Source organism: Gossypium hirsutum, chromosome D05, assembly GCF_007990345.1.
Source record: "Gossypium hirsutum isolate 1008001.06 chromosome D05, Gossypium_hirsutum_v2.1, whole genome shotgun sequence".
Lineage (NCBI taxonomy): Eukaryota > Viridiplantae > Streptophyta > Magnoliopsida > Malvales > Malvaceae > Gossypium > Gossypium hirsutum.
In genome coordinates, this window is record NC_053441.1 from 24850241 (window position 1) to 24921388 (window position 71148).

Below are 71148 nucleotides of genomic sequence, written 5' to 3' on the forward strand. Positions count from 1 at the left end.
CCTATTTCTTCTTTACACAAATTAAGAATTCATAAAAATTGAATTTGAAAAATTAATTTCAAGGGGGAAATTGAGAAGACTTTGTGATCTCTTGATGTACTAATGGAAGCATTCATGGTAGATTTGCCTGAGAAAGAGAGAAAGAGAGGAAACAAAACAGAATATGCTGAGAAGAGAAGATGAAGAACGGAAGAAGAAAAAGGAATGAAGAACGGAAGAAGGAGAAGGAGCCTTACCTGGATGAAGGAGGAACCGGAAGAAGTCCTTGACCAAACTGATTTGCAATCCAAGGGGAAGGGGAAAGGGAAGGGGAAGGGGAAGGGGAAGGGGAAAGGGGAGAAGAAGGTAACAGACATCAGAAAAGCCTGAAGAATGCAATTGAAGAACATATGGGTAAAAGAGGGAAACAAAAAGCAACTGAAGTTGCTAAATTTTTACTGGAACAAAAGGCTCCAGTCTGGAATTGAGACTCCAGTGAGATGAAATGCATTTTCAACGCACTGAAGAAAGCTTTCCAAACATCCTTACGTTTGCTAACATTTCAGTTACAATTTTTTTTAGCCTTAAAAAACCAACGTACTGAGATGCAGTTGGAAGCCTTAGTCTTTCACGTTAACGGTTAATGTTGATCTATAATCGACTAACGGTCACCTCAGCATTTCAGTTAAAAATTAATCAATTTGACAAAAAGAAACTATGGGTGACAATGTTCCAAAAAAACAAAAACATAAAAGGGCTATAGTGACCAAACAACCAAACATTTATGCCTTTGCCTTTTATCAAAACCCTTTCTTTACCTGCACTAATCAGGCTAAAAAAAAAGAAAAATAAATTCTACTTTGCTTTCCTGTAACGCTGAAAAAAAGAAAAAAGAAGTTCTCAAGAGAAAAGGAGAAGAGATGGCCTCAAAGCTTCTTCGTCAAACCCTAACCAAAACCTACACAACCGCCGTTATACGCCGCTTCTCCACCATGGCTGCTGTCGCTTCCCCTTCCGAGTATGAGGACCCAACAGGAATCACCATGAAAGGTGTGAAAATTTCGGGCCGTCCACTTTACCTCGACATGCAAGCCACTACCCCCGTGGATCCTAGGGTTTTAGATTCGATGCTTCCGTTTTACCTCTCCCGTTATGGGAACCCTCACTCCCGTACTCACCTCTACGGTTGGGAATCTGAAACCGCCGTCGAAACAGCCCGCGCACAAGTCGCGGCACTCATTGGAGCTTCCCCGAAAGAAATCGTTTTTACCTCCGGCGCCACCGAATCGAACAACATCTCAATCAAAGGCGTTATGCATTTCTACAAAGACAAGAAGCGTCACGTTATCACGACTCAAACGGAGCACAAATGCGTTTTAGATTCTTGCCGGCATCTTCAACAGGAAGGTTTTGAGGTAACTTATTTGCCTGTCGGGTCTGATGGGCTTATTGATTTGGATAGATTAAGGAAAGAAATCCGGCCCGATACCGGGTTAATTTCTGTTATGGCGGTTAATAATGAAATTGGTGTGGTTCAACCGGTTGAAGAAATCGGTCAAATTTGTAAAGAATTTAATGTCCCTTTTCATACAGATGCTGCACAAGCTTTAGGGAAGATTAAGGTTGATGTAGAGAAGTGGAACGTAAGTTTAATGAGTTTAAGTGGGCATAAGATTTATGGTCCTAAAGGAGTTGGGGCTTTGTATATGAGAAGGCGACCTCGGATTAGAGTTGAGCCGCAAATGAATGGAGGTGGGCAAGAGAGAGGGATAAGGAGTGGGACGGTGCCGACTCCACTTGTGGTTGGGATGGGAGCGGCGTGTGAGTTGGCAATGAAGGAAATGGAGTATGATGAGAAGAGAATTAAAGGGTTGCAAGAGAGGTTATTGAATGGGATTAGAGAGAAGATTGATGGGGTGTTGGTGAATGGAAGTATGGATAGGAGGTATGTTGGGAACTTAAACTTGTCGTTTGCGTATGTTGAAGGGGAGAGTTTGTTGATGGGATTGAAAGAAGTGGCAGTGTCTAGTGGGAGTGCATGTACTAGTGCTAGCTTGGAACCATCATATGTACTGAGAGCCTTGGGTGTGGATGAGGATATGGCACATACTTCGATTAGGTTTGGGATTGGGAGGTTTACTACCGAGGAGGAGATTGATAGGGCAGTTGAGCTTACTGTGAAACAGGTTGAGAAATTAAGGGAAATGAGTCCACTTTATGAGATGGTCAAGGAAGGTATTGATATTAAGCAGATTCAATGGGCGCAGCATTGATAAAGTTTTTAATATCATTGAGGCTGCCTCACTTGGATATGAATTGAATGTTGCAGTGCCAGCTAGAATGGTATGGCTGTATCCTGGTTTTCATTTATTGTCCGTGACTTGTACATGCCTTGGAGAGCTGAGAGCTTTCTTAGATAGTTTATATGATTAGAGAGTAAATCTTGGATCCTATTTTGATAATAATAGAAAGAATAAGACGCAAAGATGTTTAATATGTTGGCTTAGTCTGTATGGGCATAGCAAGTAATAGCTAGCTAGTTTTATGTTGATTTTTATGAGATGAATGAACAACTTAACTCGGGTGATCTGTGACTACCCTAGTTATACTCCAATTTTTTACACTCTCAACTAAAAACCTGGAAAGAGAAAAAGAAACAGGAAATTAAGATAATTTTGGTATTGAATTGAAGTTAAGCCAGCTTTTTGTTAAAGTTTTTTCTTTTCTGTGTTTTTATAAATCGAGATTGTGTTTTAAGGTAATTCTTGAGAATTCATGTGGGTTTGGCGCTTCCATCTATGAATGACTGAACTTTTTGCTCCAAACCTAACAAATTGATGTATATGGTTCATCCCATAGTTTATAGCAAATACATCATGATCTAACTCCAATTTCTCTAAAAACTGAATTCGAATATCAATATTATGATTTTTTAAACTTACAAACATGTTATACATAATTACATAAATATGTATTTTACTCTATAACTACCCTACATATTATGTTATGTATGTACTATAAAAAACGTACATACCAGGACAAAGGGGTCTCTTCTCTCAATTTTTTATTCCATTTCTTATCCAGGGGAGAATCTTATTTTTGAGGATTACATCATCTAAACCCCTTTCTTTATCATACTTTGAACTCCATTCGATCTTATGATTTTTCGTCTATCCTTACATTAGATCGGGTGAACTGTCCCATGCTCCGAACCCGAAACTTCTATCAACAAAACATATAACTTTGTCGTAAATAAATCGATATTTGACACTTGTTACCCAGATCCAAATAGTATAGTATTGTGCTACTTAATTTCAACTGGTGATGCAACATTTTAAGTTTTGCAAACAATCGAGGTTGAATATCGTAGGAACGATTAAAATGTATTAACGAGCCTTATTCAAAGAGCATGATTACGTTATAACGAAGAGAAATAAATGGGTTAATTTCCTTCATAAAAGAATTAGAAAAAGAAACAAAAACAACTAAGTTATGCATATTTCCCTCTTGGTGGATCAGGACATGGTTCTACCAAATTATTTCCCTAATTTCATATTTATCAGTACATCAACCAGGAATGGACAGATTCCAATTATGCCAAAAGCCAATTACATAATCTATATATATGAGATGATCTAAAGAAGGGAGAAGAGAGAAATCAATGAATATGAGTTTGCAGTGACCATCTACAAGGATTTCAATTGAAGGGGCGGAGGTGGATTCGTTGTTCTTCTCTTCCATATGTTTATTTCTTTCCGTGGCCGCAAAGGCAACCCTTCACAGCCAATCCTCATTGGAGCTGAGAAAGGAATCATCACTTCTTCTTCTTCAAAGTCACCATCTCTTCTCTCATTATCAGAGTAATAATTACAATCCCTATGAACATGATCTGCTTCCAGGGGTGCAATCTGTGCCGTCCAATCAAAACTAGCAAAAGCATCACGGCCGCTTGCAAAACGCTTCATTTCGCCCAAACCTGGCGCTCTATTCACATCAGGCAAGTCTTTCTTGTTACTCGATGGCGCATCAGATTTTGCCAAGCTAAAGACTCGCCTTAACTTGGAAGCCTGCTTCTTCCCTTGTGTAGGAGAAGAAGATTGATGAGGGAGTGGAACAGAGACAGGCTTCAAATTAGCTTTAGCAGCTAATTTTCTAATATTCTTCTTGTGCTTGATCTGTCCCATGCATGAGACTTTGGGTGAAGTTGGTTCTGGAGTTTCCAAGCTTCCACTCTTGGATTTCCTTTGAGCTTCATCGGGAATTATGGAAATGATGGGACAAGACAACCCTTTGCTTGCACAAGCTGCTCTCTTGTCTTTGCCTGGGCTGAACGGCGGGTTCTGAAAGCTCACACGGACAGCTGAAACTGCTTTTGGCAAAATTCTCAATATCATGCTTTTGGGCTTACCCTGTTTCTTCATTCTATCTAAACACTTGGACAGGAGGATTTTATAGGACATACATAACACAATATATTTTACTCTGTTTTTATACATGTGATGAAACTCACTCCGAATTGAAATGAGAGTGGAGGTTCTAGTTTTGACCCAATCCTACAACAAAGGGTTAGTCAAAAGTAGATTTTTAAGAATTCAGACCGAGCAAACCATGTTTGCCCATCCCAATAGTTACAGCTTTGAGAACGCAGCTTCCTTTATATTTCCAAAATCATCTATCAACATACTAGTTAATTGATTGTTTAATTAACTGATAAGCTAAGTGATTTAAATTAATCGATATGCCTTCAGGTTTTGGCATTGTCAAACATTGATCTAATCATCGTTGCTCCTAATACAATAATATTATGCACAGTAGGTTGCGTAAACACAAATTTTAAAAGAAATTAAACTCAGTCTCCTTTGGTATCCAAGATATATAAAAACTAATGTAAGTACGAGTGGCAAATACAAACTAAAATTGTTATTTCACATACAATATCGAGGGAGGGCTAAAAAGATGATAAAATTTAAATTAATTGCTGCTACGGGTAAAGAAAAATAAATTATGAAAGCTGAGGAAGGGGTGTTGTTGATCACAGAAACGGTGTATGCATATACATATATATTGGTAAATGCAGAAGATCAATTACAATTATTATAGGTATTACAAGACCATCTAAATCATCATATAAATGGTTGTGCCCTTGGTTTCAAATTAAAAGCCATGACCATCATACTATCTCTTAATCGATTTCTTCCACGAAACACATATCTAAAATCAATTTTCTAATCTCCAACGATTATTCTTTTCACCTTTCCTACAACAGCATTGTCTTAATTCATCTTACCCTTTTCACAAGCAAGGTTTAATGTTGCCAAACTGTCTCTTGATAACTCCCTTCATCGTCCTCTTTATAATATTAAACGCTAAGTTAAATTAGTATCCATGATTACCATTTCTATACTATGGAATAGTGGAGACCATTTTATACTTAAAATTCTCCGCATTGAAATTTCCAATCCTTGTAGATTAGTTCAAAACCTAATAAGCTAATTCGCATAATGTTTTTTTTCTTCTTCTAATTTTAATGAAAAAATTATTTTAAATTTTTTTTGTATTTTTCAGTCTTTAAACTTGTATTTTTTTTGTTAAATCACCCTAAAATGGATGGAAAAGTTAATGTTTGTTAACTTTTCTAATATGGCATACTGTAGATTCCTGCGTAAATGACACGTTCGTATTTAATTATTTTTAAAGTTTTTATAAATATTAAAAAAATTATTTTTTATAATTTTAATGATTTTTATTTTTTAAAATTTAAAAAATAATTAAATAATGATGTATCTTCCACATGTATGCAATATTAACAAAGTTAAAAAATGTTACATTTTCCATTAATTTTAAGGTAATTTGACAAAAAACACAAGTTTAAAAACTAAAAAAAACGAAAATTAAATGAAAAGTTAAAATTATTTTTTATAAAATTAGAAGGCCAGGTAGATCATTATACCTAACCTAATAAAATGTGGATTAAAGACCAAAATGGGGAATGGATCCTTGGGTTTAATTGTAGATTGGGGAAATATTATGTTCTAGAAGCTGAATTGTGGGGTATTATTGATGGTGTGACATTCGCACAAGGAAGACAACACGATAGAGTTTTGGTGCCGACAAACAACTTGGAAGTTATTAGAGTATAACTTAAAAAAACCATGAAAAGTGAGGATATTCCCTTAAAAAAACCATAAAAAGTGAGGATATTCCCTTAAAAAATTATTCGAGTTTAGGCGAAACAATCTCCTATCGTGTTAAAATATTTAGTGATCCAATCATTATGATTAAAGATTTAGTAAAGACTTATACCTAGAGCTGACAAACGAGCAGGTTAGGATTTGGTTTTTCGGGTTTGGATTAGCTCGGGTTTGAGCTTTTTCTTGCTTCTCACCCATTTCAATCGCACAGAAGAAGATAGACTAAAGAAAATGAGCATTTGCATTGGATGGTCTGGAATTTTTCTCAACGCACAATAGCCTTCATCCTCAATTAATCCTTCTACTTCACATAAGGTCGGACATAATTTTAGAACACTTTCTTGAATGATCATTTCTGACTTTTGTTGAAGTAGCACATCGGAAACAATGCTCCTACTTATTTCAAGACCAATAATTCGTATATTTTCCCTTAATAACGTGGCATTAGCAATAAATAAAGTCGAAGAAATTTGTTTACTTGCATCAATTTTTTTTTCTTCTTTAAAAATGTTGAATCATCTTAATTTTTAGATAGTTACGGTTATATAGCCGAAAATGGAGCAAGTACATGGGCATTCATGGTCGCCATCACTTTGCACTCCATTCCTGCCAAAATGAATGTACAACCCGAGGACCCTAAAAGGAGAACAAAGTCCGAAAACAACTTGAAGCAGTACCTGTGATAGCATTAATAACAACTGAAAAAAGAGGTGTTGTGATTGCAGCAGTTTCAACTAGTTTAGCTGCCCGTAACGTGTCCAACATCTCTCTCCCTCTCTATTTAATTTTATATTGGGGTTTAAGTTTTCTGATTTTAATTTTAATTTATTTTAAAATCTTAATTTAAATTTAAAAGTTAATTACTAATATTATTAATTAATTATGAACTTTTATCAAATTAATTCTAAAACTTAAATCAAACACTAAAAAATTAAAATTATTATCTTCAAGTATCAAAATATATAACTTTTGTCAAATATATATACCAAATTGAAAAAAAAAACAAACGCAACATCAAATTAGAAAAAAAGTACAAAACTTGGGTCAACTTTTGCATTTAGAGGAGTTCATGCGGCTTGCTCACCCCCGATTGACTTGATGGTCTTTGGACCAAATTTGGGTTTAGTTTTTTAAACCTCATATCGGCTCGATTGTTTAAAAATTAAACGATATATAAAAATAATTTTATATTAATATTTATAATTAAATTTAAATAACAATATATTTTATTATTTTTAAGCATTGAAATAGATCATTTCGCTGCCTATAGATTCTCCCAATTGCCAAGTCCTAGGAGAAAGATTAGATGTGAGCATTCGATTGAGTTGAGTCGAATCGAGTAAAAAACTTTGATTTAATTAAGTTGACGAATCTTGTTTTAGCAACCGAAATCAATTTAAAATTTTTTTGAATTGAATCAAATAGAGTAAAAAAATTTCGAGTCAAGTTGAGTCGAGTTAACGAATCATATTATTTATACTCAATGCTACGTTTACATGGACTGATTATTTAACTAGTAGATGACGTACAAGATGAGTAAACATTTATCAAAACGACGTAGTTTTACTTTTTCTTATTCAGGTTTTTGAATAATTTGAATTATGTAATTTATATTCAAGTTAAATTAAAAAATTTAACTTTTTATTCGAGTTGATCCAAATAACTTAATTAACTTAAACTATTTAATTCAAAATTTAAATTTTTATCCAAATTTTAAAAACGAAGAAGGGGGACAATTGTTTGTTTAAATTTAAATAAAAATATATTATTTTTATTATTTTTATTTTTAAGCAGACCATTTGGGTGGGCTGAGTGGAAATGTTGGTGAAGAAACTCATCCAACTTTTTAACCCTGAAATGAGGTTTGGGCTTAAAATGCGTGAAAGCTTCACTGAGTTTCTTCTCGTCGATACGTGGTGAAGAATGCTAAGTCCGTTACGACGAGGAAGAAACAAAGAAGAGTTGTTGACTCGGCAGCGACTCACCAGCACTCGGCGATAAGCGTTGGGTCTCTATCGCGACATACTCGGTGTTACCCGATTCTTCATGCGGCCCGATTCACTATGGAGGGATATATCGAGATTCGAGAGAGAGCGCTAGGAAGGAGTTTGAGGAAGCTCATTTCGAGAAGGACCCATGATGGTGACCCGGTTGCTTATCGATGGGCGTGATGCGTTGCAATCAGCGTTGAAGAAGCTCGCCGAGAAGCAGAGGCAGCTGATTGTGAAGAAGCAACGCGGCGGATATGGAGGGTGATTTTGATTCATTTCCTCCAAGATTATCAGCTTTTAATTATTCAATTGTAAATTGTGTATACGAGTTTGGGAATCCAGTACTTTTTCTTAATAAACGTTTAGTTGATGGGAAAATGGAAAGAGCAAAAGAGAAACTTTCATATTCAGGCAAAATTTATAGAAAGAGACGAAGGATCCATAGATACCCTGTCTTGTCCAATGTGTTTAGGAGTCAGTCAGATTCAGCCCAGCCGACAAGACAAAGATTTATGTCTTTTCAGTTGATACGTAACAGTTAACAGTTGGCTCTACGAACAAAACTGGGTTTTTTTAAAGTAAAAACATGTTTTGTTAATGAATTTGTTAGCTCATGGAAAATATCAAAAATGAATTTGTTTCCTCATAAGCAGCTTCCATGCCAGTTGAACATGTTTAGTATAAAGAGTTGCCATTTTCAAACACCGAGCCAAACTAGGTGCTGCCCAGAACTACCAAACCCGCCGACTCATAAAACCACGAGCTATGTTATAATGACAAGTATACCCGTTCTCAACAATTCACTAACCACTATGATTGACTCATGGTTCAAATAACAAGGATAATTCTGTCATTTCGGTATACCTTTTGCAAGAACTCGACAACTTCAAATACTCTATATAAAAGTCACGCACTTTAATGGGGTCCAAGGATGGTTTCTCATTTTCCCATAGGAAATCTTTTGTCAAAGTTTTTGAATCTGAGTTTTGACTCGAAATTAGATTCCTTGGATCGATCTCAAGGAAGGGTTTTGAGTTGAATGCCTTTTGTTTTTGTATTGATTTAACAATGGCGAAAGTGAGACATTCTCGATTGCAAGCGAGGAAATGGTCGACGGTTACGCTCGTGTTGTCGATGTTGTTTATGTTATCGGTGGTTTTGTTGATGCTATTGGGACTAGGGATCTTCTTTCTCCCGATAAATGACGATGATTCTGCCCCCAATGATCTCACTTCTTATAGGCGCATGGCTTCTGAAAGGTGACACTATCGCGGTTGTTTAAATTTCTATCGCATTGATCTCTTTCTTTTTTAATTATTTCTTTTCGTTGATTTGACTCAGTATTTGATGCAGAGGGAAAGGCTTGGGGAAGAGAGGGGAGCAATGGACTGAAGTCCTTTCCTGGGAGCCTAGAGCTTTCATTTATCATAACTTCTTGGTTAGTTTCCAACCCATTCTTTTCCCCCGTTAATTTGAGCTTCTGTTTATAAATTAGTTTTGCATCAATTTAGTATATAATTAGTTTGAAATTCCGAATCTCCCCTTTCTGATTGTATATGCTTATGCTAGGAAATTTTGTAATAAATGGGAATTAAATTATGAGAAAAATAGTTCTCCTTTAGAAATGCGATGCAGATGGATTTGATGACTTGAATGATTTATGAAATAAACCTTGTAAAAAAAAGGAGAAAAAAACCTTTTCTTATTATTGAATTGGTATAATTCTGGGTAGTGGGCAGAGTCTGTTCCTATGATCTTCTTGTGGTGTCTATTGAGTTTGAGGTCTTCCTTCTGGTTTTTGTTTATACTAACAGCAGTAGTAATATTGGGGATTTTTGCCTTGATTTTTGACATTATTTATTTATTTCAACAGTCCAAGGAAGAGTGTGAGTACTTAATAAATCTTGCTAAACCTCACATGGTGAAGTCCACTGTGGTTGATAGCAAGACAGGGAAAAGTAAAGATAGCAGGTTTGCATTACCAATTCCTCTCTCCTATTCTTTTATTGAGATTGTGAATGGTAGGATATGATGTTGAGATGTTAAACATCAATTTCCATTTTTTGCTTTTCCTAAAAGTTCTTTGAGAAACCCCTTTCTGTCCGAAGAACAGTTATGGTTGAACTTTGAACCTAATGTTGCTCTTATGACATTTAGCTTGTATTGTTTGCAGGGTACGGACAAGTTCGGGTATGTTTCTGAGAAGAGGGCAAGATAAAATCATTAAGGACATAGAAAAAAGGATAGCAGACTACTCTTTCATTCCTGTAGGTACGAGGTTCTAATTCTGAGCAAAACTTTGTAAATATGTTTTACTCTATAACCAATAATTAACTTTTTGGTGCAAAAATCTGTTGAGATGTCTTTTTCTTTTCATGGAGCTCCTGGTTATGAGTCTGAATTAAATCTCACCTGTGGGCATGTGCAATTATTGTTTACAGCTAATGTTGTCCAGATTAGATCTTTCCTAATGTTGTTATGTTCTTTTATTTCGTTTGGCAATTAAACTGTTTCCAATTATTGCATTATCTTTCAGGTTTTTCCTTCTTTTATGACTTAAAGCTAACATTTTAATCTGCAGAGCATGGAGAAGGTCTTCAAGTTCTCCACTATGAAGTTGGACAGAAATATGATGCACACTTTGATTACTTCCTTGATGAGTTCAACACTAAAAATGGTGGCCAGCGGATGGCTACCATGCTTATGTATTTGTAAGCTTTATAGTCTCCTCCCTACGTGTCCATGATGCATTCTGCACCAGAGCAAGTGCCACAGAAACTTCTCCTTTTTATATTTGAAAAGGAGAAGGATTTGCTACCTCTTTCCTCACTTTAAGCTATTGATGCAGGTCAGATGTTGAAGAGGGGGGTGAGACAATATTTCCTGCAGCCAAGGGCAATATTAGTTCTGTGCCGTGGTGGAATGAATTGTCTGAATGTGGGAAACAGGGGCTTGCTCTGAAGCCTAAGATAGGTGATGCATTGCTGTTCTGGAGCATGAGACCCGATGCTACACTAGATCCTTCAAGTTTGCACGGTTTGCTACCTTTTTTTACCCTTTCATATTTTATCTTTAATTGTGGTTCGGGAATGATTAAGCTAGCCCTGCGTTCCCATCTGAAAAAGATTTGAACTGTTATCTGCTGTGTTTCCTTGCATTTTTTACAGTTAATGTTCAAAAGTTATTTGTCATTTTATCATAGCAACTTTTAGTTATCTATAGTGGTATTGCTAATTTGACTGTATGTCGTATGGGTGATGCTAGGTGGATGCCCTGTGATTATGGGGAACAAATGGTCCTCTACAAAGTGGATGCATCTTGAAGAATACAAGGTTTAAGTTGCTCTACGAAAGGTACTTGTAATAAGGAGATTAGAAATGTATGAGGTCCTTCAAACACAACCTTCAGACAAGTTTATCAGAAGAGTTAGCTAGTTTTTAATTTAAAAAAAAAAAAAGAAACCTCTCTGCCTTTGTCAGTGATATGGCACATACTTGGATACATAACCTTGTGTATGCCATCCTAGGCACTGGTGAAGGTGATATTTAAGGATAAAATTTCAACTAGGGATTTCCCTTTTCTTGAATTTAATAAAACTAATATAGTAAAAGCTATGAAGTTTCTTATATTAGTAACTAAATTTTTAGCTAATGTCAATAGACACTAATTAATCGTTTACTTTTGGTTGGTTGATTTTTCCTTTTAACATAAACGCTGCTATTTTACTTGACAGGATACCATATTACCAAGGTACATGCCATGGCGGTCCAGTGCTGGGAAAGCGTATGATTCATGCAGCTCTTTATACTCAGGTGTCAGCCCCACTATTCTTTTATTTGATGGGTATTCGTTGCTCTTTTGGCCTAATTCTTAGGTTGAGAAGTACTTTATTTTCACTTTTTACCTTTTGGTTTTGTTTGACCCCTTGGAAATACTATGGCAGTCCTATACTAGTGTGAAAAATATGATGCCATACGTGGATACATTTATGAGGTGAGGACATACGAAATGGGTCGCAGCAGTTAGATGCATTACCTGCAGACTGTAAATTTGCAAAATAATCATAATTTAGTCCAGCACCTTGCCTGCTGAATATTTTTGTTCGATTGTTTTGATTCTTCTTCTTTTTGTTTAAATATATATAGATCTAATTAAATCAAACCAATTTGTTCCAGTTTTGTCGGAAATCGCTTAAGGGAAAGTTTCAGACTAATTGTTGTCCATCAGATGATTCGTGAAATCTCCATGTAAAATACGCGACAAAAAATAAGATCTAAAACGATATCCGAAATTGCTAAGTAGCTAGTGCAGAGTACGGTGCCACCAGACCTTTAATACATAACACACACAAAACCTGTAACTTATTCCGACTCTTTCCTGGCAATTCAACTCTTAACAGCTGGTTTTGAATCACAAAATAATGGCCTTCCCCAACACAAAGAATTACACTTACTACTACAATAATCACATGCCCCGAACTTTAATGAAACGGGAACCCGAATTAACATATGCAATCATAGAGATACCGTCCACTGAGATTTGATTCTGGTCGAGGCCATGAAGCAGCGTTGGCAAATAAAACAACCCACGGGTGACTTATATGAAAATTGACATATATGTAGATAAGCAAAGAGCAGACTAGCTTTCATCAGCTTAGCTTGTTGCATCACGGCTGTAATACTGGTCAAGGGTCTTTGCTGGTATACGGTGGAGGAGTTCACGTGGGAAGATACGAAGCAAAGTCCACGCTAAATCAAGTGACTGGAAGATATTGCGAGTATCATAAGCACCTTGCGTCACGAATTTTCTCTCAAATTTATCTAGGAACTCCAGATAAAGCTGTAAAATGATAACATGGAGAAAATCAAAATGCAATTCTGAATATGAAATTTATACATTTGAAGGAATTGATGCAAAGCTGCACATGCATGGTGTCGGAACCCAACCCAGACACACACACACACACATAGAGAAAGAAGGGGAGATAGAGCGAGACCAGATCCTCAGAAGAAAGTGCTTCCTCGCCAACCACAGCTTTCATTGCTTGAACATCTTTTCCAATAGCATAATTTGCATATAGCTGAAATCAAGAATTAACAGGGATTCAGTACCAACAACAATAGTACTCAAGTGCGCGAGACCATTATTTTACTTTAGAACTTCTCAGTTCTCAATCAGACCTGGTTGGACACGTCAGCATGATCTCTACGAGTCATCCCCTCACCAATAGCACTCTGAAATGCAAATAAAGAATGGAGAAGCTCAGGGTAAACTCTGATTTATGCGTCTACTTGTTAACAAGCATGCATAATTTATCATTGAAGATAAAATAACAATACAGTCTTACCTTCATTAATCGAGAGAGTGAAGGGAGAACATTAATTGGTGGGTATATCTGTTAAGGAAACAAATAAAGGTAAGGTTAATAATTATACAAACTGTTAAAGCTTTGATTCCCTATGAATTGCATCTATTTGGCAACTTAAGATTTTAAACTTTGAAAAGGGAGTAATTTGAATTGAATTGAATTTGACACTCTGCAGATGCTACATTAGATTCTAAAACCTTGTGCTATGATTAAAACAATAATGAATATTGTTTCAGTCACCTGTCGGTTGTGGAGTTGTCTATCAATGTATATCTGCCCTTCGGTAATATAGCCAGTAAGATCTGGTGTAGGATGCGTTATATCTGGTTCAAACAATACATATATTAATAACAATCAAAAGAATATGATTGATAACCAGTATCAAAGGTAGAAGAATGCTGTGTTGTTGGTGTTCCCTCTTACCATCATTAGGCATGGTCAAAATAGGAATTTGGGTGATGGAACCTTTTCTTCCTTCGATACGCCCTGCACGTTCATAAATTGTCGCCAGATCAGTGTACATATAACCAGGATAACCACGCCTTCCGGGGACTTCTTCACGGGCAGCAGATACCTACAGCACATACAAAACATGACGAATGACATTCAGTCCAGCTTTAGCAAACATAATAACTTGAAAGAGCATCAATTATAGGTTTATCAGATTTAATTCATTCTAAGTTACAGTATTCACTCTCTAAATTCATTTTCTAGCTACTGAAAATACCCATGATATGTCCAATGATCGTGAGCAGAATGTTATTTTCCAGTACAGGGATCATTTGACCAGGAAATTATGTGCCACACATCCTAGCAGCTGAACAGCTATAAAAATTATGTACCTCACGTAGAGCATCTGCATAAGAACTCATATCTGTCAATATAACCAGAACATGTTTCCCACATTCATAAGCCAAATACTCTGCAGTTGTGAGGGCAATTCTTGGTGTGATAATTCGTTCAATTGTGGGGTCATTGGCCTGGAAACACATTAAACGAAGTAAATTTCTTGATAAGAATGCTGAGTCATTTTCAATGACAAAAAAAAAGTAGTCAAGATTACATGAACAGCTATAACTTGAATTGCTTACCAGGTTCAAGAAAAGTGTAACTCTCTCCATAGATCCATTTTCCTCAAAGTCTCTCTTAAAAAATTGAGCTGTCTCCATGTTCACCCCCATAGCAGCAAACACAATGGCAAAATTGTCTTCTTCCAGATCCTAAAAGTCAATCCAGCAAAAAGTACATTACAAGATTTTAAATATGGAGGGAAGGAGGAACATAACATAGAATAGGAAAATCGAACAGACATCTGACTTCCAAAAGACTGCGCATTGGTTCAATTCAGTTCCTAAAACAAAAACTTATGAAATCCACAAAATAAACAATGAAAATCAAGCATAGTAAAGTCAATCTTAGTTAATATCAAATTAGGCTACAGTGCATACATACATCAAGGAGATTATCAGACTTTTCCAACCGCTTTACGAGACCCGCCTGACGACATATTTGAGCAGCTATTTCATTATGAGGAAGACCAGCAGCAGAAAAAAGAGGAATCTTCTGTCCACGAGCAATAGAGTTCATGACATCAATCGTTGAAATCCCTGTCTGAATCATCTCTTCAGGATAAGTTCTCTCGCTAGGATTAATAGAGCTCCCTGAGGACAAATGCAGAAATTTAAAATGATAAGATAAATTGATTCTTTAACTACTAGAATACCAGTCTCCTGCATACACTCACCAGAAATATCTAGGTATGCCTCAGGTAAAATAGGAGGGCCATTGTCAATGGGTTTTCCAGAGCCATTAAATATGCGCCCTAGCATATCCAACGACACAGGAGTTTTCAATACCTGTTGAACATACATTAGAAGGGGCTCAGCAATTAACAGCCATACAAAAATGACTAAAATGACCATCATGACTTTCTGAAAAGTTTAAAATCACCAAAAAAAAAAGTAAAAAAGGAATAGAAACACAACAGGTGTTCAAGAATTTCTTGTTTTAGAATGCTCGTCTCATTCAAGTTTAACCATAAAGCTGTTATGAAACAGATCCAAGCACATATATCACTAAAAAGAATCCTGTAAAGCTAACCATCCTAGCTGCCATCCTAGTTCTGCAAGCCATAATAAAAATTTAACCTATAGTACCATAAAAAAACATGGATAAAATTTGTTACCTCCCCTGTAAATTGCACAGTTGTGTATTTGTTGTCAATTCCAGATGTTCCTTCAAAGACCTGGAAAAGGAGAAAGATAAAAGAATGATGCATCCTAAAGCCATTCCAGAACTGTCACCTAATGCTTTCAGGAATTCATTTCTAAGGGTAATGATTTTACTAGACTTTAATATATATATAATATACATGTTCTGATTCAGGTAGGCTGTTCTCCGCCACAGTATTTAATCTATCAACATGGACTTCAAATGACAATCAGATGTTGGGATATCTCATTATACAACACAGGCAATAAAACCTATTTTTCCCATGAGGCAGAATTCACGGTTGCTTGCTTGACAAATACCTGCACAACTGCTTTCTCCCCATCAACTTCCAGGACTTGACCACGTCGAGTTGTTCCATCCCCCAACCGAATATTGACAATCTCCTGATACTTTGGACCCTGAAACATTTCAAACTTGTTCATATTATATTATCATACTTGCAATGAACTCTGAAGATAACCACTTAGTACAGAAGAGCCAAACCTACCTTAACTTTGTCAAGAATGACCAATGGTCCCGCAACACCAGATACAGTTCTATACTCTGAAAAGTGAAAACCAAAAATCTCCCAGTTAATGTTCTGTCTAATCATCATACTGCTAAAATAACTGTAAATTGTCACTCTCGCATCTCCTTGGATCATATTAATCCAAAAACAAAGTAGTCTTTAAACAAAAAAATGGAAGAACTAAAAATTCCTATTAACTTTACTAGTGTGTCAATCTACTTAACCATTAAATAACTATATCCTGAATTTAAAAACGATATTACATAATGGATACTAAAGACGACAAAGAAAACCACTCCATCACCATCCAATTCACAATCACTCCAGATCAGACTATGATCAGAGTTCAGAGTCAAAAGCTTTGCATGATAGTATAATAAATTGCGAAGAAAACGTAAGCATGAGATGAGACAGAAATAAGTTACCCATCCCGATCTCCAGAGTTCCCTCCTCCATGTCAATGAAGTTCTTTTCCGCTCCCATCTTCAAGAAATCAACTTCAAAGCTGAAAATAGCATTGAAAAAACAGAAACAGGATAACGTATCACTATTAACTACACGTTAAGCAGATCAAAAGAAACCAGAAAAAATTGAGAACACTAATTCTGATCCAAACAAGTAACCGCTGTTTCTTTGGCTACTGATTTGCAAAGATCCTGAAACTCGATTCTTACCGCGAAAGGAGAAATTGATCCAAAAATGAGAAGATATAGTAAAGTTGATGTGAACAGATCGATTGACCAGAGGAGAGGAGGGGAGAAGAATGTGTAAAAATAAAAAATTGAAACAGTAAATGACAAATAAAGTAAAGTATTATGATGTTATGGAGACGTAATAATGGGATCCGAGAAAGGAAAAAACGAACATAAACTTGCTCTGCTCCGGTTCGCTCCCCTCAAGGTTTTCACTAGGGTGTGCAAAATTCGGTTAAAACCGAAAAAATTCGGTTAACCGACCGAATTCGGTTAATCAGTCGGTTAACCGAATATTTTCGGTCGGGGGTCGGTTAAGAATTTTTTAAATTTTCAGTTAACGGTTAAATCGGTTCGAAACCGGTCGGTTAACCGAAAAAATTCGGTTTAACCGAATTTTGTAAGGTAATAGGCCTTAAATTAAGCCCAGCCGGCCAGCCCAATATATTTTTTCTCCTCCAGGCTCTAAGCCCAAGAACTAAGCCCAAGAACAATTCATGTTTCATGTTTCATGTTTCACGATTTCATGTTTCATACTGCATGTTTCATGTTTTCTTCTGTACATTATAGTGCACGCAAATTTATAATGTAAATACTGCATTATACTGCATGTTTCATGTTTCATGCAATACTGCATGTTTCATTTTTTTTTCCCAAGTTTGTAATGTAAGTTTATTTATTTTTAAATAAAAATTTTATAAATAATCTGAACCCAAATTTATATCCACATCTTCTCTTGAGCAGCAGTACGTGTCTTTCAAAATATGAATTAATTGTAAATTTATTTTATGTGTTAAAGACTTATGTAATGTTTTTAATTATTTAGTGATTCAAAAATTTATGTAATGTTTTTAGTTATGTAGTGATTCAAAGACTTATGTAATTTTTTTAATTATATAGTGATTTAAATCGGTTAAGTTGGTTAAATCGGTTAAATCGGTTAAATCGGTTAAATCGGTTAAGTCGGTTAATCGGTTAAATAGGTTAAATCGGTTAATTTTTAACCAAAAAAAATCATATGATTTTTGGTTAATTCGGTTAACCGACAGGTTTAACCGAAAAAAATTCGGTTCGGTTAATTTTTTTAAAAAAAATTTCGGTTCGGTTAACGGTTAAAAAATTTTGGAGGTCGGTTAATTCGGTTTTAACTAATTCCGGTCGGTTAACCGAATGCACACCCCTAGTTTTCACCGCTTCGATAGTTACCCAGGAAGAATTACAGACAATCATGTGATCAGATATGACGTGATCTTTCCTTTTTGTATTATCGTTGCTTCCCTAAACTACACGCTCTAAAACCAAGGACCGTGTTACACCTGGCAATTATCTTATTTTATTGACAGCCTGAAAATTTGTATTTGTTTGAAAGTAATATTTATTATCCTATAGGTCCCTGTACTTTTTTTCAAATTTGAAATTTAGTCCATGTACTCTTTTTTTCATTAATTTAATTTCTCTATTTTTAAAATTTTAAAATTCAAGTCTAATCGTTAACACTATAAATTTTAAAAAATACATACTTAACAGCAATATAACTAAAAAATGATATTATAATGAGCTTAAATTTAAGAAAATAAAATTTATTAACAGTTAGACTTAAATTTTAAATTTTTTTAAAGAAAAAGAGACACTAAAATTTTAAAAATAAAAATATAAAATTCTAAATTTATAAATAGTAAAATGACTTATGGGCATATTTTTACCTTTTAAAATTATATAATTAATTTTTGTAAGAAAATAATATTTTTAAAGGAAATGTAATACATTTAAAGAGAGGGATAATTTTTAGAAAGCGATTTTTTAAAATTGTAATATATTTAAAATTTCAATGATATAATTATCCTGTATAAATAAATATTTGTTTTATGAAATATTAGATCGTGGTACACTAGTAATGCGGATAAAAAAACATAATTATTTAATAAAAAACAAATGAGGTGTTAGTTAAAATATTAAAGTAAAGAAGTTTAAAATCATATTTAAGTTTAAATTCTTTAGTGCCAGGGTATTTTATTAATCATTTGTTATTGTAATTTTTCGAATAGATTTATATAAATAAAATTTTATTATTCATATTAATATCATTTATTCGTTTGTATTTGACCTCAACAGTTTTTGCAAGCACAATAAAATATAAGCAAATATCAACTCACTAATTACCTAATATTTAACTAATGTAAAGTTACATATTTGGAGGATCATAATGCGAGAAGACAATTTGTACTAGTAAGTAATCTAAAAGGTCAATAGTCTAATTAATCGAAATTGAAAAAAATCGGTTAAAGGGTTATTATGTCGTCTATCAAATCTAGATAGGGAGATACATTGTTTTGAGTATCGAAGTGGATGATTCATAGAATATAGGGATATGATGTGATTATCTAGATTGACAATACATTAGATAGGAACCAAGTCGAATTAATCCTAAATCCGTTTATGGATTAATTCATTTGTAATTTTCATAATATGGCTTGCCTTAATTCTTAAAATGACTGACTGTGTGTATGACTCAATTATTGTATTAAAAGCCTCAGTTCAAATAACTAAAAAGCCAAAAGTTGATGAAATAGTTTCATTTACAATAATGGAATTCATAACCCAATAAATAGTAAATAATATCCTCTCATTGGCATTACATGGTAAATGAAAAAGTAACGTGGCTACAGGTTATTTATCTAGAACAAATGATTTAATTACTATTTATTAGTAACTGACATTTTTTATGAACGAAGATGTAATAGCTGCCATGAGATAAAATAGGATCATATTGACTGAAAAATTAGACCCAAAGAGATTAAGGATATCTTATGAAAGTAGCACACTTATGACATGATAAGGTCATTGGACAAGCACTTATTAAGTTGCTTTCGTAATGATATATAATAAAGGAGAGTTCAATCATGATACTTTAGTGGAATGACTTCATGATTAAATAATATTATAATTAATTGACGGAAAGTCAGAATTTAACTACAAATTATTTGAGCTCTAATTATATATGTCCAATCGATTCCTCCGCTAGCTTGATATAACCCAAAACAAATTGCATGTAGAACCAATAACTTGGAATGAATGAAAACGACAATAAAGAGAAAAAGATTGCATGTATCACTATCCACAGTAAATGTATTTTCTCATTAAGTACAAAAGATACTTAAAACTTAAATTAATTTCTTCATATTATTATTTAATTGATTGCAATTAAATATCAAAGTTCAAAGTGATAATTAAATTAATTAGTCATCATAATTTTATTGATTTGGATAATTAAATATATTTCATCATAGATTATAATATAGTAAAGTTGCTATGACTTTAATGAAATTAGAATTGGGTTGAGAAAATAATTTAATTGGGTAAATTAATTAATAAATAATATTTTGAGAAGTAGAAAAAATAGTTATTAAGTTGGCTAAATTATATCTGTTGGTTAAAATTTCAGATAATACATATAATTGTATCTAGCACACGAGATGGTCCTAAAGCACATCCTAGGTGATAGGGGCGACAAACCTTAGTATCTATTAGGGCATGCCGCCGCCCCTAGTATTCTTAGTTTGGGAATTTATATTTTCTATTTAAATATTATTATTTAATTACCTCTTATTCAAATAAAACTTTTGTACCTTTTTCTTATAAATAGGAATTGTGGGATGACCTAAAACACACAGACACATCAATTAAGCATCGTTGCTCTGTCAGAAAATTGCTGCAATTTATTTACAGAATAAATTTTATTTTCTACTAAGATTAAATTTTTTTCAGTTTTCATAGAGAAAAATTAATTTTCCAACTAATAGTTAATCAAAATTTTCATTTTGTGTATTATGTTTGTATAGTTTGAACCCACACTCAAAACAAGTCGGGGTTCAAGGATAGTGGAGAAGATCGTTTGGTAGAAAACTAAGAAACATCTTAAACCGCTCAAAGCATGAGTAATAATTCGGTTAAGGGTTTATTACTATAATATATCACAAGGCTAGAATTAAAGGAAAAAAATTAAACTTTCGATGAGCAACGTTTATTGTTTTCTAAATCGATTTTTCCAATATAATAATTTACATTGTACAGAAATGATAATTTAGTAATATTATCCAACTAAATCGTTGTTTGATTAACTCGTGATACTAGCTTTATTAGAAGTTTAATATAACTTAACTCATAACATCTACCTAATTCAATCAAAGATTTTATATTAATATAGATATTTATTTTATAAACATGAAGCTTTTTTGTATTTATCAATTTAATGACTGGATTGATGTAACTTGTAATTACAAGCCCAAGACTTGATATTAGTATAGATAGATAATAGAATTATTGATTAATATTTCAGTTTGTATTTAATGTAGTAATAGTCTATAAATTCACTAAGTATCATTCAACATGTGATATCATCAATAAATTAATAAATAATATAAATCATAAAAATAAATATAATAATTTATATTATTATTTAAACCTCTAACTGAGTTGGTGTTACGAATCAACCACACACTAATTTGGTTAAAAAAATTACCAAAAAATGTTCTTCTATTTTTAAAATAAGTTATATTATTCGAGGATACTTTAATCTATTTTATAAAAACAATTAAAAATTTACATATAATGGAATTTGAACCCATACTTTGTACAATAATAAAACCATAATTTTACCACTAACTTAGAGCTTTATTTTAATAATATATATACATTTTAATTTTTTATGCATATTTTATTACCTCTATAAATTATATATATGTATATTGATAATATTGTTGATTCAGTTGGTATCACAAGTTAACTTACACCGATTCAAGATTGATGACAATATCGTGATAAACGATTGTGGTGCATTTAGCATTTTTAATAAAATGTATTTACGTGTTTAAATTTGATTTTACTCACAATTTAATCTATTTTTTTATTTTAATATTGTATATGTATTTCATGTATTATTATTAATTAATTTCTAAGCATACATATCATTATTTATTGTATGCCATTTTTATAATTTAAATACGTAATTTTCTCAGACATGTTTTTAATATGTGTCATCTTGTATTTTACTATAATTATATATATTATTTTAATAATTGGAATAGAGAAATGAAATTATTCGAGATCAAACTCAAGGTTTCATCCTTATTCTTGCTATTAAAACAAAAAATTGATAGGTTCAATATGTTATACAAAACGTGAGATACATGTAGACATAACACAAACACACAATATTCTTCTTAAAATTGAATTGAACGGTAGCATGACAAGCAAAAGTATTTTTAACATGACAAACATACATGAAGGTATCAAAACATATATAAAACAAATAATTAATTTTATACATAAATTTATAATATTCTAAAAATACAAATGCGATATGATGAAAGTTAATATATACACATGTAGCATTAGGGGTGTTTAAACTTTGATTAAAATTAAATTAATCGACCGAATTGATCAAATTCGGTTAATTGATCAGTGACTGAATTTAATTCGATCGGAGGTCGGTTAATAGGTTTTAAGAATTTCAGTTATCGGTTAATTTGGTTCGAAATCGGGTAATTAACTGAATTAACCAAACTTAATAATTAATATTATGTGTTCATTTCAAGACTTATGTAGTGTTTCAAGACATGAAATTTCGGTTAATTCGGTTAACTTTCAAGACAAAAACATATATTTCGATTAATTTCAATGTATTTTTTTATATGCTTTATACTTGTTTTAACTAAAAGACAAAATATATATATATTTCAGTTAACCGAATTAACTAAAATATTTTAGTTCGGTTAAATTTTTTTTTTAAATTCAATTAAAGTAACAATTAAAGGATAACACAATTCGATTAATTCAATTAATATTAAACCAACTGACTGTTTGAAGATACCTATGTAGCATTGATATGTACATTTTTAAATTTCAAATATAAAATAAATATACAAAATTACTTCAAAATTTCCATATCTATAAAATTTCTAAGTGAAGCCTTACAAATTACACGTATTTGGGGAAAACTTTTATAAGTCCAAGTGTCCTTTAATGAATATCAATCATTTATACATTATTTGAGTCTAATAATTTCATGTTTGATTTGACCTATGGTTGAATATGTAGGACTATATCATAATTAGAATCCTAGTTATTACCATACTTCGCACTGGTATTAATTATTTTTAGGTTAAATTATAGAATAAATATTAAATGATTAAAATAATAATTTTCGTATTTTTATTTTTAGGAATTTAATTTTTTTTATTTTTTTTAATTTAAAAATTTAAATTTAATTATTATCACTGGTATATTATATTATTAAATTTATTAGTGTGACATTTTGAAATAAAAAAAAAAGTTACTCACTTGTAGCCATGTAACAAAAAAGAAAACATTAAAATGAACTTGAATTTAACAAATTATTTTAACAGCGTTTACAACTCTTAAAGTTATATCAGCATTTTATCAAATAAAGTATCCAGGCTAATCAAGGATATTGTAAAAGTTGAGGTACCAAATTATATAAAAAAAATTGATGTATAAAGATTAAATCTTAAATTTAAGTGTAGCATATATACCAAAAATTAAAATTTGACCATTGCTATATAATCTTAAAATTGAGGGTAACATAGAGACCAAAATTGAAAATTTACAATGTAAAAAATGAAAAAAAGAAAGTGACCCATTATATATAAGTGAGGATAACACAGGGACTACCATTTTTAGATAGGTATATAAAATATAATCAACAACACTTAAAAATGATTATTAAAACAAACATTAATGATTGATTGGTGATGGTATTATTTTTATGCATGTTTTAGTATATGAGTGAGCAATAAACTAATTTAATTGGTAATTTTTAGCTATTCCCAAACTTATTTTTAGCAAAGAGAAGGATTTTTTTCTTATTTAATTAGAAGAAGTCTTATTTTTTAGAAGAGTTTTTAATCATATTTCTAATTTCAAGTTTTAAATTGTAATATTTATTCTTTATTCTATGTCTAACTATCGTAATACACATGAAATAAATAAGCATTTTCCTCGCATTATTACACTTGTAATCTACCGAGACATAAATAAATGGATTTACAGTCCATGTATATTATTTCGGGTATAAATAAATTATATTATTACATGATATTTTCGTCTTTTTATATTTTTAACAAAATTAGTAAAAAAATTTCATAGTATGATTTAAATTCATGTCACCAACATTTTTAAAATATTATCCTTACCACTTTGACTAATAATTTATATTGATTTCTTTATACATTGCAATGCCAGTACACAAATTGTTTCTTCCATATTGTTTATGTATTGTATTTAGGGTTAATATATATAAATGTACCTAAATTTGGCAATTTATATCTATTTGGTATCTGAACTTTTTTTTGAACCTATCTGGTACCTAAGCTTGACAATCGTAAGCTAAGTTGGAACTTTTTTTAGGTACTTGACTAGCACCGTTAAAATATGTTGACATGACGTTGACGATCAATAGCATTGTGACACGTGACAACTCCACATATTAACACGTCAAAAAAAATAAAAATTATATTTAAAAAAATAATTTTTTTAATTTTTCTACCACGTGTCAAAATGTGAGGTTGTCAAGTTGGTTTACAATTGCCAAGTTTAGGTACCAGTTAGGTTAAAAAAAACAGTTCAGGTATCAAGTAAGTATATTTTGTCAAGTTTAAGTACCTTTACATATATGCATAATGATCAATTTAGCCCCTAATGTTTACTCATTTTATCATTTTGGCCCTTAATTTTTTTTTTGGGTTATTTGGCCCTCGACCTTTAAATTTTAGTCAAATTGCTTTCTTTTGGACGAAAAGTTGACTAAATTATTAAAATGTTAACGACATTGATGTGGTCACTCGCGTGGCAGTCTATGTATAATTCATAAAAAAGAAAAATAAAAAATACTTAAAAAGTCAACAAATTTCAAAAAAGTTCATAAGAACTTTAAAAAAAATTATCCATGTTAGTAGTGAAGTATACGTAAAATGTTATATGGCCTGCCACGTCAATGTCATTAAAATTTTAACAATTCAGTCAGTTATTCTGTCCAAAAGCAATCAAATTGACTAAATTTTAAAGATTATGGGCTAAAATGACCCAAAAAAAGAATAATGGTCAAAATGACAAAATGAGTAAACATTAGGGGCTAAATTTATATTTATGCCTTATACATATTAACCCTTGTATTTATACAATTATGGCATAATGATTTATTTGGCCCTCCAACTTTATAAAAAAAGTCATTTTAGCCATCCATTTAACTTTTCAACTTTTTTAGCCTTTAAATTTACACTTTTTATGAAATCACCCCAAAATAAATGGAAAAGTTAATATTTGTTAACTTTGCTAACCCACATACACATGGATAACACACGTAAGTATTGCAAGGTCATTTTATTGAAATGTTTGAAATACTTGTGCTCTTGAATTCTTTAGCTATTGCAGACTGTGATTTTAGACTAAATCGTATTTCACTATTGTATGCTATTGGTATTACATTATGATATAAAACTACAGAAAGTAGCAGTTTCTCAAATAAATGAACCAGGATGTGTAAAACTTTGATGTGGCATTGAACAATGATTCTATGGGGCATCTTTAGGTTAGTTTCGATGTATGATTTTAGAATTAGGAAGCAGCATTTTCTAATGAAGATAATGATCTCTGAACGTTATATTGTGGCATGTTGGCATCCCCCTCCCCCACCCCCCTTGCACAAGATTTCCTAGTTTCAACTTGGAAGTCTTTGTTCCTAGCACTGAATTTGAATTAAATATATGATTGTAGGAAGATGAGGATGACATGGAAGTCGATACTGCACCATCTGCTTTTCAGACTTCAACAAATCACTTGTTGCCAGAGCTCGAGATTTACTGCTAATTTGCTTGTCCTCCTTTCTCTTATTGACCGTAAAAAATACAATGAGGTCAGACTCGTTTTTCTGAATTTGGATTCTCATTTTCCTTTATGGTCCCAGTCCACTTTGTTAAAACTGCAGAGATTCTTTTGCTTCGTTTTCTTTCAGGCTAAAGCTTGTTCCTCCGCAAGTATTAACCTGCTCAAGAGCCTAAACAGAAGAACTCTCCTAGCATCAAGACTTTTCTTCCATTACTCGTATAGCTATGAACTCACTGGTGATCTTGCCAAAATTCTTGGGTAAGAAATGAATAGCTGACTGTCTCCTCTATGGTTCCTGCTCTGTTTGTGTGCTTACATGTGTAAATATATGTCAGCATGGAACTTCAAAAGAGAAGAGGAAGTTGGATAAGTGTCTAACCATTTCTCTAATTCTTTTTTAGCACTTTTACTTGCAGCAGTCTCCTTGCCTTGCATCGTATTGCTTTACTCCACCACGACGTGCTTGGTCAGGTTTGTTATCAATCAATATAGAGGTTGTTTAGGGTAAGAGATATGAGAGCTACTGCATAATATATTGGCATATTGTAGGGAACACTTCTAAACTTGTTGTTACGTAATTATCTCCATTTTAACCTCATGATCAGGCTGAGATGTTGAGTCCAAGGCACCACGATTTGAAGCGCACTCAAACCAACCGAATTATGAACATGCACATATCTTAGTTTATATTATTAGGTATGACCTAATTTGAAGTTCATCTAATGTCCTAAAATGGGAAAGTTGTCTACTCAAGGTATGGCTGATGGTGTATCTTTTGTTCTGCAGTTTTGTCGATATCTCTTCTACCTAGGGAAGATTAGTCTGCTACAGCCTACAGCCTGCTCGTAAAGCCCCTGTTGCAGCTCGGAGCTTCAGATTTTACCGAAACATAAAACGGATATAGAAGATACCTTCATTCCAAAAATATATATAATCATTTACTTTTAAAATAATTCCAATCAGATAATGTTCAATACCAAGATGTACGAAATGGTACTGTACTTCATCGTTCACAAGCACGGTTTTACCGCCCTTTTATAAGCTGCCGTGTCCTGTGGTTGATATAATTTAAGCACTATCATCATTCAGGGCTCGCTGTATTCTTATATTTCTCTTTTCTTTCCTTTTTTTAATTACTTTAGGATAAATGAAGTCTCACCAGATTCAACCTGGGCTTGTAGTATTTAATACTAAAATTAGAATTAAATAAGATAGATGCCGATTCAGGTGATTGAAAAGGCTTCAACTTGACTCTTATGAAACTCCCTGTATGATCTATCCAGGCAGATGCCGAAAGAAACAGTGAAACGGGGGGTTCATTAAAAAACTCATCCCCTAATCTACATGTCAAAACGAACCATGTGCAAACACTCAAAAACCGAGATTAAACATTAAGATTAGTTTTCCATATGTGTCAAAGGAATGCCCCATGTGAGCTTGTATGTAAGACCATGTGATCTAATTGAACTATCGTATCAACACAAAACACAAACAAGTGGAGGTGTCGTTTAATCTTCGAATTGCAACGCAACAACTGTGAAATCAGACAACTCCATAAAACAACAACTGGGCTTATTATGGGTTTTGATCCATTCACCGCTCTTCTGTTGGCAAAGAGAGAGAGAGAGAGAGAGAGAGAGAGAGCATGTGAGAGAGAACGTGGGAATAATTGAATGATGCTCACAATTCTTGAGCCTTTGCAGGGATAATCCGATTTTAAATACTTAAAATCAATCGTTTCTCATTTCTACTCTATTTGCAGGGATCACATGAGGTTGTTGTATACGAGAGTTCGATTTGGCCCCCTTATTTAAAGACTCAATGCAAATCGGTGTAAATTGTAAATACATTCATCCATTCCCCTTGTTCTCTCCACCATTTGTTGTCTTTTAAACCTACCAAATAAAAATGGCCAAAACCATTTTTGCATTATCAATCTTGCTTGGATTCAACTATCTTGCTACGACCGTGAATGCCTACGCGGCTTCTGGCTGGACTAAAGCTCATGCCACCTTTTACGGAGGCAGTGATGCCTCGGGAACTATGGGTTAGTCCCTTTCTTTGGGATTTGCTTGCAAAAACCAGGAAAAAAAAATACATTTTATTGTTCAAATTTCGTCATTGTTTAATATTGAATTATTTTAATTGACAACAGGGGGAGCTTGTGGATATGGGAACTTGTATGCGACTGGCTATGGAACAATGACAGCTGCTTTAAGTACCGCCTTGTTCGATGATGGAGCTTCATGTGGACAATGCTACAACATCAAGTGCGATTATCAAACAGACCCAAGATGGTGCATAAAAGGGAAATCAGTGACCATTACTGCTACAAACTTTTGCCCTCCAAACTTTGCTCTCCTAAACAATGCCGGAGGCTGGTGCAACCCTCCACTCCAGCACTTTGATATGGCTCAACCTGCCTGGGAAAAGATCGGTATCTACAGAGGCGGAATTGTGCCCGTTTTGTTCCAGAGGTATATATCATCTCAATAACATTTTTTCCCTCGTTTACATTATATCTAATATGCTGTTTTGGGGTTCCTACTTCTTACAATACAGGGTTCCATGCAATAAGCCTGGTGGAGTAAGGTTCACTATCAATGGGAGAGACTATTTCGAGCTTGTTTTGATTAGCAATGTGGGTGGAGCAGGATCGATCCAGTCTGTGTCCATCAAGGGCTCTAAAACTGGGTGGATGGCAATGTCGAGGAACTGGGGAGCTAACTGGCAATCCAATGCCTATCTCAATGGTCAATCATTGTCTTTCAAAGTCACCACTACTGATGGAGTTACTCGACAGTTCCTTGACGTTGTGCCATCAGACTGGGGTTTCGGCAGGACTTACACCAGCAACCAACAATTCTAAAATGCTCGAGAGTTGAGGATTTTGGGTTCAGTTTGTGGGCAGAGGCGAGCTTATTATTCCCTAAAGCTGCCCGCCATACATTTCTTGGGATTTTATGGGCAGAGATGGTTGAAATCCGCATGGCGGCTAAATTACTTTATTGTTTTGTGTTTTCGATACCACCATGTTTGGAACTATTTAAAGATCATAATCGATTGTGAATAAGAAGTGCAATGCAATGTAAGCGTACGTTGCAGCTGCTCCTGCAAATTAATGTAAATTTTGTTTTTACAAATTTTATATGGTTGTCACTGGAGATGTTACTTCTGTAATTCTACCATTTCTTACAAATGAAATGAATCATCGGAACCGACAATCCTGTTGTGTTGTAGAGATTAGCTTATCGCCTTTCGCAGTTTTTCCGAAAGAAAATTGGCTTTCAAGAAGATGAACACAAGATCAGTTTCCTTGACTTGAAGAGACGAAGACTGTGACAGAGACAGGTTTTGGCGTTATTAACTTGACATGAATTTCATAAATAGATTATTTTGATCCACTTAATCTCTTTTCCAAGTTGGTCAAAGTTCCTATGCAACTGTGATTTCCAAAGCACCCTTCAAATATTTTGAGAGATTTAATTAAAAATTTTAGTAGGTTTAATACAAAATAGATAAATAGAAAAGTCTAATTAAAATGTTTTTAAAATAAATTTGGAGGCAAGTCTCGTCCTACTCTTGCTAAAACATTTCCTTCGCTTAAACGAGGTTCTCTTTAACGATAGAGGTGAGATAAATTTTATTTGTTTATTCATTAAATATAAAATTAATAATCGAATTTATTCATTTTTCAAAAATTAGTATTTATGAATTTTTTTTATCTCAGATTGGTACTCGAATTTTTATCTCCGTCAACTAAATTAATACCTGAGTCTAATATTACTAAGTTCAAAATAAGTGACAAAATAAAATTGTGACACGTGACTTAAATAGCATCATGATAATGTCATAATCTAAAAAAAATTAATTTTTTTTCTTTTAACTTTTCTCCCCATTTTTTTTACCTTCTAAACATTACAAATCTTATCATTTCCTTTATTGCCTTCTTTCACAATAGTATACTTCCTTACTTCCTTTTTTTTTTTTCTAATACTATGCCGTTTTAGTTCACTGGGACCGCCTCCTCCATGGTTGTAAACTCTCTGGTTTTTAATACAATCCTTTCTTTTGCTGATGGCAACTCTACTTTTCAAATTAGCTCTTTGGGATTATAAGGATCTTTGGTCTCCCTTTTCTCTCTTTTTTTTTTTTGGGAATTTTTTTGTGCAATGGCTTAAATTAGATTTCACCTTCTATTGAATGAGTGAATGAAGAGCTACACCCCGATGCCATTTTCAGATCGAAAAGGAGGCCAACTGCTTGCAGCGACGAAGGCAGCAACTTGGGTTGAGAGAGAAACAAGAAATGAAATTAATTACACAGCAAAAAATTGGGGTAGAAAAGTTAAAAAAAAAATTTAATTTTTAGATTATGACATCATCATAACATCATTTAAGCCACGTGTTACAATTTTATTTTACCACATGTCCTGGACTTAATGGCGTTAAACTTAAGTACCAATTTAGTTAATGGAAAAAAAATTCGAGTGCCAATTTGAAACAAAAAAAATTATAAATATCAATCTGGAAGAAATAGACAAGTTTGAGTATTAATTTTATATTTAACCATTTTATTTAAAAGATGATATCTAATATTTGTTTATCTTGTTGTTTATATTTTAAATTTATCATTTTATTTTATTAGTATACTTAAACTTTTAAAACTACAAAAATGATTAATATATTATACAATAAACCCTAAAACATTTAAGTTATATATTCATAGATTATTCTTTTAAGTCTATATATCAAATGTACATTTAAATTATTAAAAATAATTAATAATTATCAATCGGGGCGTGGCAACACTGGCAATGTGTAAATCACATATTTTACAAAATCTATTTCAGAAATAATAAATAAACTCTGTAATTTGGATTTGAGTTGTTTGGGCCAAACAAGAATTTTAATCTTCTGGACTCAGTTTCGGCTCTTCGATAAAAATTATATAATCAAAAACCCAACAATTTCAATCAAATAGAAATTTTACATTCATAACTAAAAATATGATCGAAAATTTGTGGTTGTTTGAGGGTTTAACACGGATATTAAATATCATGTGATAATCACGATATATAAATGGCACAAAACTGCAATTAATACTATATATCATTATCGATTAACTATTACTAATTTTGTATGTCTTTTAACTTGTCAATCAAATATATTTACAGGATCTTTTTAAAAAAAATCATATATATGTTATTAAATAAGGCGGCACGAAAGCAAAATGGAAACTTTCAGTTTCAAAATACTTCAATTTTTAATTATATTTAAAGTGAGTCTCATTTTAAATTAAATTTGATGTGTGAAAATTTGTTACATAACTGTACGTGTCGAATCAAGTAATAAAGTGATATAAAAATATTGTTCCCACAAGAACCAAATTCTGAGCTGCTAAATACCAGCTATTCAATTTTATCTAATCTAATAAAGTAAATTTTAACTACTATTAAATTAAACTAAGATCAAATTAGGGCATCATGTATATTCCTATTCTGGCAGCAAATTAACTCATTCGTCAACGCTACTAAAGTTAATTTTAATCTATCTATCTAGATTTAAACCTTAATTTTCTCTTATAAGACAAATCAGAATTATCAAATGAATACAACTTGGTGACCAGACAAGCAGATTAAATACGCGCAGACTAAATAAATAATTAATAAAAATTGAAACAATGGAAGAGAAAATAATTAATTAACTAAAAATAGGATCCATCATCATTTCAGGAAAATTAGGGTTTAGTTCATGTTAAGTTGAGAAAACTTTACAAGAAGAAATTCAAAACAAACTTGCATTGAGAGAAAGTAAAAAGAAATAATATATTGAGAAAAATAATTATCAAACTTACGTCGAGTGCTTCATATCTCTTATTCTTCTCGTCTTTGCAAGTTTGAAGTTTTCCTTAGTGTGAGAGAATTGTTTCTTAGTCTCCAAGTTCATTCTTTACTTTTCCCTCAATTTTCCTCTTAAATCATGTCACTCCTTATTTTGGTTTTATCGTTCCACTCTAACAGATACAAAATTGAGGCAACGCGGATTACTTGCTGTTTGAAAATTCTAAATTGAAGATTGTGTTCCACCACACTGAAATCCGGTAGAGCAGAAGATTTCCCTTCACTACTTTTTACTCTATATTCCAAGTCTTCCACTGTTCATTCAAAACCTACAATGTAGGGAGGAAAATAACACGTAGATTCGAATTAACTCTAAAAATGATAAAAATCAAACAAAACATAATTAATCACAAAAACTATAAAATACACTAAAAAATAATTTAAATGCTAAAATTACCTCCTAAAATGTTATAAAAACTATATTAAAATAACTCTAAAAATGAAAGATATCAAAGTTTTAAATATGGCTTTCTTTTAATAAAGTTTTCAATAATAAACAAATTTAAACAAGTGTTTTTTTCAATTTAAATTTCTAACGTCATTCTTTTATAAAATTACATAATTATTTTTAAAAATAAAAAATAAAATTTAAAAAGATTTAACATGCAAATAAATTGTTTAATTTTTCAAATTTTATAAAAGTTTACATAAATATTTAAAAAATGGGTAAAATATGATAAAAATTAAAACACATGGTGAGTTGTTAATTAAACATGTATATAGATTAAATATATTTTTATTGTGCTTTAATTAAATAAAAATTTCATTTAAAACTTTATTTATTTAAAAAAATTTAAATTATTAAATATATTTTAATTTATAAACATAAAATCAATTCGTGAATCGCACAAGATGAAAAACCAGTTATTAATATATATACAACTGATGGAGATAATAAAGAATGTAGAATAAAATTAAAATGTATAAAAATATTAAAACAAAAATTTTGGTTGAGTGGTAATTTTATGATTTTGCTAACCCAATTGACATGTTTTCAAATCCCATCATATACATAATTTTTAAAGAGATGCAGGGAAAAGAATACATCAATAAAACGAAACTTACATGTATTTTTTTTATACAACTATAACCTATGCTAATTTTAAGGAAGGTAAACATTCGACCAATAAACCACAACTTACAAGTCTAACAAAACTTACAAGTCTAACAAAATTTACAAACCCTATCCATATTTATATTAAATTTTAAAAACTTATAATAAAATGAAAATCAATTACTCGATTTAACGGATGGAATCTACTCATTTTAAATCGGTTCAATTAAGTTTATGTTAATTCATCGGTTTGGTTATACTTGGAAGTTAATCAGTTAAATTTAGGGATAGATCTCAAAACCATCCATGAATTTCAGTCTAATATGCTATTCTATACATTAACTTTGAATTTGGGTAATTTTATACATAAAATTTTAATTTGATCCAATTCATGAACTTTGAATTTGTGTAATTTTATACATAAAATTTTAATTAATTTGATCCAATTCTTGCAAATTATTAACACAATTATTGATATAACAATATTTTATGTTTATATATTGCATAAAAAATAATTATATTTGTCAAATATATAAAATAATTGATGTATTTATTTCATTAAAAGTGTATAATTGAATCAAAATTAAAGTTTCATATATATAATTGAACCACAACCAAATTTTCACATGTATAATTGTACCAAATTAAAGTTTAAGTATAAAATTACACATTAAATGTATAATTTTAAAATTTTTGCCTTAAATTTATTATTTATAAGGAGCTTACACTAAACCGACCCCGTATCGTTCTCACCCCACTCGAAAGACCAGCTTTATCAAGAGAGAGAGAGCAACAGCAAAAATAATATAAAGAGCATTCCCCACCAAGCCCTACGAAACCAAAGCCAAAGATCTTGTATCAGTTGGCCACTATCCTGATATCAATTTAGCAACTTCTGCCTTTCCCACTGGACTGAGAGCTCATTGTCATATAATCTAGTTTTAATAGTTGTAAAGATCATTCTGATACTACAACGTACATTTTAAGCATCAAACCGTAGCCCTCTAAGATACGACATTGATTCACTTAGATTTTTTTCCCCATCTTCTCCCTTTCTCTGTGTGAATCATGAGGCCAATAATAGCTGCAACAGCGGCTACACAGACTCCACATTCTCTTCCCCGGCACGCTCTTCACCACCATCAACAATAATCCCAAGCTTTCCTTTTCAGCAAGGAAATCCATGGAGGAAGTCGGGAAAGATATTAGCCTATCTTCTCTGAATGGTATCAGTCTTCAAGGCAAACATGGCACCCTCATCTCCACCGCAGCCACTAACCCTGCTTTCCCTAGCATGATCTTGCAAGACTTTTTTGGCCACACCCTTCAACAATATACCTCCAACAACATCCTCGGGTGTACTCTCCAATGAAGAACCCACCTTTCTTCACTCTCTATCACTCACTCCTGCCACAGTATTGCGCTTGAATATTGGGTCTGACCCTTTGAGATCCAACCCTGCAGTCAACAACCGTACCGCTATTGCACCCTCATCGCTTGGTGCTGCTCATAACTCTACTTTTCAAGGTTTCGGTTCATCTGCAAGGGTTTTCCTTTCCTTTTGCAGGAAAAGGGCTCAAGGAAATAATGAAAATCCCGATGATCTCCGGCTTAAGCTAATGATGAAGAACAGAGAATCAGCTGCTCAGTCTAGAGCAAGAAAACAGGTAAGTATCGCAAATTAACATGCCTAATATCCGTTCGTATAATCTTTTTTTGAAATTTCTTGTGATATTTTGAGTGCCACAGGCTTACAAAAAGGAGTTGGAACGTGAAGTTGCTCACTTAAAGGAAGAAAATGCCAAGCTTAGAAAACATCAAAAGAAGGTATCAGTTTTGTTGTTCTAAAAGAGGAGATGATGAATTGGTGACTTGATGGTTTATATTGGATGCCTCTGCATCCATTGTTTTGCAGGTGATGGCGGCTATAAATCAGCTTCCAAAAAAGAATAGGTTAAGCAGATCCTTAACAACTCCATTTTGAGAAGAAAGAAGTTAGTCATTTCTTCTTTTAACATCAATCCCTGCATGTCTCAAGTGGTTGTAAAGAAAAAAAAAAGTGGACAGAAAAGGTAAGGGTGGTGTTTTAGGATCCCTAGTCGCAGAACCGATAGGCTATGCCACAATGGTTGGTATTTTTGGTCCCTATGAATCTTTGTCTTTTTGTTTTTATATTTTGCTTTATCATCTACCAATGATGACGAGGTTAGGGGGTTCGATTTTAAAAACTATTTTATTTTACTGTCATCACACTATCGTTATAGAGAATAACACCAGACCTTATTTTTGTAGAAGTTGGATTAACGAGCTCCTAAGTATTTGGATATGAACAAAGAAGAAAGATGAAAACAATTAGGCATCTCCAACAATAAAATATATATATACATATATTAGTTTTTCTTTTTAACCATTTGACTTGCATTCTCTATTAAATCATCTTAAAAAAATTGAAAAAATTAATTTTTCTTTACTTTACTGATATAGCATTTAATTAATTTTTTTAAAATTTTAAAATATTTAAAATATATTTTTTATATATTTTTAAAGATTTTTAATTTTTTTCTATCTATTTTAAGTGGTATGACAAAAAAGAAAGAAAGAAAGAAAGTTTAAAAGCTAAAAGATTCGAAAAATTAAATGAATGATTAAAATATTTTTTTTTTGTAAAATTGAAAAGTCAATTAAGTCCTTATGTCAAAAAATTAATTTTTTTTTCATTTTCTTGACCAGGATGTTAGTGTCAGATTCCACTCATAAGATCCTTTGGAATTTTTTTCTTAAAAATGAAAAATAAGATTAAATTCCACAAATGGTGGAAATCAATATCTTAAAGAAATTGGTACAGAATTTAAAATGACCCAATGAAAAAGATGAAGGGCATTTTTAGATTAATAGGGCAACAAAAAGTATAACTTGATTAGTGCACTATCACATAATTAGTTAAATTGTAATTGGATAAACAATTGAAAAGGTAAAATTAAAGATGGACATTGAAGAGTAAAAACAGAGATCGCAAATTAGAATTAGTTATCTTGCTTGAAAGTTTTTTTTTTTTTTGGAGTTGGTTCAGAAAGTAGTCTATTATCTATATGTTATTTAAGTTGAACTCATTACTCCTATACATATTTAATATCTCCCTTACATTTGCAAAACTTGCTCAGAGGTAATCCAAGTGATTTAAATTTAACTCACTTAACAAGTTACAACCCTAATCCTATGAATCAACTAATTAATATCAATCTCACCACTAAGACTGCTTACAAATTCAACAAGAAAATTGCACCAAGTTCCTAACAATTAACAAAAATAAGTGTTCTCTCTATCTTACAAAATCATTATATTGCTTGCAATTCTTACAGTAGTGTTAATGTGAACTACTTGGAATTGTGCATAAATAAGACTTTTATATGGTACAAAATATTCAAAGATCTTTAAGGATTACAGTTTTATGAAAATGAGATTTCTTCATTTAAGGTAACACAATCACACATCAAGTTTTCAAAAAAGAGTCATTGCATGAGTGATATTCAACGTGATCTGATCCATAAAATCGTTAGCTCAATCCTCAAGGTGAGTAATAATTAAAACAAGGTTCTTTGGGTTAAATGTATGTCAAAATATATGGCAAGTTGCACAACCATCAAGTTAGTGTTGTTGTTGCTGGAGTTGTTGCGAATAAAAATAAAAGACCATAAGAAGAAGCAAAAGGAGCAACAGAATCAAGATTTTAAGAATATGGAGGACAATTTAGGAATAAATGGTGTAAAGGAATAATGTGTAACCCGAGGTGAAAGGCAATGTCAATGCGTAAAGTGGTCAGTTGGTGTTGGATTTGGATTTTGATTGGGGTTAAGGTTAGGGCAAAAGTGAGGTTGATAATAGGGGTGAAATATACTTGTTGCGTGGCTAATCAACGATAACTCTTCTGTATTGGCTGAGAAAGAAGTTGCAATGGCTTATTGGGCAATGACCTTTTTTCTTTTTTTCATAACATGTCGTACATTTCAAGCATTTGAGATTTTTATGCATCCGACATTTAAATTCGATTCTAAAAAAGCTCAACTTTATAAGGATTTCTTAATGGGCATTGATCATTTTATGTTGGATATGATCTCAAAGCCCCGAGATTGTCCAAGAAGCCAATAGCAAAGTTGGCTCAACTTGTGTTTACCTAACCTCTAGCCCAATATTAAGGTTAAATGCAATATATCTATACTTATTATAAAATCTTTAACTGAGTTAGTAATGGGTTAATCAAGTGCCAACTTAGTTGAAAAAACTAATATACATTTTTTAATGATAACTAATATTATTATGATATGTTTGTCTTCATACTTTTATATAATATTTAAATAAAACATGTAACAATCTAATTTCTAGTGGTGCTGGAAACTGTGGTTTTGGAACTCCAATTTTGATGTTCAAGTTCATAATTTTTAATAATTTAATATTTACGAGGTTAGGATTAAAGTCTATTAAAATTTGGTCCCTTCATTTTTTTTCAAATTGATAGTTAATTAAGGTATAATGACTAAATTGTAAAAGTTGTAAAAGTAAATTGCTATGGATTTTTAATTAATCGAAGGACCAATTAAGAAATTGGATATTTAATATATGGCCAAACAGTGGTGGATATTATTTGGAACCCATCAAATTTGTTAATTATGATTAAAATTAATTTAATTACATTTAATTAAACTAATTAGGATTAATTAATTACTAAACTTAGTATAAAAGATAAAATAAAGAAAAAGATGACAATTTCTCTCATTTTCTTCCACATTTTCGTGAGAAATAAAAAAAAACCCTAAGAAAACTTCAAGTATTCGATCCTTAAATTGGTATGTTAAATTTAATATTTTTACTTATAATTTTATATTTTTGAAGTCATTGGAGCTTGATTTAGCTAACTCATGTTCCAATTTTAAAAATTTTTAAAATACTTAAAAGTTTCCATTGATGAATGCTTGAATAAATTGGTACTAAATTGTTAGGTTTTAAGCTTAGAAGTGAAAAAGGACTAGTTTGTAAAGTGAAAATTGTTAGTTTTGAACATAGGGACTAAAGTGTATAGATTTTGAAATTGATATAAAATTTCTATAATTATAGATATTAAAGGGTCCTAATAGGATGTAATTGAGATCAATTTTAAAATCAAAGCTCAAAATTGAAAGATATTGCAAATTCAGGTTTAGGGACTAAACTGAATAAAATAAAAAAACTTTAGGGGCATCCAAAAAATAAAATTGAACTCATACATGCACAAAATAGAATATTATAAACTATTTGGAATTGATAAATTGAACAAAATTATGATTTAGGTCAGAAATTAAACCAAACAATGGATAATTGGGGAAAAAGTAAAAATTTCTTATTAGTCCTTAAAGATTCAGTTGTTTGTTGTTTTGACAATGTAATTTCATATGGTATGATTGTATTTGAACTGTTATATATTTGAATATGAATTTGTGTATGTTTGACAGTAATTTGAATTATTTGCAATTTGATACAAAAGGTGATATATGAACTAAATCATAAATAATTGATAAATTGAATATCATGAATTGAAATTTGAGATGTTTAATGAATTTATTGTTGATTACCCTATTAATTGTTCAGGCAGAGTCAGATATAGTTGATTGGCCATAAAATAGATGGAGTATGGGTTGTTTCGACTATGTCTCGATGAATGTTGCACACACCTTTTACCTTTGTTATACTAACGAGTGTTGGGTGCAATCTTGATACTTTAGACTTTCTGGCGAGGCACTGGGTGCCAAATTTGGTGTGTTGGTTGGATCCTTGTATCCGTTCGAGTTTAAGTCAAGTGAATAGGGATATAAAATGTAAAGTTGATTATGGTGTATCAATTGAATTGATATTGAGAAATAATGCTTAAAAGAAGAGTTATAATTTATGAATTTAGATAGCATACGAAGGATTATGCAAGCCAGATATACAAGTCCAGAGGACTGATATGAGAACCTGACGAATCAATCGATTCGATTCGGAAAAAGATATGAATTTGATATCAAATTGATTAAATGCTGACTAATTATATGAATGGCATTGAAATGTTGATTATAAGTGAACTTGAATGTAATATATTTGAATTACTATATGGTAAGGTTATATATTGAACTCACCTTATTGATATGTGGTTGCCATGTTTAGGCACACTTGTTAAGTTAGTAGCTTATCGTATTAAATTGTAAATTGAGGTAAGTTGTTGTTTAATGCCTATGAACTTACTAAGCATTTGATATGCTTACCCCGTTATTTTCCTTTTCCCTATAGATTGCCAACTTACGGAACATGTCAAATGGATCATCGAGAAGCTTATACTATCCTATTACTGATTCGGTAGTCTTTCAATCATTTTAAGCTCGATTTTGTGGCATGTATATAAGTAATAACCCATTTTTTGGTGGTACCAAAAATGGTGGTTTCAAAACCCTATTTTTTGATGAACAAGCCCGTAAATACAATTAATTAATATTTACGAGTCTATTATAGTATTTTATTAATTTTTAGTTCAATAATTTTATTGAATGGTTAGTAATTAAGGTACAAGGACTAAATTGTAAAATCCATAAAAGTGAATCGTTATACATTTTTAATAGCTAAAAGGCTTATTTAGTATTTGGACAAGGCTTAAAATGGAAATTAAGCCAATTTGGAATAGCATGGACGATTAATGCATGTTAATTTGTAAATTATGTGTTATTAATAATGTTAAATTAAAGTTAAAGGATATTAAAACAAAAAACAAAAAGGTAAATGACCATTTTTATCATCTTTTTTCCTCTCTTCTTCATCGTTCTAGTACTTCATTTGGTAAGCCGATTTTAGCCTGTTTCTTGTAAATTTTATGTTTTTAAAATCTCGAGAGCTTGATTTAGCTAACCCGAGGATTAGATCGTAAATCTGTTAAAGTTTTTAAAAGTTATCATTGTTGAATATTGAAGCTTTTGGTACTAAATTGATAGATTTTAAGCTTAGAAATGAAAAAAAAGACTAATTTGTCAAGTGAAATTTGTTAGATTTGAACTTAGGGACTAAAGCGTGAATATTTTCAAATTAGTATGAAATTATTGTAATTATTGTTAATATAGGGCTGTAGAAGGATGGAATTGAGATTAGTTTTAAAATCGAAGCTCAAATTTAAAAGTTATAACAATTTCGATTTTAGAGACTAAATTGAATAAGATACAAAACTTTAGGAAATTTTTTAAAATGAAAATTAAATTGTCATATGCATGAAATAAGATGGTATAAAGATTTTAGAACTAATAAATTGAAATGCATTATCGTATAGATCAAGATTTGAATCAACTGGAAGTTAATCGAGGAAAAAAATTACGGATTAGTCCCAAACATTGCACTTATGGTCGTTTTGGTCTGATAAGTTCATTTGGTATACTTATTGACCCCCTCCGGACATACCAATATCTAGAGTGTGAATACTACACCTAAAAGATATGTAATTGAGGCGGTGTCTGGAAATATAAAGGTCAAGTTGTAATATAGTTACAACTAAGCAGGTAAGTACTTCGAGGATCGTACCAAAGAAAGGTGAGTAATAAATTAATGTAAACCTAAACGCAAACAAAAGTAATTATTATTTTAAATAAATTATAGTACGATAAAACATAAAAGAATTTTTTGGGGTTTTTATAAATAATGAAATAAAAAAAAACAAAAAGAAAGTGAATTTCGGAAATATGAATTCTAACTTAATCAAATCTAAGTATGGGTGATTAGCTCGCTTTGGTAATCATAATTAATTCCTAGTTTAGGTTTCTACTCAATAATTAGTCATTACCCTAGCAGGGTCTTTCAATCTTCCACTAAACTAATGAGTCGGTAAGAACTACTTATATCTTGACCTCACAGTCCAGATTGGTTCAGGCCTAATGTGTTCGCGGATAGGCCATACCAATTTTGGGTTAATTTCTACCTAAATGACTTATTAGGGTTGTCAAGCCTAAGGTTTAAGTTCTTCCTCTCCCAAACAGTTGATCCATTAAGAAAACCCTACATAACAATTAATAAATCACACATCCACTCATAATCCACCATAAAAGGATTAGTTCCTTATGGATCTCATGAACACAATAATCTTGATAATAAATGTAAGAAAGGATTAGTCCAGATTGGTTCAGGCCTAATGTGTTCGCGGATAGGCCATACCAATTTTGGGTTAATTTCTACCTAAATGACTTATTAAGGTTGTCAAGCCTAAGGTTTAAGTTCTTCCTCTCCCAAACAGTTGATCCATTAAGAATACCCTACATAGCAATTAATAAATCACACATCCACTCATAATCCACCATAAAAGGATTAGTTCCTTATGGATCTCATGAACACAATAATCTTGATAATAAATGTAAGAATAAATAATAAATCAAGAGAAAGGTTTAAGAGAATCCTAAATTGTATTAATTGAATAGCAGAATCTACACTAGTTTGATCACAGTTACAACTCACGTTCTCTGATGAACACGGAATAGAAAAGAACTAAAATAAACCTAAAGCTTAAAAGAAAAACCTAGAATGTAAAAATTGTCTCTAAAAGAGTGTTTTAAGAGCATATTTATAGAATTAGGGTTGTTTTCATCCTCAACCCTAAGTCAGCTGATGTTCCCGTGTTTTAATTTCTATTGTATAGACCAAAATGCCCCTATTTCATAAGTGCTTCCCATATAGGACTAATATCGTGACACCCTAATCTCTGTGTTGTGACATCAAAGGCAGTATGCATGGTTCAGGGGTAGCTTTAGGGGTGTGTCGCGACATCCCTTGGCTATGTCACGACACCCAAAGCAGTATAACAATATGCTCCCTATGTCGTGACATCAAATTCCTTGTGCTGCAACATAACGACCAACTTTGAGTTCCTATGCCTTTGAATGGTCTCCTACACACTTACTAAGTACGTTACCAAGTGAGTTTACCAAAGCATCTTGGGGGCGTACACTTAACGGAATAGTCTGACAAACCATAGATCTTCACCAAGCTAAAAGCTTACAAATAGTGCATACAAAAAAATTATATACTTAATCAAAACAAACACTTTACTTACTCATCTCTACACTTAATTCACCAAAACATTTTAAACAATAATCATATACCGAGATTGTGTAAGGTGGGTTGTTACATGAATAATCTTGAGAATGGTTATATGGATGCCTTGGTATATGTTTTAGAATGCTTTTGTACAAGTTCAAGTGTGCATTTATGCACCAAATAGGCTATTGCTTTGGTTTGACACAAAATAGATATCAAAGGGCCAAAATTTTGCCAAAAATAGGTTCCCCATCACAACGTCAGCCAACTGCTTGTGACGTCCTGACGTCAAGTGGTCGTCATCCTACGTTGTGACGTGACATACTGTTTGGTGACGTCCTGACGTGAGAAAGCCTCATCATGACGTTGGCCCTATACTTTTTAAACTTTGCAATTTGATTCTTCTTCAATCCTGGGTCGAATTAAGAGCTTTTGTAAGCTCGAGTGAGACTCGATTTTAATGATAAATCATATTATGCATGGATCTTTTATGGGAACTTAGTATTTAAATGAATTTTGAACTATGTATTGTATGGGACTGCTCTGGTAATAGTAGTAGCATCCTGTAGCTCAAGCTCGGCGACCCGGTCAAATGATGGGTGTTACTATATAGGTGTTTTGTATTCGGTTAACTTTGAATAATAGCATAACTTAAAATCTATTTCATGTATGACTTTGCCTAATAATAATGCTTGTTGAGATGATATGTTTTTAGTACATGGTTTGAGTTGTGATTATGACATTTGAAATGGCAATATTGAATGTGAGTTGATAATGATGAAGATGGTAAGTGGTTAATGGTTGATATGTATACTTTGATAAAGGAATGATATGTTTAAAGGCCATGTAGATGTTATAAGTTGAATTGGTGATGAATGTGATTATTTAGACATGTTTGGGTATGAAATTAAAGTAACTTTGTGCAGGTAAAATTGTGCATTGTGCACCTAATGAATGAATTTTAAGGTAACCATGAAATAGATACCAAATGGCCTAATTAGTACCAAAAACAGAGTCTACTTCACGACGTCAAGTGATGGTCGTCACGATGAGCTCTAGGCTTTAGGTTACGGTGTGATGAGAAATCTCATCATCACAACGAGGCTATGTCTGTATCTTGTCGCGACGTCGACCCAAAATTTTGAAACTTTTTCAAATTGGCCCTTACTAGATCTTGGGCCAACTTTAAAGTGTATGTAGGTTTGTATAAGACCCCGAAAAGATTATATATCATGTCTATTGTTTGAAATACTTATGTTTGCATGTATTATGCCTTGACTTGAATGTTAAATGTTTATAGTTGCTCCGACAACGAATGAGGCACCCTATAGTTCGAATCCGACAATTGGGTCATGTAAGGAGTGTTACAAAACAACTAAAAATCACATATCTAATAATTGAACACATGTTTAATAAATTCTATATACAATTTTTTACCACTTCACCTATTATCATTGTTGAATATTTTTTTAAAAAAATTACATAAAATGTTTTCTTTTACTCACATCATGAGTGTGACATAATGTAATATAATCTATACTATTAATAAAACCCCTAATTGAGTTGGTGTCACGGGTTAACCAAGTCACTAACTCGACTAGAAAATGACTAATATACACTTTTATTAAATGACTAATATTATTATTTTGATGGTTTTTTTTGTCTTTTCATATTTTAATTTGGTTTTTAAGTAAAAGAACTAAAATTAACATGTCTAGGGATTAAACACATGTTTAATGGATTATCCAACAAATTTTTTTACCACTGCACCAACATTAATTCTTGAGTAAACTTAAAAAAAAAACTTTTAACATAAAATGTTTTCTTTCACAAAATTTGTGTATATAGATAATGTCACTGGTTGCGTTGGTGTCACAAGTTAAACTCGATATTTAATTTTTTTAAATAAAAATTTAATATTAAATTTTTTCACTAACTTGATAACGTTTTAACGTGCTATAGAAAAAATAACAATACCATGATAAACAATTGGAGCGCATTTAATAGTCTAAATATAATGTATTTACCTATTTCAATTTTCTTTTACTTACAAGTTTAGTTATTTTTTATTTTACATATTGCATGTGTTATTATTATTAGTTCCAAACCTTACATTTCATTATTTGTTATTTGTTATTTTTAAACACACTTTTGTGTTTTAAATATGTGGTTCCCACACGCATATACATGTGATAGGATTTCTAATTTATATAACTTATACATATTTATATATAAATGTGACATAATAATAACATAAGATTTTTAAATATATTTAATTATTGCTTTTTGAAGTGTAGCTTTTGCTTAGAGATTAAGAACAATAAATCTATTGTTGAATTCCTTTTTAGGCTAAATGTTCAAATTGGGGCTCAACCTTTTAAAGGCTACACACATATAAACCAAACCTGGAACACCCCTAATCAGAATCCGTCGCCGGAACAGGGTTACGGAGCATTACCGGAGTTTATAAATTAATTATCAGACATTTCATTTCATCTAGCATTCATATTTGAAACCAATCAAAATTAAAACATTAATGAGCCAATGTTGGTCAAATTAACTTATACATGCCATTATAACCAGAATCAAATCATCCAAAATTGCCGATAGAACCAATGGATAGTGTGATATATCTCCGACAAGCTTCCAACCCAATCGAGCTTCCGATAATCAGTAGGGTAAATAAAAACAAATACGTAAGCAATGAATGCTTAGTAAGCTTGTGTAGTCTTTAATCATATTAGTTCATTTAAAATACAAAATCTATACATATCAAGGATAACCCAATATTGATACCACAATACTCATGAAGCTATATTCATCAACTCACAGGGTGAATAAATCCACAGTATCACTTAAACATATTATCCCAAGCTTAATAGGATTTTATATAACTTTAACTCTTCATAATTTCTTTATTTTCATTTGCATTTCTGTACTTTCCACACTTATTCCATATGCATGTCACACAAGTCATAAACATATCATTCAACTATGGTCACAAGCTAGTGCATTTAACCAAAGCCTTTCCCGAATTGATCACATGATAAGTCATTTCATAAGAAATTGCTTAATTTAAACCTTACCACTTTTTCATGAGCACTAGCATATTTTCACTTAAATACTTTCCAATTCAATGCATCATATAAATAATCATATTACCATTCAACCAATAGCTTGGCACTTGCCTAAGCATCAAACAACAACACTAGTTAGCATACTTGCACATATTACATATAATTTCAACTTTGGTAAACTTATTTTCTTGACATGTCACACTTGAGTTATTTACTTGTCTCCACTTACATAATTTTCATATATCAACATATCAAGATATTGATATAAATACATATCATAATACATATCATTCTCTTACCATTTCTTCATATTAATATATATATCATTCAAGACAACTCCCGATATTTTACCTTTCGAAGAACGACTTACGAATATGAGTACATCGTTTTCAGAAGCCCAAAGGCTAAACAGAAGCTCATGAGAGCTCATCAGATAGTAAACACGACAGTTCGCAACAAATGCTGACCTCAGTTCACTCGAGTAAGTTACCGTCAATTCGTCCTTTACATTTGTAGTGCCATAACCCAGTTGTGGTCTTATCATCAGAATGTCATAGCCTAGCTATGGTCTTACATATAAACACTGCCATCTAACCATGGTCTTACGTTCATAGTGTCATAACCCAGTTATGGTCTTATCATGAGAATGCCATGGCCCAGCTATGGTCTTACATATAAACACTGCCATGATCCAACCATGGTCTTACGTTCATAGTGCCATAACCCAGTTATGGTCTTATCATCAGAATGCCATAGTCCAGCTATGATCTTACATATAAACACTGTCATGGTCCAACCATGGTCTTACGTTCATAGTGCCATAACCCAGTTATGGTCTTATCCATCAATTCATCATTTGCCACAGAACAATTGTACTCAATCTCACGTTCAATCCAAACTGAGTATTAAATTCGATAGTATATTTTCAATAATAATTCAATTCCAACAATAGAACACATATTTATATAATATCCATCACCAAATAACATTCAATTTAATCAAAATTATACAAAATATATTTCATACGAACTTACCTAACTAAATTACAGAAATACCAAGATTTAGGGGCATTTTGGTAATTTTCCATTTTCTTCTATTTTCCTCCCAATCTTTATCTAAATTAATATTTCATTTAATTTATTAATTTAAATGATAAAAAAATTCATTTCATACAATTTGCTCATTTTTGACATTTTTACAAAATTGCCCCTAAAATTTTACTTTTATTCAATTTAGTCCTTGAGTCCAAATCATGCAAACTAACCATTTTTAATGAAAACTCATGCTAGTTGAATATTATCTATAATTCTCTTATTTACTTATGTTCATATCAAACCTGTCCACTTGAGTCATAGTAAATAAATTATTTATATCTTGAGCTACAGAACTCCGAATTAAGATTTGCTAAATTTCTCTAAAACTAGATTCACATATATTCTTACCATAAAATTTTTAGAATTTATGGTTTATCCAATAAGTACAATTTATTTTTTAAAGTCATCCCTATTTTGCTGTCTGATAGTTTCGACCATTCTTCAGTAAAAATTAATTATCTCCTCGTATTGGGTTCAGATGATGTTTCTGTTTGTTTCTATTGAAAATAGACTCATTAATAATTTTAAACATATAAATTCTAACCCATAATTATTTTTATACAATTTTTAATGATTTTCCAAAGTCAGAACAGGGGAACCCAAAATCATTCTGACCTTGTCTCACAAAATTTATTATATCTCATAATTTACAATTCCATTGCTTACATTGTTTCTTCTATGGAAAATTAGACCCAATAAAATTTAATTTCACATTTTATTCAACCTCTAATTAAATTTCTACGATTTTTGGTGAATTTTTAAAGTCAGACTACTGCTGCTGTCCAAAACTGTTTTAGTATAAAATATTGATAACCAAATTTATAACACCCTCCTTTCCTTTCTCTACAATATTTCCCATCACTTCCTCTTATTTCCCTTCACTAACATATTAAGAACATAGAGCCTTATATAGATCAACTCTACTTTAACATCAATTTCATTCTTTTCAATAATATCAAACTCAAAAATATATTGAAATCTTGATGTTCTTACCTTGTCCTATTGATTTCAATCTTTAACTTGATTTTCTCTCTCCTCAAACTTCTATTTCTTGAATCTAACTTGATATTCTAGCTCCCCATAGTCTCCTTATCAATTTTCTCTCTTGGTGGCTATGGATTTTTTTTGATTTCTAAGTGAAAATGGTGGATTTTTGGTGAAATGACCAAATTGTAAAGAAAAGGAATTTTCTTTCTTTCTTTTTTCTTCTTGGAGGATGAAAAGATGAAATATTCTCTTCATCTTTCCTCTCTTTTATATTAATCATTTAATAATAAAATAATACTAAAAATCTTAATAAAATATTAATTAAATAACATTTATCTAATTAATTAATTAAAAATATCACCAACATCATCATTACCTTCTAGAGTTCTCTCTCTTTCTAATTAACCATTTTGCCCTTTATGATCTTTTACAATTTCATCCTTGAGTCATTACTTAATTTGGTAAAATTGCGATTTAGTCCCTCATAATTCTTCACCTATTCAATTTGGTCCTAATTCATTCATTTTACTTAGTTTCTAGATCATTCCACCCTAAAAATATTTTCACTATTGGTCCTTCAACTTTTCATATTTACACTTTAACCCCTCAAATTTTGAGTATTTACTTTTGGGCAACAAAACTTTTCTCACTTTTGCGATTTAATCCTTTCTTGAATTAATATGCCATAATATACTTCCCAATGTTGCCATAACTCAAAATTCCCCTTTTTGTCACTTTATTTCCTTATTTTACTATATCGAGGATACTATCTTACTTTCTTACTGTAGTAATTTTCGGGGTATTACAAAACCTTTTAAAATGGTCGAGTAATGGGCTAACCTTTTTGAAATTGCTCAAGTAGGGGGCTTCTCAAATGTCGTATATTAGGTTCTAAATTATGTTCCGACTTCTTTCATTTCTTTTCAAGCAATATTTGATTGAAATGTTATGTGTTTTATTCTAAACACGTTAGCATTTATCTAATTTTTCTACAAATTAGGTTGAAGCATGTGAAAAGCCTTTATTTGAGCATTTCTATAACGGTAAAGGTTAGGCCATTATTTGACCATTTTAAAAGGTTTAGCTCTTATGTGAGTAACTTTTTACCCTTCCATTTTCGTGCTTATGTCAATTGTTAGAGTATATTATACTTATATCTCAAAGGTATTATTTTCTTGTTAGAATATGTTGTACTTATATTATAAAGGTATTATTCTCTTGGTATCATCTTTGTTCAAATGATTGTTATATCCTATGCTTTTGAAACTAGACCGATGATTGAACCAGTTAGCCCATTGGTTCGTCGGTCCAAACGATTTGATTAAAAATTATTAAAAATTTAAAACAATTTAAAAAATTTGGTTTAATCATCGGTTTGATCGATTTTTTAGTCGGTTTATATTGGCTGACGGTCTAACTGGTTCAAAGCCACTCTCTAGATCGATCCCTCAACTGATTCTCGATCCGAACTATCGATTTGATCTAAGTCAAACAACACTGATTATATCCTAAACATCGTGAGTTGAATCCTATAATTAGGGGTAAGCAAAAGTCGAATCAATTAAAAAAATCGAATTTCGAGTTAACCGAATCTAGTTGTTCGAGTTAATTGAGTCAACTCGAATAAGTAATTCAAGTTTCGAGTTCTAGTCGAGTTGAATTTTACAATCCAAATAACAGATTGGTGTAAATACTCTTTGGTCCCTGTTAATTTTGAAAATGAGCAAATTGATTTTTCTCTTAACAAAAACTATAAAAATTTAAAATAATTTTCAAAAATTCAAAATATTTGTAAAAATTCTAAAATTGATATTTATTAATAAGTTTATCATACTAAATTTTTTTGTTTTGTTTTGAAAAAGTTTTCAAATATACATACTTTCAAAATTGATGTACTTGAATAATTTCACTGGATTCAACAAAATTTTAAGTCGAGTAAGGATGATAAAATAGGACTCATCAGTTCGATTAATTCAAATTTTTTTCACTTAATTCGAATCGAATGAATCAAACACTCACATGAGACTTAATACAATAAAATTTGATGATCTTCTCATTTTTTATCGGCTTTTAGAGATATCCGAATTTAGAGAATAAAACTTTGATGTTGCATTAATCCTTCAACGACCTCTATAACAAAAAATTGAATATTTAACACTAATTAATTATATTTTTTAATTTTCGAATTTGAAAGTTTTTTGAATTTGTTTAGAATATTTATCATCCATGTCACAATCGACGGAGAAAGCCAAAGTTTAACAAGCAACCCTTGCTTTACCATTAAAATTAAACCTAAAAACTTTGGGACGTGTATAGCAGGGTAACCTGAAAGTGATTTGCATATTTTCACTCATTTTGAAGAAAGAGTAAAGTACTGACGGAATATATTTTCATAATCATCAATTTTCCTTTTTTTTTAAAAAATCTAAATGATATCTAATCAAGTATAAATTTTAGAAGAAATAAAAAATGACGAACATTTTTCAACTTTCTCTAATATTTACTTTCGCCTGATATTAACAGGTAATGAAGCATTTGGAAGCCTGTGTTCGAACAATTCTGGAAGGAAAGGCCTCTTTCAGGCTTGGAGGCTAGTCAATTTCTAGATTTTCTTTTACAGCTTAGAAGTGTCATTTCATTTGATAATTCATTGGAAAAAGAACAAAAAGTTTGGCTTTCCAATCCATGTGTCTGCCAGTTAAACGAAAACTGTACATATTTTAGAACAGTGTGTATGTATATATATATATATATGTATAAGATGCAATCTAAACCAGGAAAATGTTGATTAACCCGAAAAAGCTAACAGATGAAAACAGATTCCCAGTTTTTCACGAAACCAATACTGTCATCATTTGAAAGAGTCTCATAACACAGGCTTGGATAGCAAAATAAAAGAAAAAAAATGAAACACTAGGCTGACAGTTCATGTATCAACAAGTGTGTTTCAATTTCCCCCATAAAAGCATTCCTTTGTGACAGTACTTCGCTTTGTGACTTGTCTCGTTTAGACCCAAAAAACCTTGATGCTTGCTTCCTTTATAGAGTTACAGACAGGACAAGCTTCGAGGAAAGTTTCACAAGACTTGCACGAGCAAAGGTGTCTACATGGTAGAAACACGACACACGGGCTCCTAGCATTGCAGTGTTTGCAAGCCATCTTATTATTATTATTGCTCTTTTGTTTCATGTCTCCTTCTTGTTGATCTCTGAAAAGTGATTCTGCATCCTCTGGTGCATTGCTGACCCAGACTAGGCTCTCCCTCGCTTGTTCCAGTGTGTTGTTGAGATCCATGATCATCGCTTCCTTTGCTTTAGCAAGGTTTTGCCACGAATGACTCTCCATTTCCGCTTTTCTTAGTGAGGCTTCGAACTCCATTGTTTTCTTTGTTGCTCGAGCCAAGTCTTCTTCCTTTTGCCTTATCAAATGCATGGCCTTTGATTCCATACATTTTAGCAGGATGGCCGATTGTCGTTTTCTTTGCTCACGTAAAGCAGATCTTAGCCTCTCATTCTGGGTTTTCTCCGTCCATGATAGAATATTAAAAGAAATGGCAAATTTTCAGTAAAAAAAAACAAGAACCTTGATCAAACAGCCGATAATAAAAAAATATACGAAAATAATAAAGTTATGATGAATTCTTGCCTGCAATCGAAGAACGCAATCAAGCTCCTGTCTTTGCATCTCCAGTTGAGCGTCCAACGATTGTGAAAGAGCCACAGAGCCAAAAGCATCAGATGCGGAAGAGGAAGAAGAAGAAGCAACAGCCAAATTGTGAGCGTTTTGTTGCAGATGAAAAGGAAGCGTATATCGAGAAGGGTCTTGAAGAGTGAAATACGAGGAAGGAATTAGAGCAGGTGCAGGGTTTACCATCCAATCCTGAACACCGCACATATTTTCAGCATACAAAGGTGCTTGAACAGCCATGGTAAAGCAACAACCCTTTGGCCCTTGTGAATTCACATAAATAGAGGAGTATATTAATAAGAAAAGCAGAAAGGGTAGGTTCAAAGGTTGAAGGCTGAGGCTCTTATATCAGGAGACATGCATGACCTTCTCTCTCTTTCTTAATTGGCGTATAAGCTTTTTGGGCTTGTTTGTTGCTTAGGTTTTTATGGTTAAACTGAAATAGACCATCATCATCATCATGAAAGAACGAAAGCAAAGAAAGAAACCCGTGGATGGTTATAAGTCGAGTGAGGAAACCGACAAAATCTTAAACATTTTCACTTTTAAAACAGATATATTCATTAATGAAATAAAGGATACGAGGAGAGAGATGCAAACGACGCCGTACACATGCAGCTTTCTCACATTCACTCATTTGGGACGTTAAAATAGAGTGAGACGTTATGGATTGGGGATATTTTATCTATTTGGTCGGCTCCAAACGACAAAGATATATGGGTTTTGGGTATTATTTTATAATTTTAAAATTTTAACTTTAATTTAATAGATGGTTGTTAATGTTTATAATATTTTATTATTTTTACGTAATACAATAAAAGTATTATACATCAACTAGTTTTTATATATTAAATTAAATAACAAATCAGATACACATTATATTATCTAATTATTCTTTTAGCTATGCTAATTTTCAATAATACCAAATGATATCATTTTTAATAAAAATGATTAATTTATTATTTTCTCTACCTTAATTTAATATAATTTAGAACTAAAATTTTAAAATTCAAAAATAAAAAATTATAAAGAGATTTTTTAGAAAAAAAAGGGTTAGATTTTGACCCTTTTGATATGCAATTCATTTCAAATCACCCTTGGTGCCAAGTGGCCATGTTAAAGCCCCGGGATTAACGGGCCTATGTGTCCCTGGTTGATATTATAGGCGGAAAACGTCACCTCATGCAGCTGCCACTCTGCTCCGGGCATCAAGATCCATGAAGAGTTTGGTTGCAAGGCAAGGCGTAAACTTGACTTGGTTTTTCAATTCTAATGATAACGCCTATATTACTATAGGGCATCCCGCAGTTTCCATTTGCAACCACAATCGAGTGACAGAGGTGATAACAGTTGGGGCCAGCCCTCTCCTGCCGTATCCGGTCATCCACATAATGGAACCCACAATCGCACTGCCGTGATAACCCATCTTCAGTCGACTTTTCTTGATATGATTGATGGTAGCCCAAATTTTAAAAAAAAATTTAGCTCAACTGACGATGACAGACAACGTTTTAACTGCGAGAAAGCACGAGTGTTTTCAGTTTTTACCTTCCTTCGCTATGACGCTCTAGTATATTTAGGTAGCCCAAAAAGGCTGATAAGGTTCATAAGTGCAATAGATAGTGAAATGAGATTGTAGCTTTAAAGGAGGGCAGCGGCAGCAGGAGCAGGTGCCAGAGGGACGATAACAAAAACCCTCTTTTTTAGAAAAAAAAATAGAGGTGGAGTACGGATCCATTAATAGTGCATGGCGGTATTTTGGCAATGGTATTATCGAAGTAGTCTAAACACATATGGCAATTAAAGTAAAGTTTGCTTTGCTCTCTGTCTCTGATCAAAAGTTTCAGGCTAATGAAGAAAGCTAAGCTAGTTCAGCAGTTACTGAAATTCGTCTTTAATGTTGAAGTTTGCTACTAACATAATTATCATCCAATGGCAATGTTAAATTACAGATCAACATGCTCAGTGGTAGCTCTACTTCATCAAAATTTCAAATTTAATCTCAATACTTAAAATTTTAAAACATTAAATCCCTATATTTATTTTAATTTAACAATCTTGGTGCCAATGAATAGTCCCTATTCATTTTTGTTGTTAGTCATACTAATGTGTCAATTATGAAAATGATATAATAATCTCTCTCTCTTTTTCTCTTAAAGTTTATAGTCTTTTTTTTGGACAATTTTCCTCAGCTAAAGTACTCAAAAATTTTCTAAAAATATATTTTTTTTCTTATTGTCAATAAAAAAAACTTTTATTTTTTTAAAGAATTCAAAAAAATTTTAAAATTTTGAAAAATATAAAAAATACATGAAGTTCCAATTTTTTAAAATATGTTATCCACTTCTTAAATGATAATAAGGTCTCCCAATTTGGAGCTATTTGTTTATTCTAATTTAAATTGGATTTGAATATGTATTTTTTATCTAGTTCGTTCAATTTTATATATAAATTTTTTATTTATAAATTTAATTGTAAAGTATATAAAAAATTCTATAAAAATATTTTAATAATGATATAAACTTTGAATTGGTTCGAAATTTAAATACATTATATATATTTGTTCAAAATACTAAAATTAAGCCTAAAAAATAATAAATTAATTTTACTTTCAAATTAAAGTTTTCTAAACTGACTAAAATTTATTTAATTTGACTAGATTTTAAAAATTTTAACCAAACGTTAATTAAATGAAATTAAAATCATTCAAATGAAAAGGTAAGGGAAACTAAACTTATTTTCTTAACTTGTATGAAACAATAATTAAAATTCTTGTTAAACACTCATTTGGCATAGATCTAAATCGTGTTATTCCATCTCCACCTATATATTGTATAAAAAATTACTTATATTAAGTGCTCGTTGAATAAATTTGATTCAATCTTTGAAAGTATTTGTGTCAGTATAACACCCCAAAATATATCAGATTAGAAGTAATAATTAACCAAGAAATGAATCTTAATTTTAATGGTTAAGAGCTTAGTATATTCCCTAGAAATTCTAGGTTGAATCCCCCTCCTCTCCCATTTCTTTGTTTCAAGTCATGCCAAACATCTCCCTATTTCCATTTTCCTTTTCTAATTTTGGCAAGATGGGCTAATTAGCCAAAGAATCCCTCAAATTCAAAAAAAAAACCTAGGTATTTAATCTCTTCCCCAAATCAAAATAGAACTCTAGTCTCTTTACTAATTGAACTAAAATTTTACTTTCTTTTTCTTTCCCTATTTCCCCCCTTTTCTTTTTCATCCTCTCTTTTACAAATATTTTTTCTCTCACTGCTGAAATTTTATTTTGATCCTGAATCCTAAATCGATCTCCATTCAACCGTTCTTCTTTTCGGTTTAGCATAACGCCATTAAATATTGTCTCTAACGTGGCTAAGAATCGGTAAGAACATTTCCATTCTGACGTTTAGATATCAAAATAACTGTAGCATTTTTGTTCTTGTTAATTTCAAGATCGATTAAACAATCTTTCACCAATCTTGCTGATATTTTCCAGAATCATGACTTTTCTTGAAACTGGTTATTAATTCTTCCATATTTATTAGTTTAAAGACTCGTTGCAGGTATCTCAGACCAGACTTGGATGTGAGGGTCATCGTTCAAGACCCCGGTGACATGTGTCTGTTTGTTTATGAGTAAATCAGGGCAAAATCAAGCCTAGAATAGGGTTACACGGCTAGCCACTTAGGCGTGTGGGGCACTTGGCCCACTCACATGGTCATGTCTGCCCTAAAACCCTAGAAGTTCAAATCTCACACGGCCTGAACCTCTCCATACGATCCTGTCTTCCTTGTAGGTTGATTTTATGAATGCCACACGGCCTAGACACACGGTTTGGTCATATGGCTGTGTGTCATTTACAACTCAGAATTTACAGTTTTGACCCAAAATTTTTATGATTTGTTCAAATTAGTCCCTAATTGAAACTCAAACTATTTTAATGTTGAATTTTGTGCAATTAAGTCCCTGATAATATGAAACCTTACTTGATTAAACTGATATCATGTAACACCCCAAACCCGTGTCCGTCGCCGGAATAGGGTTACGAGGTATTACCGAGCCAAATTCAAATTCAAATTCAAATAATCATAGATGTACACATGTTCAACCTACTGAACCAACCAAGTCTTAAATCAAAAAGGTAATATCAACTTATTACGAGTCATTTCATATCATGCATCGAACATATTCATAAACACATAACTCATAATTAAAAATTATGCAGAATATTTCAAACGCCACTTTAGGTCATACCTCATTTCGCCTACTCGACTAACAAATCAATTACAAACAACAATGACACAAATGTGTATATAAAACTCACATTTAAATTTTTTTTTCTATTTTACATGTAATCATTATATTTTAACATATGTACCTATATCAAACCTTATAAAAACAAGCAATTATAAACATTGGACCAAATATGCCATAAGCATTTGTATAATTTCATAGTATATTCACTTATTATTATTCAAACAATCAAAACTACCTATCAAATTGCATACAAATATTTATTCATCAAATAATTATAATTACTATTCATATGGTCAATTTCTCAAGCTTTAGCCGAATACAATTAAGCTTAAATACTTATGCTTTAACTAATGTCAAATACATCAATACTCAAACAATTCCATGCATAACATACCAAAGCCGATCCTATATAAATATATATATTTACTATGTATTATTTATCCCTCAATGTATCAAAGGTCGTTAGCAAGACCAAGTCCATAAACAATGCTCATTATGCAAATTACCAAATTCAACTACTCTATTTTCATAGTAAATCAATATACAACTTTCATATAGTATATGATAATTCAAATTCAATCTCAATTGCCAAAAACTAAGATATTCCCATCCATGAATTCAAACGTAACTTATACTTATATCGTATCATATCAATCATCTTTACTTGTCTATCACATCCAATATGCATAATTATCAAAATTGAAAATCTTCCAAAGCATAACATCATTTATATTAGTCTCAACCATATATAAAACATAGTCAAATCATCAACCATAATAATATAAAAAGCATGAAACCATTCATGTCAAAATAAACAAGCCATTTTCGCATGACCTATTATATATATATACACTTCGTTCAAAATATATTCAAAAGGGGAGTATAGCTTATACATGCCATAGATTTTATATTTAACTTTTATAAGTACCGATGATCGGACGATAGTGTGATTGACTACGCTGACGATCCCCGAGCCCGTAACTAGCTTCCAAAATCCATAAAACCGAATGAAACACATATACACAATAAGCTATCACAACTTAGTAAGTCATAAGCAATTGAACAATTTAATGACGTTAATAATTCAATAACAAAATCGAATAATGTAATCATATTCATATATATATACATATTCGAGCTTGCAAAACTTAAATATCAAATATGTAACTATGAATCAATTTCAGCTTGGCCGAATATGCCTTTTAATAATAACATAGTTATTTTCATCTTCAAATCATATACCCACTCTTTACTGAATGTACTCATTCATATATATAAATGCATATAAAACATAATTACAATATCACATATAGTTACCATTTGGCTGAATATCAACTTTCATATACTCATATACTTTCATTTACCTCGTGTAAATTTTTCTCATCACAATTGAAATAACCAACTTACCTTGATATCAAGTATTATTCCTCCATTGTATACTTGTACTGTCACGTACTAAATAATTGGTCGAGACCATAATGAAGTTGCACGATTAGTGCTCTTTCTCATCTAACCAAGTTGCTCTCGGTATCGCACACTTAGTGCCCGTTATTCAACATCATCATTTTAATTTCGCACACTTAGTGCCTATTATCCAACATCATTATTTTAATTTCGTACACTTAGTGCTGTTCATATAGTCGTAGCTATTCCATACTTGCACACTTAGTGCTAAATATCGATAAATCGTATTCACGTCTATTTCTACTTTCCGAACTAAAACCCATTATATATATTTGCATATTTCATTTCGGTATATATATAACTAACATTTATTCAGAAATTTTAACATCTAATTGCTTATAAACTTACCTCGAACAGCGATAAACCGGAACGGAACGATTAATCGAAGACTTTATTTTTCCCCCGATCCAAGTCTGATTTCTTTAATTTTTGATCTATACACATTCAAATTTAACTCATTCAAACATAATTTCATTCAATTCCGTCCAAAAACACATAAATGGGGAATTTACCATTTTTCCTTGATATTTAACAGTTTTTACAATTTAGTCCAAATTGCACAAAACACAAAATATTCCAAATTAATCACAATGTAGTTTGGCCGAATATTCCCTAGACTCATATAGGTCCTTACATTTCGTTTATTTCACATCTTAGTCCCTCAATTTAATATTTCTTACAATTTAACTCAAAATAATCAAATTCATCAAAAATTCGAAAACAAACATTATAATCTATCACATATCTTTTATTTCCTACCTTCAAACAACAAAAATCATAAACTATCATCAATGGCACATCACAAAATCATCATGAATTCCAAAAACTAAAGCATAGGTTTTGAAGAACACAAAGCAACGATCTCAAAACCGTAAAAATTATCAAAAACCGATTTAAAAACATACCTCAATCAAGCTCACCCTAGGCCGAATATAACAAAGCTTCGACCCTTTCTTTTTCTTTCAATGTTCGGTGATGGGTGGATGAACAATCCACTAACATTTTTCATTTGTTTTATTATAAAATACATTATAATTCATTTACCAATTAACCTTTAATAATAATATTTAATATATATGCTAAGGTCATTCTTGTCAAATACCACCCACTAACTTTAATAATGGCTTATTTGGCACATAAATCCTTCACATTAAAAGAACAACTATTATTCGGCCCTTTTTAATTTAACCCTTAAATTTTCATTTTACGCGATTAAATCCTTTCATTTAATCGGACACTTAAACGATAAAATGAAAACACGAAAATTTCACACAAGCAAATTCACACATAATAGGCACAGAAAATAATATTAAAATATTTTTCTAATTCGGATTTGTGGTCCCGAAACCACTGTCCGACTAGGTTTAGACCGGGCTGTTACAAATCATATGTATATATATTTGCATGATTTATTAATTGTAGGTATGATTAATGTAACTATACATTTGCGATCGTATGAACTACATGCCCTATATTATTGTTGATCCGAATACACGAAAAGCATGATTTTTGCTACTGGTTTGGCACGTGTTAGTACCTTAATTACTAGCATACTTAATATGTATTAAACATGTCACTGTGCATTGCATGGGATAGGACAATGTGATTGGAGGAAGTTTGGTAGTATATCTGCACTTATCTATTATGATGTGTATCTACAGCCAAAGGCAGATTCTATATGCAGGTACTGCTGTGTATCCACAACCAAAGGAAAATTCCAACTATGGGTTTATGTTGTAAAATCTATAGTTAAAAGCAAGTTTCATCTACAGGACTTTTTGCTATAAACCTAAAACCAAAAACAAATTTCATTTGCGGGGACTTGTTGTGTGTCCACAGCCAAAATGGCAGTTATTATTTGCTAACCAGTAGTGGTTTATTCACATCTCAGTGTGTTAGAGAAGGGAGTTCAAGGGAACTCCCATTGTGGTGTGTAGTGGTGGGGTTGGATATATTCTATTAAAAATCGAAACTGTATGACAATCTTTAAAATCATGTGCATACAAATCTGGAAATTATGTTATGATATAATTATGCATGGAAATACATATGTATTGTGGGAAATTTTGAAATTTGGTTATTCTGATAATTGCTACTGTAAGTTCCGATATATATTAATGATGGTTGTATTGAAAAATTGATACTCTAAATTATTGTCTAATTATGATTATATTATGCAATATTATTTAATGTATCTTACCAATTGTTTACACTGATTTCTTATGAATGGACTTACACTGAGTGTCATAACTCACTCCCCTTTAATTTTTCATCCTTATAGATAACCCACCAAGTTAGGACGCGGACGTGACATCCGAAGGGTCCAACTCAATCTATTTTATTTTCGATTTATTAAGGCTTATTCTTTTGATTTATTTTATTATTCGAGGACTGTAGTATTTTATTTTGAATTGTGGCATGGGAGTCAAGTTTTAGGTTTATTTTATTTTGCATGACATTTAATGTAAGTCTTAAAGCTTTCGAATTATGATTGTTAATTAATTATGCATGAACCCCATTTTTTTTATTAAAAGCAAATAGTTATCACTTCCCCGATTTTTATTAAAAACAAATAGTTATCACTTTTCTTGCTGTCAATGTGTAATTCAGATTTCAAGTAATAAATAATTTGGAAATTAACTAAGTTTTGTGCTAAATCAAACAAATATTTTAATATGACTATTTTCAAAACTCTAAAAATTCTGTTAGGCCATCTCGATGACTGATGTCATCTTTCAAATTTGAGTTTAACGTCTAGTTCGTGTTAAAGAGGTTATAATCAGTCTAGTCCTTTCATGGCCATAAAAACCCTCTTATTTTTTATTTATTCTTTAAAGCAATAATAAAATTTTGGGGGGTCAAATGGATGGAGCTCCCTCACCATTCTTAGAAGATGAGTTACCATCTTGGCAAAATTCAAAAGTAATTGAAGCTTGAATTCTTTTTATGTATTGTATTTTGTATAAAAATTATATAGTATATTTAAATTTAATTTGAATCAATTTAAAGTTTTTTGAATCAATCTATTTAAAGTTTATATTATCATTTAAAAGTATTTTTACACTAAAATTTTATATATTTTATAATAAATTTTAAATAAAAATATTTTAATATCTAATTCATTTGAATAAATTTTTTTAAAAAATATTTATTCATATTCACGGTTTAATACAAACTAAAAAAAATAGCTTTGGAGAAACCTTATTAGATTAAATAATATATTTTTAAAATTTTTGATTTTTTAATATTCTTCATATTTTTTATTTTTTTAAATGGATTGTTTAAATTCTTATTTTCATTTTTTGAATTTTAAAGAGTTTTTTTTCATAATTTTATGAAATTCTAAAATATGTTTTTTTAAATAGGATTTTTATTGAAAATATGAAAGGCTAATTTATAATTTTTTTTATTTCTATGTACTTTTAAAGAGTAAGGACCAAATTAATAGGAATTATAAACACTAAAGGCTAAAAAGATATAGGGATTAGGATAAAAATATTTTAAAACTTTTAGTTCTTTTTTAGGAATTTTGTATACTTTTAACAAGTAAGGATCAAATTAGAAAGAAAGAAAAAAAAAGAGAGTAAACATTGAGGGCTAAAAAGTACACAATTAACAGCAAAAATGGTTAGCATTATTGATTGGACCAAACTAAATCAAATTGAGGGCTAAAAAGTACACAATTAACAGCAAAAATGGTTGGCATGATTGATTGGACCGAACTAAATCAAATTAAGTGCAAAGAGTCAATATCTTAAAAAATTAAAGTATGGAAACTAAATTTAGAATTTGATTAAATTATATGAAACTCTAAATATTCTTTGAATATTTGAATTTATGAAATTAAAAATTTTAAAATTAAAAAATGAGGGGTTTTTTCAAGGTAGTAAATAATAAGTTTTGAATAATTGGATCGTAATACTCATATTTTGCACAATTGAAACCATATAATTCCCAACTTAATTTGATGTAGATATGCTATAACCAGACACTTTAATGTTAAATCTAAAAATCACCCAAATGAATTTGATAGTTACTAAATATGTTGCATGCTTTAGCTCATTCATAAAATAGTTACCAAATATGTTATATTATGTTGTGGAGCGAAGGTAAGAAGACGAAGATTAGGAGGGGCATGTGATTCGACCTTAGTCATCTATATTCGTGTGTTGAGGGAGAAGTATAATACGGAGTTAGGATGCGTAGATAAAAAGGTGAAGGCGAAGCAGAGGAAAGAAGAAGATCATTTTTATAAGGTCTTGATATGTATATAAATCCAGCTTCGAGGCGGACACCGTGAGCCATGTAGTGGTAAGGTAGGCCGCAAGAGAGGCTCACCAAGAAGCGATCAGAAGCTTGACCACTATTTATAACTAACTCACCTGACGTGGCACCTTTAGCCCCCCCCCCAAAAAAAAGTAATTGAAAATTCCATTATTAGTGAAATAGAAAATTGTAAAAAAATTATAAATAAATATTAATAATTTTATTTAATTATAAAATCCAAATTTAAAACTCAAGAAAAAAATATAATAGTAAGGTTAAAAAAACGTAATAGTTATAATTAATATCTAATTATATTTAAATAAAATTATTAATATTTATTTATAATAATTAATGTACGTACTCGTGCGATGCACATATTAATTGTTTATATTAACTAAATTATATATAATTATTTGTTATAAATCTTTTTAAATTTTGTAACTGTTCAAATAATAATATTATTAACTTTAAAAGCATTATAGTTGATATTATAATCAATTTAATAAAAAGATAATAATATTTTATAAATTAAATTAAATTAATAAGTAAGATTCATCCGTTATAGACCTATTCATAGGGGTGAACATTCAATCGAATGAAGTGAAAATTTTTTAAGTTAATCGAGTTGATGAATCCCATTTTATCATCCTAACTTGATCTGAAATCTTCTCGAATCAATTCGAATGAAACGAGATTCGAGTCAAATAAATTTATTCGAGTTAAATTTAAAAAAATTAAACCGACCATAAATCTTGTTGACAATATGATTAGATTCCAAATTAAGGAACAAAAATATAATATATATATATTTGAAAACTCTTTTTAAAAAATATAAATATAATTTTTTTTGTATTTTTTGGAGGGCCCAATTTGCACATTTTCAAAACTATCAGGGACCCAAGGGGTATTTACATCATTTTGTTATTCGTGTCATTCGAATTATTCTAGTTATAAAATTCAACTCAAAAAACCGAATTACTTATTCGAGTTAATTCGATAAAAACCAAATAACTTGAATAACTCATTTTGATAAACTCGAAATTCAAAGAAAAAAATGCTCGAATGCCCGTGCAGGAGGATGTGGGTTCGAGTGCACTGAAGCGTATTATCCTCCTATTTATGGGTTGGATAGAGACTATGGGTAGTTTTAAGTATTATGTCAAAACAAGTAGATGTAATTAGAACCGGTAATAATAGAAATATAATTCACAAACATAAAAGAATAATTAATTTTATAAACTTTTTTTTATTTTTGTAATATACATTTTTCATTTACTTATTTTTATTTTATATATTTTAAAATTTATTAATATTTTTTTATTTAATTTTTAGATGGATGTCATTAGTGACACGTGTCGTTGTCTGATACTGTCGCACGTCTAAATATCAAACTAGTTAACGGAAAAAAAAAGTTCAGGTACCAAATTTATATTTAAGTCTATTATAAATAAATAATTTCAAACTTTATGTCTCTCTTATGAATTTTTTAAAATGAAGAGTAAATTGGTACTTATTTATAGTGTAAGTATGGATTATGAGAGTGTTCTCTAGTCAATGTAAGATTTAGGACACTTCAAATTCTGTAGAGAAATAAAATGATTTTTTAGAATTTATTGTTACCATATAAATACAACTAATAGATAATGAAAATTAAAGAGAAAACGAGAAAAAAAATTGCATAAAAAAAAAAGAGATCGCCACTTATCATCATTATATGCTTTTGTACCTTGTTATATATATATATATGATTCTATTATCTTTTGTTTTACTCAATGATAATATACTGTGCTGTTATTCACTTCTAATCCATGAAACTCTTATACTAACAACACATCGAATATAATTCCAAATTTTTATAATAATGTCTCAAATTTTTGAAGAAATTATAAGTAAAATTACAAATATAAACAAAATAATACCCATAAATAATTACAGCAAGAACCGATAATCGCAAATCCTAATTTGAGTGATAATTAAAATATATTTAGATCTAAATTAGAATAAATTAGAATAAAACACCTACGTACAATTTTAAAAAAAAGATAGTATCCGTCGTGATCATAGGAGTTAAAAAACTAGGGGAAAAGAAGTCTTGTATCTTTATATCATTATCATATATATAAAAAAAATAGCTTCCTAACCCTGCCATTTAGAAGGAACATAAAAATCTACCTCATTCTCTAAAACCAAATCTTAGTATTGTTGGTGGCGGCATAACCCTCCTCGATGGTTGTTGGTTGTGACCTCTTCAATTGTATTCCTTTTTTTTTTCTCTTTAATTTTTAGTTCTAATTCACTTTATTTTCTGTGAAATTTATGATAATTATTTTTTTATTCCATATTATCGTAGTTTTCATTTTTATTCACTCTATTTTCTTTTAAGATTGTTATGGTTCTTGTCCATTCTGTTTTCTCTTAAAGTAGCAGTGATTTTAGTTTAAATTTTTAATTTCTAGTTGTGTTTTGACTTTTATATGAGATTTGTCAATGTAAGGATGTCGTTAGATCTATTGGAACCATTCTCGGAGGGTGTTATCATAATAGAACATTGTGATTATATTCGTAAAATTGGACTTTGAGATGAGGAGGAGGGTAGGCCAATTTAGACTTGGCATTTGTGTATTATTGATGCAGTGAATCTCTTGGAGCTCTTACCAATGGTTTCTTAGTTAACTGGAGTACACCATTAAGTTGATTTAATGACGGTGAGACTAAGATACAAATTTCAACAGTTTAATCAATGTGATTATCAAATTGTCTCTCCTATTTTGGGCTTAATTTATATACAGTTATATTATTTTATTGATTACTTATACCATGTACCATGTATTTATTTTTCATGATTCGAAAGACGATAAAAAAATATAGCTTCCAAAGGGACTTGAGAATTCCACTATAGTGGATGGGAAAAAGTATCCATATATTTTACTAAAAAGTAATTTTTAATTAAAAAAATACTGTTTTAAACATTTTATTTCATATGTTCAAATAAATATTTAAAAAAAAATACTTTGAGTTAGATTCATCGCTATAAAAAAACTGAAATAAAAAATTGATATGAGTAGGGGCGGAATCTATGATATTTCATTTTTTCATTTTCTCAAGAAATTTAATCCCAAAATCTAATTTAACATAATTACCAAAAAATAAAATAACTATAATCCTAGAGACCCAAATCAGTTTTCTTATCTAAAAAGCCCATTGTTAACGGTGGGGGATAAATATTGGTATATGCACAGTTTTAAATGGCCATGGGTCAACATGGAGCGTGGCAATGGTGGCTTCTTTGATGGCGTCATATGAAGAAAATGATGTTAAACGGAGCACACAAAATGCATTTTGAATCCTGTTTAAACCACAGAGGATTGTTGCTCTTCTGGATTTTCCTTTTTTGGGGGTAACAGCCATAGCAGCTGACTCTAGTATTCACGCAAGAGCTACGGGCATGGCTTCTGAAAATAGGTTACTACAAATTTTACAGTACTACTCACCGGCACCGCTGCTTATCTTATCTGTTTATATTCTATGAACAAGACAAAAAAGACAGGAAAGAATCATGGGCTTATTCTAAACAGACAAACAATCAGCACACCGGTATCTGTTTTGGATGAACATCAATACCCATACGTCAGTTTTTGATCAGAAGTTTTCTAGAACCCCCCCCCCCCCAAAGTAAATTTGTAATAATGTTGTCACTCCCCAACTCTTTGAGAATCCTATACTTCCTCGTAAATATGCTTTGTTTCTTGTCGGTAGGCCGCACAAAGTCATTAAACTACTGAAATTAAGCTTTTCTTTGGGGCCTACTCTGTTTCAATCTTGAAATTTAATCACTTGGAAACCAACTAAACATATTCTTTTGCCAAATCAAATGATGGGGAAATTACTTATTCACAAAGCATCTTCCATTTCCTTTGCTATTTTGTAACTTTATACACAAATTTTTTTTATAAACAATTATTTCCTCTCAATCAAAATTCAAGACAAAAACAAATACAAATGACCCTTTTTATCTTACAGAGATTCAAAACTGGAAATCTTTTTTTTTTTCTTTTTTGTGGCAAAATTTGAATTGAATATTTACAAAGAACGGTATGGAATTTGAGGAGGGATCCTGAAGCGGACCTGAGAAGCAGGGGAACGGACGGCGACGCCGTGCCAGCAAATACCACCCTTGCACATCTCTTGAACGTGTACGGAAGCGGCGTAATCGCGGGAAATCGCGTACGTAGCTTTACGGGAGACGTCCCACGTCAACGTGCCAACCAAGATGAAACCCACCACCGTGCTCGACACTATCAGCACGAAGCCGCCACCAAAGCTCCGCCCACATACTAAACCATACGCCTTTATCCCCGCTATCACTGCCAAGTAGATCATCATCAAATTCCCAATCACCGCATCCGATATCGCCATATCCCCTCCCCCCCTCCTTACCCCCACAAACAATTCCCCTCTTCCTCTAATCCTAGCGCTAATTTTACGGTCAGTATATTGTTAAAGAGTTCGCCCTGGGATTGCTGCTGATAAAGGAAAAAAAAAAGTAAAGGAAAAAAAAACAGAAAATAGTATGGTGGAACTGTGGGAGAAGAGATGATTTAAGTAACAACTAAAATGAGGAATGTGGGGTTGGGTTTTAAATTTGGATTAAATTAATATATTAAAAAAATATACGGGTTCAAGTAGATGTTACAAAACGGTATCGTCGTGGTAAAAGCTTATCTTTTCGATGCGAAGGTTTAGGTGGAGGATGATGATATCTCTTCTTTTTGGGCTTTTTTTTATTTTATTAAAATGGATCAAAAATTAATTAAAAATGAGGACCTGATGAAGTAATCATTTTTTTTAGATTGATTGAAAAATAGAGTTAAATTTTTTATTTTTTGAAATTAAATTTAAATAATTTTTAAAATATATAAAAAATAAACCCAACTCATTATTATTATTATAAAAATAATAAAATTAAAAAATTATATAAAAATTACTCAAATATATCCCTCAAATTTTTTTCTCAAATTTATCTAAATTTAAATATTTTCAGTTTATTCATATATATTTTTAAGATAGTAATTTTAATTTCTAAAATTTTATAATTTTATCTTCATTCGTGTTAATGTATTTACCAATAAACTTTCAGTCATTAGAAGACATTGATTATTGTAAATTCCAAGTCTATCATTTGTTGATTGACGTTTGACAAATTAATTTATAGGAAAAAGAAAAAAAGGGGGCAGTTGTCGAGCCATTGTTACAGAAATGGGGGTGGTGAGTGGTGTCAAGTCTCAACCCCATCAACTAATCCAAGCTGTTTAAAGTGACTGTCTTTATAGGTAAGTTCTGTTGAGGTTGGTTCTTATCTATATTATTATTTAAATTAAAATAAATTATATTATTTAAAAATATTTTACTTTTTAAATTTAAAAAAAATTAATAAAAATATAGATTTGAATTTGAATCAATTGCATTTCTAAAATTTTTATTTACCACTTAACTAAAGTTTGGTTTTAATTATTTATACTTTTTATATATTAATAATGCATTTGATTGATTTGGTGTGATAAATGAACCTGATACCGATCCAAGATTGATGACAACACAATACTAAACAATTTAATCTAATTTTTTAAATTTTAATATCGTACATATTTCATATGTTATTATTATCAAATAGTTTCAAGTCATACATTTCATTATTTATTATATATTTTTTTAATAAATGTTGCCATGCTTTAATCACTTTACTAAACAAAATAAAATAAGCGTCAAAACAAATAAGCCTCTCTAGCTCCCAAAACAATCAAAATAGCAAAATTAAAAATCCATCTTCTACCCTTACATCCCCACGCATACCAGTCAAGAAAATCGCTTCACATGTTCTAGTTTGAAACGATTCAACGAAAATGCTAGCTCTCATCCTCTGTTGTAGTGTTATTTTCATTCCGGCCGTGGCTGTTATGTGGTTCTGCACAAATTCCTATCGTCAACCACCACAATCTCCCGAATTGCCACTGGCCCCTCCTCCACCCATCAAACATATCGCTTCCGAATGAAGCACTCCGCCGCCAACAAGTGAGCCAACCTATTACCTCCCTTTTTTATATGCTGGAATTTGAAGCTTTCAAAACCTATTATAATCTTTTTAGATTTCCAGATGTAATTACTAACCTTCGATCTGTCTATATCTTGTATTCTGAGCTATGAAATAATCACTAGTGAGTCTCCTTCAACCTCGACTTCTCGAAACCCAATCTCTTGGGCAAATCAAACGACCTGAACAACTGCCACTCGCTAAAGCTTTTGTCACCTCCACAAACAGTATATTCCTTTCCCAACTACATGTTACACCCATTATCAAGCCTTTGTTGTCCCCAATGATTATGCCCGAACTTGATGCCTTCAGGTCACTGTAACATCTCCGGTCGAAGTTAACCTTGACCCGTCGATCTTTTGGGGGTAACCACCTCTTTGTTTCTTTAGTCACGCTTCTCGGGTAAGAGTCCTCCAATATTTCTAGTTCTTTGATATACCGCAGTAAGAATGTACATAGTTCACTATTGGATTGCCTTTTACCTTCATGCAATAATTTGTTTCTTTATAGCCATAGTGCCCAGATGGTGATAATAATCAGTACCTGTTGCTGAGTATTTCTAGTAAATAACTGTTGGAGCCATTCAAACAACGATTCCTCTGTCTAATTAAAATTCCAAGTGATACATAATTGCTACCATACTTGTACTACATAAGGACAATCTCGGCAAGCATGAGAAGTAGTCTCTGCTGCCTCTCCACAACGCAAACATACATCATCATTTACTAGCCTTCTAACTTGCAAATTAGATCTAGTAGGTATATGATTATGTAAAACTCTTCAGCTTGTAATTTTTATTTTATCTGGCATATTTGCTTGTCATAACTATCTGCTTTTTTGGACCTATGTCTCTATACGAATCATTCTTAATTATTGGAAAGCCCCGCAACAAGAGCTGATACCCATTGCGCATCGTATACTCTCCAGATTTCTTGAGACACCATCTCAACATGTCCAATAATCCGTATTGCACCAATGGGATACTCAGTATTCTCTTAGCTTCCTGATCATTAACGATGATATTGACTACACTTTCCTTACATTTCCCACTATGTTCATCAATCAAATCAGTCACAAAATTTACCTCATTAACCCGTGGTGATCTAATTATGTAGGGTCTATCTCCAGGCAACAAGGCTATATCCCAAACTAATATTGATTTTCCACTGCCAACTTGCCAGCTACTCCCCTTCAACAAGAGCCCCTTTACTACCCAAATGCTCATTCATATAGCCTAAGGTTGACTCCCTAACTCCACTTTTAAAAATTCACTACTCCCATAGTGTTTTGCTTTCAAAACACGTGCTACAAATGAGGTAGGATTACAAATTAACCGCCACCCCTGTTTAGCCGAAAGTGCAACATTAAACTTCGTTAGTTTTCAGAAACTCAATCCCCTACTCTCCTTCAAATTACATAACCTCTCCCATGAACACCAATGAATCTCGCGATTTGACTGTGATTTTTGCCACAAATAACGTCAAACTATTGCTTCTATTTCCTCACAAAAAGAATTTGGCAATAAAAGACATGACATGACATGTGTGGGAATTGCCTACAAAATTGATTTGATAAAAATTGTCTTACCCCCTTGCAATAATCATCGATTATACCAGCCATTGATTTTACCTCAAATTCGATCCATAATAATTCAAAAAGGTAACTTTCTGTTTCGACCCACTACCATAGGCCCTAAATACTTCTGAGGATCCATAGAGCTTCTTACTTCTAACTACCTTCCTTTTAATTGCCTATTTTCTTCATTAACATTTGACCTAAAATAAACAAGGATTTATTAAAAGTGATCAGTTGCCCAGAACAACTCTCATATTCATTCAAGGCATTTTCACATTTATTGCCCCCTCTAAAGATGCATCCTAAAAAAATTAAGCTATCATCTACAAAAAAATAAGTGTGATACTATAGGTCTTAAGCGACTCACTTTCGCTCCCTTCGTCAAACCTTCTTGACAAGCTAATCGTAATAGAGCTGATAATCCCTTACTACGAAAAAGAAATAAAAATGGGCTCAACATGTCACCTTGCCCAAGTCCCGAAGAAGTGGAGATTTGCCCTCTTTTTACACCATTCAGAACCACTAAGTACTTGACAAACTTTACACATCGCATTACCAACTTGACCAATGTCTCACCAAAGCCCATCTTAAGCGCTATCTTCACAACCAAGTGCCACTCCACTCTATCATATGCCTTCATTATATCCAGTTTCAACGCAAAGAATCCTTTCCGTCCACCCTTTTTCTTCTTGAAAGAATGCAACAATTTGAAAGCCACTATTACATTATCTGTAACCAACCTCCACTGTACAGATACATTTTACACCTCATCAATACAATGCAACATGATCATCTGCAATCTATGAAAAATTACTTTGGAAATTATTTTAAATAAGACATTACAATGGCTAATCGGTCTAAAATGCATCATATTAACAAGATTAGGTTGCTTTGGAATAAGCATTATATTATAATTGATCTCTGCCAAAGACCCATCATTATTCAATATATTAAGGCAATACTTACAAACATTTGTACCAACTATATGCCAAACGTTTTGGTAAAAAAGAGTTGACATCTACCCCCGGTGCCTTCGTAGGGTGCATACTACGAATTGTTGCCATTATCTCCTCCCCCGTAAATCTTGATCTCAAGAACTCATTCAAGCCATTAGTAACATGAATCAAAATACTTGAAAGGAGCCTCTTATTATCTCCTCTACCTTGTGAAGTGGACAACTTCGAAAAATACTGATAGGCAATTTTTTCAATCCCTTCATCTCCAACCATCATCCGACCATCCCCATCCTTAAGTCCATCAATAGATTTCACCTTTCTGCTTTGAGAAGCAAACCTATAAAAAACATGTATTTTGATCACCATTTCTCAACCAATTGGCATTTGCCTATTACTCTCAATACCTCTCTCATTTATCAATCTCCAAATTTAATTGTCTCTTCGTGATGACTAATTCTTCCAGCACCTCATCAGCTAGAGACTTACTATTTAGTTCATCTAACTGATGCTGTAATTTACTCATGGTCATCCTCGAAAATCGCCTCACCTCCTTTGCCCACCTCATTAACACAAACCCTCCGAATCAATCTATAGCTGTTAGACCTCCTCCTCACATGACTTCTCAAGTATCCAAGCTGCTTCAAATTTAAAGCTACGATACATATTCTCTTGCCTCTCAACCAAACTGCAAGTGTTAAGTAATAGTGGGCAGTGATCAGATATCGATTGCATATAATGTTTAAGGCTATAATTCAGAAATAAATCTCGGCACACCGTTATTGCTACCCCTTCTATCAAGCTTTTCCGAATGTTACTTTGAGACAATTTTCCATGCTTTCACATAAACCATTGGCCTGTGTCCCACATCTAAGAGATCAGTCATCAAGAGCAAACCTAAAAGCTTCCATACTCCTCTCATCTTTTAATCTCCCATTTTGCTTCTCATAAGAATACACTGTCACATTGAAATCACCCATAAGTAACCGTGGTTCAGTGCTCTCCACTGAAAGTCTTCATAGTAAATTCCATGATTGATGCCTTAAATTTTCCATTGGATGCCCGTAAAAACTAGTAAACTGCCAGCTGTTATCCTCTATGTCACCCTCCACCATCACATCTGTAATACCCCGAAAATTATTACAGTAAGAAAGTAAGATAATATCCTTGATATAGTAAAATAAGAAAATAAAGTGATAAAAGGGTAATATTGAGTTATGTCAACATTGGGAAGTATATTATGACATATTAATTCAAGAAAGGATTAAATTGTAAAAGTGAGAAAAGTTTTGTTGCCCAAGAGTAAATACTCAAAATTTGAGGGGTTAAAGTGTAAATAAAAAAATTTGAAGACCAATAGTGTAAATATTTAAGGGTGGAATAATCTAGAAACTAAGGGAAATGGATGAATTAGGACCAAATTGAAAATGTGAAGAATTTTGAGGGACTAAATTGCAATTTTACCAAATTAAGTGATGACTCAATGATGGAATTTCAAAAGATTATAAAGGGTAAAATGGTCAAATAGAGAGAGAATTCTAGAAGGTAATGGTGATGTTTGTGATATTTTTAATTAATTAATTAGATAATTGTTATTTAATTAATATTTTATTAAGATTTTTAATATTATTTTATTATTAGATGATTAATATAAAAGGGAGGAGATATGATGAAAAATCATCATCTTTCCATGCAACCAACGTTAGAAGAGAAGAGAAGAAAGAAAGTTTTACTTTCTTTACAATTTGGTCCTTTCACCAAAAATTCACTATTTTCACCTAAAAATCAAAAGAATTTCCATAGCTTC

At 31.6% G+C, this 71148-nt stretch overlaps 9 protein-coding genes across 12 annotated transcripts; 5 read left to right on the top strand and 4 right to left on the bottom strand.

The window, feature by feature from the left end:
- Positions 1-515: 515 nt before the first annotated feature.
- LOC107897040 (cysteine desulfurase, mitochondrial) lies at positions 516-2593 on the top strand. Its single transcript, XM_016822378.2, has one exon. It carries the CDS (start codon positions 900-902, stop codon positions 2250-2252), a length of 1353 nt encoding a protein of 450 aa, XP_016677867.1. The 5' UTR covers positions 516-899; the 3' UTR covers positions 2253-2593.
- Positions 2594-3413: 820 nt separating this feature from the next.
- On the bottom strand, positions 3414-4590 carry LOC107896050 (uncharacterized protein At1g76070). Its single transcript, XM_016821200.2, has one exon. It carries the CDS (start codon positions 4473-4475, stop codon positions 3666-3668), a length of 810 nt encoding a protein of 269 aa, XP_016676689.1. The 5' UTR covers positions 4476-4590; the 3' UTR covers positions 3414-3665.
- Positions 4591-9075: 4485 nt separating this feature from the next.
- LOC107897043 (probable prolyl 4-hydroxylase 3) lies at positions 9076-12265 on the top strand. Of its 2 annotated transcripts, XR_001684011.2 has the most exons (9): positions 9076-9420; positions 9515-9599; positions 10035-10132; positions 10335-10432; positions 10743-10872; positions 11010-11197; positions 11426-11514; positions 11895-11973; positions 12105-12265. XR_001684011.2 is itself a non-coding variant. In XM_016822382.2 (8 exons), the coding sequence occupies exons 1-7, from the start codon at positions 9230-9232 to the stop codon at positions 11497-11499; spliced, it is 864 nt and encodes a 287-aa protein (XP_016677871.1). In that variant the 5' UTR covers positions 9077-9229; the 3' UTR covers positions 11500-11514; positions 11895-12265. The 2 variants fall into 2 exon arrangements, 1 of the variants encoding a protein (XP_016677871.1); XM_016822382.2 differs by having other exon boundaries at positions 9077-9420; positions 11895-12265.
- A 163-nt stretch (positions 12266-12428) lies between these two features.
- On the bottom strand, positions 12429-17142 carry LOC107897042 (V-type proton ATPase subunit B2). Of its 2 annotated transcripts, none has more exons than XM_016822380.2 (15): positions 16944-17142; positions 16695-16774; positions 16249-16304; positions 16061-16159; positions 15715-15774; positions 15274-15385; positions 14982-15190; positions 14621-14749; positions 14372-14509; positions 13953-14103; positions 13770-13852; positions 13509-13556; positions 13342-13395; positions 13158-13241; positions 12429-13000 (listed from the first exon to the last, which is right to left on the bottom strand). In XM_016822380.2, the coding sequence occupies exons 2-15, from the start codon at positions 16750-16752 to the stop codon at positions 12815-12817; spliced, it is 1467 nt and encodes a 488-aa protein (XP_016677869.1). In that variant the 5' UTR covers positions 16753-16774; positions 16944-17142; the 3' UTR covers positions 12429-12814. The 2 variants fall into 2 exon arrangements, with proteins under 2 accessions (XP_016677869.1, XP_016677870.1); XM_016822381.2 differs by having other exon boundaries at positions 16893-17055.
- Positions 17143-25255: 8113 nt separating this feature from the next.
- Positions 25256-27018, top strand: LOC121217881 (probable 26S proteasome non-ATPase regulatory subunit 3). 2 transcript variants are annotated; one of them, XM_041094434.1, is made up of 5 exons: positions 25256-25890; positions 25990-26120; positions 26279-26333; positions 26468-26558; positions 26649-27018. In XM_041094434.1, the coding sequence occupies exons 1-4, from the start codon at positions 25756-25758 to the stop codon at positions 26543-26545; spliced, it is 399 nt and encodes a 132-aa protein (XP_040950368.1). In that variant the 5' UTR covers positions 25256-25755; the 3' UTR covers positions 26546-26558; positions 26649-27018. The 2 variants fall into 2 exon arrangements, with proteins under 2 accessions (XP_040950368.1, XP_040950367.1); XM_041094433.1 differs by having other exon boundaries at positions 25266-26120; positions 26649-27013.
- A 433-nt stretch (positions 27019-27451) lies between these two features.
- LOC107897044 (expansin-A11) lies at positions 27452-29086 on the top strand. Its single transcript, XM_016822383.2, has 3 exons — positions 27452-27909; positions 28018-28339; positions 28425-29086. Exons 1-3 carry the CDS (start codon positions 27771-27773, stop codon positions 28729-28731), a joined length of 768 nt encoding a protein of 255 aa, XP_016677872.1. The 5' UTR covers positions 27452-27770; the 3' UTR covers positions 28732-29086.
- A 4915-nt stretch (positions 29087-34001) lies between these two features.
- On the top strand, positions 34002-34802 carry LOC107895627 (protein FD). The gene is made up of 4 exons (XM_016820878.1): positions 34002-34176; positions 34235-34485; positions 34568-34645; positions 34734-34802. The coding sequence occupies exons 1-4, from the start codon at positions 34002-34004 to the stop codon at positions 34800-34802; spliced, it is 573 nt and encodes a 190-aa protein (XP_016676367.1).
- Positions 34803-49814: 15012 nt separating this feature from the next.
- On the bottom strand, positions 49815-51121 carry LOC107897045 (probable BOI-related E3 ubiquitin-protein ligase 2). Its single transcript, XM_016822384.2, has 2 exons — positions 50692-51121; positions 49815-50559 (listed from the first exon to the last, which is right to left on the bottom strand). The coding sequence occupies exons 1-2, from the start codon at positions 50971-50973 to the stop codon at positions 50053-50055; spliced, it is 789 nt and encodes a 262-aa protein (XP_016677873.1). The 5' UTR covers positions 50974-51121; the 3' UTR covers positions 49815-50052.
- A 13491-nt stretch (positions 51122-64612) lies between these two features.
- Positions 64613-65448, bottom strand: LOC107897047 (uncharacterized). Its single transcript, XM_016822385.2, has one exon. The coding sequence runs from the start codon at positions 65139-65141 to the stop codon at positions 64806-64808; it is 336 nt and encodes a 111-aa protein (XP_016677874.1). The 5' UTR covers positions 65142-65448; the 3' UTR covers positions 64613-64805.
- Between the last annotated feature and the right edge of the window lie 5700 nt (positions 65449-71148).

What these genes read in the sequence shown, in the direction of transcription:
- LOC107896050 (XM_016821200.2), bottom strand. Translation starts at nt 4,475, where the DNA reads ATGTATAAAAACAGAGTAAAATATATTGTGTTATGTATGTCCTATAAA.
- LOC107895627 (XM_016820878.1), top strand. Translation starts at nt 34,002, where the DNA reads ATGGAGGAAGTCGGGAAAGATATTAGCCTATCTTCTCTGAATGGTATC. An exon ending in AGTCTAGAGCAAGAAAACAG is followed by an intron (nt 34,486 to 34,567) that starts GTAAGTATCGCA and finishes TGAGTGCCACAG; the next exon opens with GCTTACAAAAAGGAGTTGGA. An exon ending in TTAGAAAACATCAAAAGAAG is followed by an intron (nt 34,646 to 34,733) that starts GTATCAGTTTTG and finishes ATTGTTTTGCAG; the next exon opens with GTGATGGCGGCTATAAATCA.
- LOC107897047 (XM_016822385.2), bottom strand. Translation starts at nt 65,141, where the DNA reads ATGGCGATATCGGATGCGGTGATTGGGAATTTGATGATGATCTACTTG.
- LOC107897043 (XM_016822382.2), top strand. Translation starts at nt 9,230, where the DNA reads ATGGCGAAAGTGAGACATTCTCGATTGCAAGCGAGGAAATGGTCGACG. An exon ending in AGGCGCATGGCTTCTGAAAG is followed by an intron (nt 9,421 to 9,514) that starts GTGACACTATCG and finishes TATTTGATGCAG; the next exon opens with AGGGAAAGGCTTGGGGAAGA. An exon ending in GCTACCATGCTTATGTATTT is followed by an intron (nt 10,873 to 11,009) that starts GTAAGCTTTATA and finishes CTATTGATGCAG; the next exon opens with GTCAGATGTTGAAGAGGGGG.
- LOC107897042 (XM_016822380.2), bottom strand. Translation starts at nt 16,752, where the DNA reads ATGGGAGCGGAAAAGAACTTCATTGACATGGAGGAGGGAACTCTGGAG. An exon ending in AACTCTGGAGATCGGGATGG is followed by an intron (nt 16,305 to 16,694) that starts GTAACTTATTTC and finishes TTCACTTTTCAG; the next exon opens with AGTATAGAACTGTATCTGGT. An exon ending in TTACACTTTTCTTGAACCTG is followed by an intron (nt 14,510 to 14,620) that starts GTAAGCAATTCA and finishes ATGTGTTTCCAG; the next exon opens with GCCAATGACCCCACAATTGA.
- LOC107897044 (XM_016822383.2), top strand. Translation starts at nt 27,771, where the DNA reads ATGGCCAAAACCATTTTTGCATTATCAATCTTGCTTGGATTCAACTAT. An exon ending in TGATGCCTCGGGAACTATGG is followed by an intron (nt 27,910 to 28,017) that starts GTTAGTCCCTTT and finishes AATTGACAACAG; the next exon opens with GGGGAGCTTGTGGATATGGG. An exon ending in GTGCCCGTTTTGTTCCAGAG is followed by an intron (nt 28,340 to 28,424) that starts GTATATATCATC and finishes CTTACAATACAG; the next exon opens with GGTTCCATGCAATAAGCCTG.
- LOC107897045 (XM_016822384.2), bottom strand. Translation starts at nt 50,973, where the DNA reads ATGGCTGTTCAAGCACCTTTGTATGCTGAAAATATGTGCGGTGTTCAG. An exon ending in ATTGCGTTCTTCGATTGCAG is followed by an intron (nt 50,560 to 50,691) that starts GCAAGAATTCAT and finishes GAGAAAACCCAG; the next exon opens with AATGAGAGGCTAAGATCTGC.
- LOC107897040 (XM_016822378.2), top strand. Translation starts at nt 900, where the DNA reads ATGGCCTCAAAGCTTCTTCGTCAAACCCTAACCAAAACCTACACAACC.
- LOC121217881 (XM_041094433.1), top strand. Translation starts at nt 25,756, where the DNA reads ATGAGGATGACATGGAAGTCGATACTGCACCATCTGCTTTTCAGACTT. An exon ending in GATCTTGCCAAAATTCTTGG is followed by an intron (nt 26,121 to 26,278) that starts GTAAGAAATGAA and finishes TTTTACTTGCAG; the next exon opens with CAGTCTCCTTGCCTTGCATC. An exon ending in ACCACGACGTGCTTGGTCAG is followed by an intron (nt 26,334 to 26,467) that starts GTTTGTTATCAA and finishes CCTCATGATCAG; the next exon opens with GCTGAGATGTTGAGTCCAAG.